This window comes from Pinus tabuliformis, chromosome 2_1 (assembly GCF_031772625.1).
Source record: "Pinus tabuliformis cultivar Carrire ecotype Pingquan chromosome 2_1, CPIR1, whole genome shotgun sequence".
Taxonomy (NCBI): domain Eukaryota; kingdom Viridiplantae; phylum Streptophyta; class Pinopsida; order Pinales; family Pinaceae; genus Pinus; species Pinus tabuliformis.
In genome coordinates, this window is record NC_142299.1 from 76,938,900 (window position 1) to 77,010,988 (window position 72,089).

Sequence of the window (72,089 nt, forward strand, 5' to 3'; positions counted from 1 at the left end):
TAAACCATCTCATAAAGATAGATATTATGGTCCCCAACAATCTCCAAGAAACAATTTTGTAGGAAGAAATCATGAATTCTTATTCATGAACAATGTATAATGCTTCAAGTGTCATAACATTGGTCATATGGCATGTGATTGTAACATAACTTGGGATCTTACACAAGCTAGAACCATGCAAAAGAAGAAAATTGCACAAGTATGGAGAAGGAAGCAAATACAATTCGAAAGTCCCTTGAACTCTCCAGCCAACAACACATGTCATTGTTCTGAATTTTGACAATCTAAGCATTTGATGGGAAGACTTTGCCAAAAGAGAAGATGCATACAATTAGGGGGCCTGTGATTCTTGACCTTTATTGCAGAAGCTATTAGTGAAAGGGTCCTTATGATATCCTCGTTGAGCTATATTAACAATCATTCTTTGATAAAGATCATTTCTCAGGAGTACTCCATTGAAGAACATGATCTTGTAACCATTCTTTGGACTATTGTTAAAGATGCTTTCCACTTAATCACTAAGTAGTATTTGGAGCAATAGAGAAAGTCATCTAATGCTAGAGAAATAGGGAAAATAACTATGGTGCTGATATTACAGATGTTAAATGTCTTGACTCAAGGATTTAATGTGAGAACAAGTAAACTATGGACACAAATAGAGGCAACCTTCAAACAAACAGATACACCTAGAATGGAGTTTGAAGTAAGAACAACTGGCAACATATAACAAAACTGAAGCATTGCAAGAAGATGCAAATCAACAAAATGAATTTAAAAGACAGTCATAGATTGGATATCTAAATCTGCTAGCGGAAATAACTTGCTGAGATATGTACAAGAACACAAGGAAAATATGGCTCATAGAAAGGAGAATGTTGTGCAGTCAAATATAACTTAAGCTGATACTAGTCACTTAGAAAATATAGCAACAGTGAGGCACAACCTCTCACCATTTCATCCAAATGCAATGATGTTGAATACTGGATGGCAGTGACTTAAGGAGAAGCATAGAAACACAAAGGAACTCGAATATGAAGAAAGATGGCAAGAAAGAAAATTTCAGTGGCATTTTCTCTTGATTCGGAATATGAAGGCCTATCAATTTTAACTGTGGAGACAACAATATGGATTGAAGCATAAAAACCTGGACTTGGACACTTGGTGTATGGCTATTTGCAATCTGGTTGAAAGCATTGAAGTAGAGCATCTTTAAGCATTGTTGAAGCCATGATAAAGTAGTTTTGAGACATGAAGAGGGAATAATGTGCTAATTGATGATAAAGCATCAATCCTTCTATCTTGAGTAAAATGAAGAGCACTATGACAGGGGGAGTCACAGACCCATGAAGATCTATTCTTCATAAAGAATAGAAGCAGTTTGATAGGGGGAGTCCTAGAGCATTCCTTTTCCATTGATGACAAAGGGGGAGAGAAGAAGAATATTGCCATCAATAACAAAGGGGGAGATTGTTGACCTAGGTTGTCATTGATGTCAATATGGCAATATTCTAGATACTAGGTGATCCATGAAGGGGAAGCAGAGTAGATCCATGAAGAGACAGGAGCAAGGCCATTAGGATAGCCAAGCCATAAGCAAGAGTCTGTTAATGGACGAGTTAACAAAGGAGGCATATCAAAGCTATTGCTTATGCTTAAGAGTATTGCAGAATATCAGAGTAGGAGAGGCATATCGGAAAAGACAGAAGCCATCAAGGTATAAAAGACATTGCAAAGCCAAAGGAAGACATTGGAGGAGCCATCAGAGGAGCATTGCATGTAATACATGCCCAAGAAAATCGAGAGGAAGAAGTCATCAAAAGAGGAGTTAACATATCAGAGGAGGAAAAACAGAGCTATCAGAGCTACAGGAGGAGTATTACAGAATATAAAAACAAAGAGGAGCAAACAGAGCTATCGAAGGAGCAAACAGACCCATCGGAGGAGAAAAACAGAGCTATTGGAGGCATATCATACTATTGGGAGCAATACATATATTGATGCCAAAGAGCGGAATATATATATATATATATATATATATATATATATATATATATATATATATATATGCAGAAGAGTTAGAGGAGGTGGAAGAGTTAAAAGAGGCGGAAAACATATACATATACACTATCGGAGGCGTAAATAGTGTATATATCGGAATACACTATCGGAGGTAGAAAATATACATATATCAGAGTATAGAGGTGGAGTACATATATATATCTATATATATATATATATATATATATATATATATATATATATATATATATATATATATATATATATATAAAATGGCGATATGTTGCGGACCCACTAGAACATTATGAAAGGATTTATTGGCATATCGCATCCGCCCATCGAAACTCGCATATTGAAATATACAAAGGGGTGTCATCCCTGAAAGCACCGATTGCGATATATGTTGCGGATCCGATGCAACATTGCAGTTTGATTTAATATCATATCGCATCCGTAGGAGAATCGCCCATCGGCCATCGGGAAGCTGCGACTGTCGATTGCGATTACACAGCGGACCTATACAGTTATAGATGCGGGTGTAATGTTTTTGAAGTCCGCCCTTTAGCGTTTCGGTTGTTTTTTCATATATTCCTGTGTATTTCAAAAAATGTATTGCCCGGGGTTTTTGAAGGCCAAAATGCATAAATAACGGTTCCGAAAGTTTAGTAGGCCTGAACGATTGCGATTGCGATTGCGATGGTGATGTGGCATGTGGGCCTCCTTGTTGGTACTATCTCTCCGTAAACAATAAAGTCCTGTGTATGTTATTATTATTGAAAAAGGGGCTCTATTACAGTTTTAATATGCAACATGTTTTCTCTGTGTATTTCGGTACTCTCTTATGAATTTACGTGTCCTTGAAGTGTTGGTGAACTCGAAGAGACAGAGGAAAATACAACGACCGAGGAGGGAAGCCGAAGGATCAAGCAAGGTAGCAGAAACTACAGCGACCGAGGAGGAAGCTGAAGAGACAGCGGAAAAGGGAAACCAACGGTCAGAGGCATAAGGAATATAAAAGAACATAGAACAAGGATAGTGATGTTGTTGTTGAAAAAGATGGAGGAAATAGAGGCAACGATAGGGTCTAGCAGAACAGAAAAGGGCCGAAGGACCAACAGGATAGGAGGATTCCAAGGGTGAGCTTCTCTACTAACCATGTTAGCCTATGAAAGAATTAATCAGGTACACAATGTAGTCTGTAGAACAATTCTGGGATGTAATAAATAAAGTTTTATCTAACATTGTTTGAAGGGAGAACTAGTCAGCAGAGAAGCAGTCATGCTGAAGAATTTACTGTGACAGTAAGAAAAGATGCTTGAATAGAAAGTTGGTTCTTGTGCAGAGCTTAGCGCAGCTAATAGTAGACTCAATAAAGTTGTGTGGAGACATTATCAAAGATCATGAAGGCCATTGCAGACTTTGTGTGGACAGTATGAAGAGTTGTAAATACTCCTTCATAAGAAGACTAATTGTCATTGATGATGTAGCATGGAGACTACAGTGAAGCTGTAAACAGACAAAACTTAGTAAAGAAGAGTTTTGAGAGCAGAACATTACTATCAAACATGCCTTAACAAGATTGTGTCAGAACCCTTGGGGTTGGTGCCTCAGAAGTAAGAAGGATTGGTGTCCTTGGGGTTGACGACTCATAAGTAAGAAGGATTGGAGTCCCTGGGATTGGTGCCTCAGAAGTAGGAAGGATTGGTCTCCTTGGGACTGGTGTCTCAGGAACTGAAAGGAGTGAAGTCCTTGGGAGTTGGTGCTCCTAAGTCCAAGATTGTTGCCTTGGCGAGACAGAGTTAGATCTCTGGAGGTTGGAGCCTCACAAAAGTCCAAGTTGGTGCTTAGCAACTGATTGCAACCAATTATATATTGTATCTATTTTATTGCAAACATTATATTAATAAAAGCATTTATACTTGTTGTTCATCTTGTGTTCTGAATATAAATTTTTTAACTGGTAAAACAATAGTTGAAAAAGAAATACTGATTCACCCCCCCTCAGTATTTCCAACAATTTTGGATCTGGGGTTTGACGCGAACATTTTACCTGAAGAAACATGAGAAAGAATGGGGAGACCTACGCTGCAGTGGTCTCTCATCCAGCTAAGAATGGAAAACCAGCAGAATATCATCCTTATGGGACGTTTACATAGAGTAACTGTTAATATTGAAGGTGTGAGCGCGATGACTGATTTTGAGGTAATAGAGATCGTTGATGATAGTAATACATATCCCGCACTTCTTAGAATTTACTGGGCCATTGACATGAATGGGGTGATAAACTTGAAAAAGAGGGAAATGTTGTTTGAACGGAAATCACTTTGGGTGGTAGTACCGTTGGACCCTGCAGAAGGGTCGCGCTATACTGAACCGGTCCACGACTATGAAGAAAGTGATGATGAATTGGATCAGATCTACAAAATAACAACGCAAGATCAATACTGGATCAATCCCATAATAGATGGATGGATTGCATGGGACCAAGAGAGTTCCTCCATCTTTGATTTAGATGAAGAGTTGGAGCATTGGCAGAATCGACTACATGAAGTATCTACACTACACTGCAACATGATGACTAAATCATTGTGCTGTGTTTCGTCAGAGGTAAGGAATTTACCTTATTATGATGGTTTAACTGACGTGGATAAATTTTTGGATGCGTTTGAGCATGAAGTCCACGAGCATCATTGCTTCTAAGCATTAGACTTGCCATTCCACGCTATTCCCACACGATGGTGGGGTACGCACATGGATAGATTTGATGGATGACGAGACTATATAAGAATGATGAGGTTGCGGTTTGGTCGAACTAACCTTTGATTGACTGAGAAATATGATGGGAGGGATGATTTGTGCGAACACCTAGCGAATTGGAATAAAACGTATGGAATGGAGCCGCAGCCGGAGTGGGTACAATTGTTTTTCCATACTTTAGACACAATCCCCATGAACTGGTATTTGGAGATAGAGCTTTGACATGGCACCGCAGAGTGGGATATATTGAAGGAAGGATTCTTAATGACCTTCAGTTTTGAAGATGGGTTCAAGAGCATTGATGAAGCTCCGCAGGAGGTTAAGGCAGTGATCTTCAGAATACCACAAGAACCTCTGGAATGGGTCCAAGCAGTTTGGAGCATTCAGTTGTGCCATATGCTGGAATGTTATAATGTGACCACTGAGTAGGAGGATGAAGATCCAAAAAATATTAATATTCCAAAGGCCGAAGGGCATCGTGAAGTCAAGGGCCCAAAAATAGAGAACCCATACATCACCACACCATTGAAAACCAAGCAAGTGAACATTGGGATTGAAGTAGAACCAAAGTTTGCAAAAATTGGGGATTATTAGGACGACGCTACTGTGGATAAGGTTGCTGAGTTACTCCGTGAATATCAGGATCTGTTCCCTACTAAGCTTTCTGATCCAAAATGGTTTTTGCATGGACTTCTAAGTCTAAGTGCTCCTCACAGAGGAAAATGAATGTCCAAGGATGCTCCTAGAAATAGTCCCATTGTGTAGATATTTTCATTTTGGATCTATTGCAACTTGAATGGGATAAAACAGACCTCGGATGCAGAAGTTATTGCAGAAAGAATATTGCCTTTGTCCTTTGAAAAAGGAGGCATTTCTCCTAAAAATTGGCTTAAAAGGCTTTATAAAGGAAAATCGCATCGGAAGGGTCGAGCGGAGGACCTAAAGTGGAGGCGAAAGGAACCTCTGACTGTGACCTCTGACTTATTGCATCGGAGGTAGGCCTTCGCTTGATGTCGAGACCCCAGGCAGGGCGATGAAGCGATTACGACGATAGGCATCGGCATATGCAAATAATATATGGAAAGACCCTTGGGCTGTAGCAAATGTGATATGTGATATACCAATCCGTAGTGTGCGATCTCAGCTGTTGGATCGGAAGAGAGATCAACGGCCAGGATTTAATCGGCGGTCAGGAGATTGGTGATCCCTGTCATAAAGGGCCGATGCGATAGCGATATGCAACGCGATATGGATCGTCTGGTTGGGGATTAGATCAATGGTCCAGATTTAATCGGCGATCGACGATCCTCGATAATAGGGCCAATGCAATTGTGATAGCGATAAGCGTTAAAAGGCCAGACCCGACAAGATTATAGACCCAATTCTATAATTTTTGAAGTCCAAATTAAGATTTTTCAATGTATTCCCTTGTATTTGGGGTTTTGGCCTATCCACCTATGAAATACAATATACCACTTGTGATAGCTAGACCCGACGGGTTTTGTGGGTGCAAATTAATATATTTTGAGTTCCGGTAAAAAGGGTTTTTCTATGTATTTTCGCATTTTCATTAAAAAAATGAAATACAAAGGAAATGTGCCCGAAGCGATAAAACGAACCCGAAAGTAATTATAGACACAACCTTATATTATTTGAGTTCCATAATAGGCGGATTTTGGGCGGGCCTCAAGCGGTAAGTGGTATTGGATCGGATCCACTTGAACCCATACACTGGCTGACACGTGGCTTGGCGCAGGAGAGAGAAAACCGCCTTTTCGGGTGGGTAATCTCCACACATATAAGCCACCCGAAATGAATATTAGCCGTGGATCTGAGATCACAAAGATCAATGGTGGGCGTGTGACAACAACCAAAGGTGGACCCGATAGGATTATAGGGTGGATTCAATGATTTTTGAAGTCCGGTAGAAAGAGTTTTTGTGGGTTATTTAGTGTATTTCTATGTGTAAATAAAGAAACGTGTTCCCGAGGATTTCAATCACGCCAGTTGTCCTTTCCGTTTAAATGCAGGTGACCACCATAGCTGAAGGCGTTTTGCAATGATTGTTTAACGCTCAGAGGGGATTTGAATGGACAGAGGCCGAGAGCCAGAGAGCCCGAAAGGGGAGACGAACAGAGATGCGCTGATAGGCTTAAAAGCCACTCAATGTCAGAGACAAAGGAGGTAGTTGCTGAGACAGAGAAAAAACAGAAGATTGCTATAGCTAACGCGCAGAGAGCTAGAGGTCACTGAAGGAGAGATGTTAGTAGAGAGAAAGCGGAAAGCCAAAGAGCACGATTGAATGGCAACAAAGTTGTTAAAGGTCGCTGGAAGGTTAAAAAAGGTCGCTTGGAGGTTGAGCGAATCATCGATGCACGCAGAGGTAGAGAGAGAGATTAGAGAAGCCAGAGCCAGAGTCAGAGCCAGAGCCAGAAAGTCGAGAGCTTCAGAGCTAGGGACGAGATGGTTCTCTAAGCCCATTGTGTTCTGTGTAAACCAGTGGAGTTGAGCGTGGAGCTTGTAAAAGAATTGCTGCCATAATCCCAGAGAGCCTAGTCGAGTTGACTAGAGCTCAAGGAGACGTAGCCCAAGAGTTTTGGGTGAACTCCAAATTAATATTGCTGTTATGTGTGTTGTTTTATTGTTGCATCTTGCTGCTATGCGTGTGTTGCTTATTTGTTGCTTTACTTACTGTCATATGTATTTTATACCAGCATAAGCAAGTGAACTTACAACACATAACGGTTTTAAAACAAATATAAGCATACACCTATGTTCAAGCACATTATTAATTCCGCATTGGTTAATCAATAAATCTTGGGAATATTTAAGCTTTGGAAGTGGGAGAGGTTCTTGTAAGCTTGACAAGAAGCCTTTAGTGCCCCATTCTCGGATCACTTTCTGACTTGAAGGGCATAATAGGAGACTTGGGTGTTATGAAAATCACTCTGAAGCTGGACACGAAGCTTGTTAAGCAGAGGTCGTATTGCTTGAATCCTAAGTACAAGGAAAAGGTTCACTTGGAGTTGGATAAGATGCTCGAAGCAAGCATCATAGAACCTGTTAGTGTCGGTCTTGAGCCCTCCATCGGTGATCAAAAGCTCTTTGCATTTTGCATAAGTAGGTGTCTCATCAGTGTCAGTCTTGCATCCCATTAGGCATGCCATAACACTGATGGAGGAGCTGGTCTTTTGTTCCCTTCTTGGTTTTGCTGGAGCAGGTCATGTCATTTAATGAGCTTGTGTTATACTTGTTTATTTTGGTCTTGAGATCCCAAGTCTTAGGTCTAGGGTTTTAAGTCAAAAATCACTGCAAGGTCATGAGTCAAAGGTTCATGTGCCCAGCAAACCAGAAGGAAGCATGTACATATGTTTCATTAATATTTTTCATCAGTTGCAGCTCATTTATACCTTGGTTTTAAAAACTCTGTTTTTAAACCCAAGGTCATGTGAAATTTGCAAGAATAAAGAAAATTTTCAAAATTCTCCAAAATGCCGGCAATAACCCTGGTCTCCTCACTAGGATCCCTCAGATGGCTAACCTGCAAAAAGAACGGAGTTAAAACATTCAAAAGGCCAAAATCAGGACAAAATGAACTCAAAAACAGTGTTAAAATGAATGCCAAAGCAAAAACATTACAAAGTGGGTTTGGTGAGTTAATTTTTTCAAATTTGGGCATATAAAGGCCAAATTTCCCTCTAAGGAGCCTCATTATGCATTTGAGAGCAAGCAAACACACTTGAGAGGTCGAAGAAGGCGATTTGCAGCAAAATTGGGTATTTGCCTGGTGCGCGACCACTCAGGCAGGGTGCGCGACCACTTGGGTGGGGCGCGACCACTCAGCGCAATTTTTGCTGTGTAAATTTACAAGGGCGCGACCACTCAGCAGGGGCGCGACCACTCAGCACGGGGGCATGACCACTCAGGCCGATTTGCCCAGGAACCTCCAAAATCGACCCAAACTCTCTCTCATTTACTCAATCGGTCGAGGTAGGGTCTCTTTATACATTTGAAAGCTAGAGATATGAATTCATGGGCTTGATATGTATGTTATCACAGAAAAAATGCATGGAGAAAGGATAGGAATGATTGTTTGTGTTGTAGGCATTATGCTAGGGTTATGTTTGTTTTTCAAGGTTTATAATTCCTTTTTCCCTCCTTGGTTTCCCATTTTGGTTCACAAATGTCAGTGTGTCTCTCTCTTTTATCTCATTTGCAAACTATACTAAAAATCCCATCCCAAAGTTTCTAAAACCCTAACCCCTCCTCAAAACCCTAATGCCTATCTATCCTTCCCAAACCCTTATGCCTATATACCCTACTCAAACCCTAAAGCATTATCACACAGCAGTTAATAAAACAAAAGATATATAAAAACACAGCAAAGATAAAAAGAAATGTTATGAAAAAGAAAAGAGTATATATATATGGCAAATGCATGTGCATGTTCACCACAAAAACAGAGTCAAGTATTACCATGCCATAGCCTAGCCACTACAAGAGCAAAAAGACATATTGTTGTGTAAAAATCTGAGGTAAGGATGCTGTGTAAACATTCATGCCAAAATCAACAATATACAGCTGTACATGATGCTCAAAATGGACAGTTTGCTGTGATAGGGTTTGCACAGGAACAATTGTTGCATCTCCCCAATTTTAAACTCTGTTTTCCCTACTTTTCCCTTCATTAAAATCCCAGTGCAATTGAAATCCCTCTTCCCTTTTGTCAACATGTAACTAAAGCCCCTTTTTCCCTCATGACAAATGCAAACTAATGCTTTGTTTCCCCTTAGCATCAAAAGCACATAAACTTGAAAAAACAGAGTATGCCAGCATACTTCTTAGCATTTTGCAGGCAGGGCAGCAATCAGTTGTGTTCTTTTTCTCCACCTTGCTCAATAACATCATGTCAACCACTGAAACTAATGAGCAAGGTGATGACCGGTCTTCTTCTTCGGAGTCTGAGGTACAGAGGCCTCGGAAGGGTGGCAAAGGTGGTCATCATAAGAGAGAAGAGCCCACTTCTCTAGCAGAGTTACAGGCTTGCCCTTTGGCAGTGACTTTTTTCCGGTACATGTCATGTCTTGAGTTTTGTGAGAGGCTGGCCCAGATTCAGCACCACAGGGAGTTGGCCCGATTATTTGTTTTGCACCTTCATGACGGGCAGGTCACTCTTGCAGGGGTGAATTTTGTGTTCTCTCCTGAGATGATTTCAGAGGCTACCGGGATACCCAATGTGGGTGAGGTGTGGCCAAAGCGCAAGATGCTGGACTATGTATATTTCGAGCCATATGTCAGGCCAACATTCATGAGTCATTTGTCGGGGATCTTTCCTTTCAGGTTCCTCCGGGCGGAGTATGCTTCTATTATGCGGCTTATCATGCACTACTTCACATGCGAGGGGAGATTTTCTCGGGTCTTCTCTTATCACGTTCGCTTGCTGATGCACTTCACCCGGTGAGGATGATGAACATCCCGGTTTTCTTTTTCCATGATATTCAGAGGATGGTGTCAGTGTTCCAGAGGCGGTCTCCAGCTCAGCAATATCGGAGTTTGTGCCATCACGGTCTTATCCAGCTTATTGTTGCCCATCAGTTGACTCAGCAGGGCATTGCATGGGCAGACTTCATTTCTCGGGATTTCTTCACAGAGCCACAGCCAGAGGTCATTTTTGAGGAGGGAGGTCCTTCACATCAGCCTGAGATCACTGTTCCGAGACACATGGCTTCCTCACCTTGCCTCACTTATCAGAAAGGCCCGAGGGCCTTGTTTGCAGCAGCTTGGCGAGTACTTTCTCCACAGCAGGTGGAAGGGGTCTCGCCATCATCATCAGCTACAGGTCAGCAAGTGTTATCTCCACATCAGGTGGAAGGGGCCTCACATTCTTCATCAGCGGTACGAGAGGGCAAACAGCCCGTGACAGAGGAGGAGAGAGCCATTGACATGCCAGTTGACATCATTGATCTTGATGCTCGCTCCCCTACATCAGATTTGCACGAGATCATCCGACAGAGAGAGGCGGAAAACTGCTTGTTGCAGGAGAAGCTTGATATGGCCAAGTGGACAATAAATTACTTGGGGCAGCGCAACAAGCAACTAGAAGAGGAAAAAGAGTTGGATGAACTATGGAGAATTCGTAGCAACAGAGACTTGAACCGTAGGAGGCCGGGTGACTTGTGGCCTAGGGACCAGGAATCAAGGCTCATCAGTTCAAATGTACACTTGCAGCAGCTGTTGGAGAAAGCCAACCGAGACAAAAGGTTGCTCAGACACATGAAGGATCATTATTGGGCAAGAATGCATGTTTGCAAAGCAAGGATGAAGATCCTTCAACGACGGTTGAACGAGGCTCTTTCGAGGAAGAAGAAGGCCAACCCACTCCGTATCTTGGCTGAGGCATCACTCACTCATCATGATACTCATTAGTATCCTCCCAGCAGCAAACACAAGAAATTTTGAGGATTTTGAGGCATTTTTGGTATTTTTTGGCATTTTACAGGTTTTGGTCATTTGAGTGGTCTCACCCCCCGCGCGACCACTCATGGGGACAGCTCAGATTGAGGAAAAATCTACATATTTGGATTTTTCATGACAAAATACACTTGGATATGGATGGGTTTCAAATTTTATGGAGATTTGGGCCTCCAAAAGCTCAAAATACATGCAAATTTTGACTTTCTGCCCCTTTTTTTGAGTTGCAGAAAGCTGCCTTGGGAGAAATGATTTTTGAGGGGTCAAATCAACTCCAAATTCAGAAATTCCACTTGGGTTGGAAATTAGACTCCCAGACCTTTCCAACGAGCTATCTTTCACCTGATTTGGACACCGGGAAGGCCTTCAACCAGAGCTGCAAAGGGGCGCGACCACTCAGGATCAGGGGCGCGACCACTCAGGGAAAATTGCCAGATTTGACCATTTCGGCCAGCAAAACACTGTTTTTACTCTTGGATGACTTTTGGGCATGTAAATAAGAAACTTTGGTGTAATTTTCATGGCACATGGATGCATTTACTCTCCTTTGACACTTCTAGAACTTTCTTTGATGTAAATAGTGAAAATTTAATGCATGGATTAGTTTCCTAAGTTTTAGAGGCAAGTTGTTTTGACTGCCTATTATCTAGTTATTAGTTTAGAATTAGTTCAAACTGCTCCTAGGAAGCTGAGCTCGACCCCTAGAGGTGGGGAAAGGAGTTAGATCAGCTATATGATGCCTTCTCATCCTCATTTTGATGGTTGGACTCTTGAGGGAGAAGCTCCTATTGTATATTTTACTTGTATCTCTGCAATTTGAGGAAAAGGAAGGCCAGGGTTTTGCAGACATCATTGTGGATTCTTGTGGATTATTGTGTTGATGGTGTGTTTCCTACTTGTCATTGTAAGTGTGTTTATGTGTTCCATCTCTTATTCTATTGCTGCTAATTAAACAAAAGAAGTGATAAAGTTTGAATTCATGCATGCCATGCTCAACTTTCAATTTTGTTTAATATTTATGTTTTCCACTGTCTAAAGAGGATTCAAAGTCATTGTTTGGCCTCTTTAGCTTTTCTCCTTTCTTCCTTGATCATCCATCTCAGCTTAAGGCATCAGCACAAACTCCTATCTTGCCCCAAAGACCCACCTGCAAAAACTGAGCTCAATCCCCGCACCCTGAATTGCACTCCCTCCAATTGCCACCAAAAACCCCAAAAAGCTTTAAATCAACCCTCCTTATCAGTTTGCTAGCCTAATATCTTTGATCCTAATTGGTCAGCTCACCCCATTGAGAAAATACCTTGAGTCTGACCGGAGAGAGCCTTCTCCTTCCTCGTAGGGCTAGCTACGAGGTGTAATGGTTTGATGTAGCCTTGAGATTTGTCTATCTTAGCCTAGGTGAAATTTCAAGCGCTAACAGAACCAGTGGAAGAATCTGATTGGGTGAGCCCAATGGTGGTTTAGGACAAGAAGCAGAAGGACGAGATAAGGATTTGCATAGATTTGAGGAAGCTTAATGATGCCTGTGTCCATGATCCATTTCCAACACCATTTACGGATGAGGTATTAGACAATGTTGAAGGGCAGGAGTCCTACTCATTCACTGATGGGTTTTCAAGGTACCATCAGATCAAGATTGCGCCGAAGGATAGGAGCAAAATGACCTTCACGACAGAATGGGGTTGTTTCCAGTATATTGTGATGCTGTTTGGACTCAAGAATGCGTTTGTGATATTCTCTCACGTAGTTATAGCAGCATTTAAGGAGTTCATCCATAAGTTCTTGGAAGTATATTTTGATGATTGGACGGTGTTCGGTTTAGTGAAGCGCCATGTAGCAAGTCTACGCTTGATGTTGGATACGTGTCACAGATACCAAATCATGCTGAATTTGAAGAAGTGTTTATTCTGTGTTCCCTTTGGGATTTTACTGGGTCACGTGGTATGCAAGCAAGGCTAATGGTGGACCCTGCTAATATCGTGGTGATAGTGAATTTGGGGGCCCCAAGAATTGTTAAACAACTGCATGCAACACTAGGACATACATGATATCATAGGAAATTCATCAAGCCTTATGCTCAGATTACCTTGCCCATGGAGAAACTGTTGAAGAAGGACGCAACATTCTGTTGGGATGAAGAATGTCAACGCAATTTGGACGTATTGAAAGAGAAGATGGTCACCGCACCGATCTTGGTCTTCCCGGATTGGAAGAAGGAATTCCATGTACATGTCGATGCCTCTTGCATTGCACTGGGTGCAGTGTTAACACAGGCCGGTGAAGGAGAGATGGACCACCCTATAACCTTCGCGAGTAGGAAATTATCAAAGGCCAAGAAGAATTACTCTACGACTGAGCGCAAAGGATTGGCCATGGTGTACGCGCTACAAAAGTTCATGCACTATTTGTTAGGAGGGAATTTCAAGATGTATACAGATCATTCTGCCTTGAAATAAATGGCCAATAAGCTTGTGTTTGGGGGGGGGGAGATATGCAAATGGCTGCTACAATTCCAGGAGTATGAATTTTAGGTAATTGTGAAGCGAGGGAGGTTGAATGCAGGACCTGACCATCTGTCACAAATTGAAACAGCAGAGGAGCCTACTAATTTGGATGAAAGGTTTCCAGATGCACAACTCTTCGTGATGCATGTAGCGAATAATAATTTTGCAGATATTATTCACTTTTTGACTATGGGGATGGCACAGAAAGGGTATACAAGTCAGCAAAAGAAGGAGCCCATACAAACCAACAACTAGTAGTGCGTGTGACAAACTTTTTGGTGATTGCTGGACTTCTGTATAAGATGGGTGCAGATAAGATATTGCAAAGATATGTGCTAGATTTTGAGAGAGATAGCATCCTCACTGAAGCTTATGGAGGAGGTTCAAGCGGACATTATGAAGGAAAGGCGAATGCGTAGAAGATTTTGCGCGCAGGTCTATGGTGGCCTACATTGCATAAAGATTCCAAAGTGTATTATAGGGCATGTGATGCATGTCAAAGAACTAACAAACCATCGCAGAGGGACGAGTTGCCACTGAATCCTCAAGTATCGTTGTAGCCATTTGAAAAATGGGCGATTGGTTTTGTTGGGCCAATTCAACCCCCAGGAAAGAAGATAGGTGCACGCTACATCATCACCGTGACAGAGTATCTAACCAGATGGGTAGAGGCACAGTCGATTAAAGATTGTACAGGGGCTACGACAACGAAGTTCTTGTTTGAATATGTCTTAATTAGGTTTGGCTACCTGAAAGTGTTGACGAGCTATGAAGGTATGCACTTTTTGAGCGAGACGATCAATGCGCTCACGGAAGAGTTCTAGGCCTATCATCAGAAGAGTACACCATATCACCTTGTGGAGGCCTTCAACATGATTTTGTAGAACGCACTGATGAAGATCTACAAGGTGCAATGAAATGACTGGGGATGGCATACTTGCAGTACTATGGGCATATAGGACTACTTGCAAGAAGCTGACAGGACAAACACCGTTCAGGTTGGTCTATGGTGTAGAAGTTGTGATGCATGTGGAATATATTGTGCCTAGCATGCGCATAACAACTCTCACAGGTATGGTAGATCGCGAAGCCTTGAAAGAATGTCTCGCGTAGCTGATGGAGCTTGAAGAGGATCGATTCTTGGTTAGATTCCATCAACAAGTACATAAGGAACGTGAAAAAGCATGGCACTATGAACACATCAAGCTTCACACGTTCAAGTTAAATGATATGGTATTGTTATATGATAGTAAGTTTACTAAATTTCCGAGTAAATCTCAGATGCATTGGCTGGGGCCATATATTATCAAAGAAATTATAGGTGGAGGCACAGTTCAACTCGCGAAGCTAAATGGAGAACCTTTTCCGGGAAGAGTGAATGGAAGCTGCTTGAAGTTGTATACAGGGGATCCTGCCCAATGACTATATGGCGATATGATAGTCTTAGTGCTCCAGTTAGTTGCAAGGGAGCGAGGGACTATAAACTACACTGCCAGGGTCAAAGGAGTACGCAGCAGGCGGGCTACGTGAAAGATGATGCAGATACAACCTGTGAAGTTGCGTGAAGGAAGCTGCGCTATGGAGGGAGGTACCGCGCAAAACAATAGACAAATGACTATTGGAGTCACTATTCATGATTTGAAAGACAAAAGATGGTTAAGAGGAGCGGGCTGGCAGCTTTTAAGGCCAAAATCTTTGAAGATCTGCCACCAAAACAACATTAATGGTCAAAATTTTGGGGGAACGGTCGGATTTGAATTCAAAAACCCCTATAAATTACGCGTGCCAGTCCAACAGAGAACACTTTGCACACTTGGAGATTTTTCTGAAATTTGTTGTCTGTTGCTTATGAGCTGAGCATTTTGGGAGGAGTTGTTCGCCCACATAGACGTTTCTCTTAAAGCCCGTGAGCTATTTATGGAGAGGATGATTGCCACCAACCCCACAGAAGCTTTGAGTGCATAGTCTGTTGTATTCAACGCCCCAGGTCCTGAAATATCCAGTGCTGAAGTTACACCTACTGTGCCCATGGCGCCGAGGTCAAAAAGACCGAAACAATCCATGGCAAAGGAGAAGCAACAGAAGCCGGTACATATAGATGCTTCCCCAGGAAGCATACTGCGGCACCAACACAAAAGAAAGACAAGCAATCAACAAAAGGAAAAAAGAAGGTTGTAAACCTGGAGGCCGAAGAAGGCTAGGGAATAGAGGATGTTGATGCTGAAGGAGCGGATCTGATCACAAAGCTCCCTCAGTATATCCCTCTGAGGAAGGGAAAGGCGAAGATTACAAAATATTCGGACTCTAAGAAATTTATCATTTCCACACCCCTGCTACCTGAGCAAGTGCCTTTTGAAGGTCTGCAGCTCGCGCAAGTCCCGTTACTGAAGATGGAGGACTAGGATTTAGCGGATCACCTAGGTTCCCACACTTAGTGATGAACAACTTCATGAAGCGTGTATACTACAAAGGCACGGGTGTGGAAGGGCTGGAAACAAAGGAATGGGCTCGCGGTGTTGAGCAATCCAGGCTGCTCAACTTGCTTTGGGTGCCACATTACCACCACACCCCAATTAAAACAACTTTCATACGTCAACTACTCACATTGGTGCATGATGTATGCTTATGGCTAGGAGGGCCTATCCCCATCACTGATATGTTGATTCACAAGATTACACACTTGCCGCATGAAGCGCTAAATCTGGCCAAGGATTTTGGCGGAAAGACAGGAGAGAAGGAGTTGGTTGAGCACATGAAAAATGATTATAAACTTGTGAAGAAGGTGTGAGAGTATTCCATCCTGTCAATAAACGACCCTATAGTTCAATTGACCCGTGTAAATATTGGGTTGCAAGGTGATGAGGAAGTGCTGTCCGAATGAATTTCCGGTGCCTGTCGTATCTCTAGCAGCTTTGTGCATGAAAGGCGTACTATTCAATTGGTCTAAGTACCTATACCAAGAATTCCTCACGAATTTCCGCAAGGCCCAGGATGAGACCAATCCATTCCATTACTCTTGGTTGTTGTTCTTCATTGTGTTGGTTGCATGGGAGCTGCCGGAGGATAGCCAGTTCCTTCGTTGGAAGAAGGATTTATGCAGGCCACGTAGTTCGCCTCCCTATGGGCTACAAAGGACCCCGCACGCGTCACAGAGATGAAGATTTTTTGGGTCCTGATGGAAGCAAGTCTCCGTATGGTAGTTAACCAGCGCCCAAGATTGTCCCCAACCTTGTACACGCAGTTGTCAGCATATGTAGCATTCAAGAATGACTTCCACTGGGTCTATATGCATGCACGAAAGGATCCCACCCATAAGTGGTATGACCTACCCTATTTGGTAATGGACTCCGATGTGCAAGAGGTAGTGTCGCGCCCCTTCAAATTTGGCTGTTGGGCCAAGCACAGGTGCAAAGAGTGCAGCCACAAAGAAAAGGAAGGAGGCAGGCAAGCAGGCTGCACAAAAGAAGAAAGATGTTGCAGAAAAGGCTCGGGTGAAGGAGGAACATGCTACCAAGGAGAAGGCAAAGCAGGTGCAACGATAGACCTAGAAAGGTGAAAAGTCACCTTCGACAGCAACAGAGACCGAAACAAGGCAACCCGACGGAAGCGACGAAGGGAAGCGCACTCCATTCGTGGTGAAAAGGCGAGAATTGGAACAATAAGGTGGCTTGAGGAAAAAGTAGAAGGCCCAGAAAACACAGATTGACCCCCTGGTGCTCACAAAAAGCGATCTCGATGAGATTGGTGATAAAGTCAGGGACGTCGCCACAGAAGTACTGCAACAGTTGGAACAATAATACATACAAACGTTAGGCGGAGTGTAGAAGGATCTTCGTGAGTTGCAGCTCCAAGCAACCAAGCTACAAGCATACATTAGAAAAGTGAGTGGTGCAACAGGCAGTTCGACGCAGGGACAAAATAACGACACGAAGATAATTCTGTGGCCGTCGATGGATGTATGAGTCTTCCCCTTGCTTATAGGTTTCACTTGCACTGACACTGAGGAGAAGCGCACCCTTCTTGACAAAGTACTGAATATGGGCCTGAATATTTCTGCGATTCAACTGGAGTCGTTGCATGCACTATTACAGGGAGTCATGGAGGAGCTTCACCTTCGAGAACATAAAGCACTTAGTGCTGTCAGCGAGATCAAGGTCAATAATCAGCAGTTGTTCTCTGAGAAGACACAAATTTTAGAAGAAAAGGTGGCACTCCAGGCACATAGTTCACGCTTGGATTCAGTGGTCGTGGAGGCATGCAAAACTATTCCAGAGCTTCATATTCCTGAAGATGCACAACTAGAAGCAAAGGTCATAAATTTAGCCGCTGGAGTGCGAGAAGCAAAGGTTGAGGTTAGTTGAGTTCAATTTGAACTCAACATGAAGATAACTGAGTTGCAATTGAAGATGCAGCCATTGAATCTACCGGAGGTGAGGGAGTAATGCGGAGACGCAATTAAGGAAGGCCTGGATACTTTGGATGCCACAGTTGCAGACTGCACAACAATATTTGAGCAGGCCATGGAGTTGGTCACCAATCTGCAGGAGGATCCAAACCTGCAGATACTGAATACTGAGATCAAGGAGCTGCAGAAGCAATATGATGAAGTCAGGGCAATGACGCGCTCCATTGCACCAGCGTAGTGCCTAGCCAAGTTGTAGGAGGGGAAGCAGCTCCTTGCGTAGGTAGAAGCAGCACAGAAGAAGGAGGCCTTGCTTAAGGCCAGGCTGGAGCCTTGGTTGGAAGAATCTTATCATATCTCAAAAAATATTCAGGATAAGCTAAAGGGCTTGCAGCAGATGCAACAGACGATGAGGCTGGTCATAGAAGGACCAACTACAGAGAAGCTAGTGGAAGAAGTCAAGCAGGAAGCTACGCAGAGTGCTGCTGAGGTTGCAGTAGTGCAGGTGGAGCTGGGGGATCTTCACAGCAAGATCGAAACGCCATCCGAGTGACTTGAGGGCGAGTCATGATCTTTGTTTTGGGGGCCTGTTGGGATGGCGTCCCCTAGGTTAGTTTTGGGGTTAAAAACCCAAGTTTTGATGTAATTTTTGTTAAAGATGTAAAGTCTCTGTGATTTGTGAATGCAGAGCGTGTAGATGGTTAGAAGTCAAAGGGGTTTTATCCCCTTGTTTATGTAAAAGCTGAGTTGGATTTAAAGATCCACCCATGGTTTGCAGACCATGGGATTGTATAAATAGGTTTGTCTTAGAGAGTTTAAGGCAGAATAGGCCATGATGGATAACGAATGAAGTCTTGGAAGTCTTAGCGCAGAGAAGTGGGTCAATAGGAGAGAACGGCTTTGCAGCTGAGTGTGTAGAGGCCTAGATAGAGTCCGCAACTGAGTGCATAGACCCCTGCAACTGAGTGCGCATTGTTGGGTGTGGAGCCTGATTATCTTCTGTATTCAAACGTTTCAGCCAGATGTATACCTGAAGAAGACTTTACACCCCTCCATGCAGGGGGGTGTGGGGGGGGGTTGTCCCCCCTGCGGGGATTCGGGGGTAGTGCCCCCGAAGCTAAAAATAGATGTAAAATTGCTTTGTAAAAGTCTAGTAATTTCTAGTCAATCTGGACCATTCACTAGGCGGATGATCTGATGGTAGAAGTTATGTTTAATTTAGGTTTTTTTTTCCTAGAAGGCAACCCCCTCACTATATATGAGGGAATTGTATTGTGTCTATGTATATCTGGATTCTGAGTGAGGAAGAGAGAGGAGATTGAGAGCGAAGAGGGTGTTACAGCGGATCTGCTGTAGGTTGTATCTCTTCAATTTGCTGGATAATATAAAAGGAAGGACTGGTTGTTTCTCCGTGGACGTAGCCCATACTGGGTGAACCACGTATATCTGTGTCTCTCTTGTTTTATGCGTTTTCTGTGTTTATATTTCTGCAATATTTTATGTGTTCCATTGCTCTGTAATATATAATTTCCTAACACGCATGGTAGTTTTGAGTTTGTAAATCCTAACTGAAGATCAATAAAGAAGATTATTGAAGAATTCATGTGTTTATCTGTTTACTTCTGTTTATTTATGATTGTGATATATGTTATGGATGAATAATATATTTATGAAATAGTGGTCTAATGATGCGCGATTCTATTGAATAATTGTTAAATGATGTACGAAAGCATGTTTATGTAATTCCCCGAAGACTGTGATAAATCCTGTTGTTTTATTAAATACTTAAGTAGATCTGCGCGAGCTCAAATCTAGGGTTGTTTTCTGGCATGCATAAGTAGATGATTAGAATTTCGAGGGTCCCCAAAGACTAATCGTAGACCTTCGCAAAGGTCTGGAGGCTGTTTCAACAAGGTTATAGTACCGAGCCCTATGGGCTTATAGATCTGCACGAAGGTAGATCTAGGGCACCAAAAGACATTACATTGATCTCTTGATGCAGAAACTTGTTCCAACATCCCCCCATACTGCTTCGGGTGAGGCTGCAGCCTGCACTACGCGGGTTGTTGCCGAAAGGGCCAGTAGTGTAGGGAGTTGGTTGGAGCAACTAACTCTGAACCTAGGTTAGGACCCCCTAAGCCAACACTTAGCCATAGGTAGGGGCATATAGCAAATCCAATAGTACTCAGATATATATTTCCAACAAGGTATTGTACGCACCAAATGAAGATAATATGAACAAGTTACAACCCCAAGAAATTGGTTGCCCAACTAACCGCACCGGGGCCCACAAAATCTTGGTGTTCCATCTTCTGGGGTTAGGGTTTTGGTTGTTTATGATTTTCCCTTGTTGTTCAATAACAAATAGGCCCTTGAGCCTCATTTTAACACAATTCAAAGGCATGTAGCGCCACATCTCTTCTGAGAGATAATCTACCATCACTCGAGCTAGTTTATTTCCATTTTTGTTTGTAAGCATATTTCAGTATTTGATATTAATGAAATGAAGTGTTATTTCTACTGCATCTCTGTATTTATGGTTATATTTGTGTTTTGTTGCATTCCTATTTAAGTTGAATGATTGGTTTCAAAGTAGTCTACCCTTTCTATGTTTTTCTTTGCATGTCCCCAACGAGGTCTCAATATAAGGAGTTAGGGCTTAAACTAGTTGAACCTTTGCAAGATCAACCTTGCAAATCCCGACAGCCTCCCATGGCGGAAGATAAGAAAGATGAGTGGGAAAGAGATCCTTTCAAAATATTGCTCGAAGAATCCCTTGAGCAACAAAGGAATGTGATGATGGACAACTTTTCCCAGATCCTTCAGCCCTACCCAAAGGCGACACATCTTCTTCCAATAGCCACTCTGGAAACGCCACACCCTTTAAGATACAAGTTAACTTTGATATCCCCATATTTGAAGGCGAGATAGATGCATACACATAGATAAATGGTTAAATCTCCTAGAAGGATATTTTTTTGTTCATGATTTTTGCAGATGGGAAAATATTATTTTTTCACTTCTCAAAGCCGCCCCCACATCAAGGACTAGTGGGAAACCTACTGTGAGAAGAAGGACAAAAGTACACCCTCACTATTTTCAGCTATACCCACTTGGGATTCATTTCGGGAAGCCATAAAGGAGCAGTACTACCCTTTCGGGAGCTATGAGAATAAGTACATCAAGTGGACCGCATTGCAACAGGGAAGGCACCAAGGCATGCCAAAGTTTACCAATGGTTTTCAAACCATTCGCACGAAGTTAGGTATCAAGGATTCTAAATGAAATTTGGTACTCAAGTACCACGGCTATCTATACAGATACATTCAGGACGAGATGGAGTTATTGGGTATCTCCTCGCTCGGCATGACGCACCGATACACTGTCATGATTCAGTAGAAGTTTAAACAAAAGAAGCGAGACATTGGATTTGTAAATCTGAAGGAAGAGGCAGGCGCCCCCAAACTTCAAAGCAAAGGACAAAGTCAAGACGGGGCGACCCAGGAGAACTCTGAAGCCACAAGAAAAGAAAAATACCCTGAAGACAAGGAAAGACACAAGAAAATGGTGTGAGTTCCATAAGATTTCCACTCACAATACAAGTGAGTGTCGGACCAAGTAGTCACTAGTGGCCGAGCTAAAGGCTTCCGAATTATATGCATGTTCTGACTTTGAGCCAAAACCCGATAGGGGGAACGACAAAGGGAAGAAGATCATTGATGCGATCTCAGTGCCACCGTGGCCACCACCAAGATCTAGAAGAATGAGCCTGAAGATCCAGAGGAGGGGAAACACCTCTTCCAATCACAGATGTGGGTGGAGGGTTCTCTACTGCATTTCGTTGTTGATAGTGGAAGCCAAAAGAACCTCATTTCAATAGAGGTGATGAAGCAACTGGGTCTACTGACTAGATAACATCCACAGCCATACACCGTCGGCTGGCTTCACCAAGGATGAGATATCTGCGTTAGCCAGTAGTGTCACCTTCCCTACAACATCAAATCCTTCACGGATGAGGTATTGTGTGATGTTGCTCCTCTTGAAGTTTGTGATGTATTATTAGGACAGCCATAATTGTGGAAGCGACATGTTGTATATGATTCTAGACCTTTATCTGTGATTATTGCTTTGGGCAATGAGTTATATAGGATACCGGAGGTAGCCCCGCCTACTGTCATCTCTTTGATATCTGCAAAGAAATGTAGTAAGATCATTTCACAGACCATGAATTTTTTTCCTTATGATTCTCCATCAGGGAAAGAATAATATTGTGGCCATAGATTCCAAACAAGGTTCCTTCGCACAACATCAACAGATTGACAAGGTCATGGAGGATTACAAGAACATTTTCACCTCACCTACAGGGGTACTTCTGCAATGTTAGGTCAAGCACTACATTGACCTGACCCCAGGTGCATTTCTACCCAATGGACCAATCTATCGATGCTGTGTTTTGGAGAATGATGAGATCAAGAGGTAGATTCAGGAGATGTTGCAGAAAGGGCACATTAGGCCAAGCTCATCACCTAGTGGGAGCCTGATTGTATTGGTACACAAGAAGGACAAGACTTGGAGACTCTGTATTGACTATCGCGCACTAAACAAGATCACTGTCTAGAATAGGTATCCAATTCCACAGATTGATGACCTTCTGGACCAACTCAAAAGAGGCCACATATTTCAACAATATTGACTTGAAGTCTGATTATCACTAGGTCCCTATCGAACCCTCCGATGTGTGGAAGATCGCCTTCAAATCCAAGGAAGGCCTTTTCGAATGGTTGGTCATGGCTTTCGGGTTGACGAATACCCCCATAACCTTCATGAGGTTGATGGACGACATTTGTGACCCTTCACCAATGCGTTCATGGTGGTGTATTTAGGTGACATCTTGATCTTCAACCAGAGTTGGGAAGAGCATCTCCACCATATTCGACAAGTCCTTCAATCTCTGCGACAAGATGGATGCAAATATGGAGAAATGAACTTTTGGCATGACCCGGGCTTAAGATATGGGGTACATCATTGATGAGAAGGGTGTGGATGTGGAATCAACCAATATATAAGTCATTCAAGATTGGCCAGCTCCAACCACTCTAACAGAGCTCCGCAACTTTCTGGGCCTTGCCAATTTCTACCACAGGTTCATGTTGGGGTTATCTCATATCACTTGGCATTTAAGTCAAGTCACCAAGCGCAGAGTGAAAGTGTAGGTTTTAAACCGGTACAGAAATTAGCTGCATATGAATTCTAAAACACAGAAAATAAACAATGCGAGAGCATAACACATAAAACACATATATACAGAGATTTTCCCCTGGATCCCAAAACCGAGACTACTAGATTGATTTTTCATTATGTTCCTTTCAATGTTACAATACATATTTATACATGGAAAAGCATCCAATACCATGGACCGAAAACCATCACATCCAAAACCATGGACGAAAAATCATCGCTTCCAAAACCATGGACGGAAAACCATCGTGTCCAAAACCATGTGCGAAAGCCATGCACAAAATCATAGGTAGGTCTAGCCAACCTAATATAGGGTCAAAAAAAAAAAATTCCCGGGGCACTGCTCTAGACCCCATAGAGGGGGGCTACCCACCCCCTTCAAATCCCTTGTGACCCCCCCGCTGCACAAACAGCGCAACGAAGGGGGGACTCCGCCCCCCCTCTAACCCCCCTGTTAACTACATAGGCTAGTCGTGGAAAGAATATAACACAACCCAACAGAAAGCAAAGTTATTTTGGTCCGGAACCTAATAAAAGGTGCTTGCTGAGTTGAAGTAGCACCTCTTCTCTGCACCAGTGCTCACATTACCAGACCTACAACAACCATTTGATATTGAGACAAATGCCTTCGACTATGCTATTGGTGCAGTTCTTACTCAATAAAGGCATCTAATGGCTTACCATAATGAGACACTTTCAGACACCGTTTGAAAGTATCCCACCTATGACAAAGAAGTGTATTCCATTTTGCAGGCCTGTTGTCAATGGAAGCATTACATTATGGGGAAGGAAATTGTCATCCACATGGACCACTGACCCCTGTAGTTCATACAGACACAAGGAAAGATGCAAAATGATCGCCATGAGAAATGGTCCACATAATTGCAACAATTCCATTTGAACTTTAAGTACAAGAAGGGCAACAACAATAATGTTACAGACTGCCTCAGCTGACCACTAGTCATAGTGCTGGTCACTGTGCTCGACTCTTTTGGGTACGAGACTTCTGGGTGGTCGAATCTTTACAAGAGCGATACAGAATTTGGAAGCACATTCTAGACACTCCTGGAAGGTAAGAAAGTTGCAAATTTTCACCTCCACGATGCACTGTTATGCCACTTGGGACTCATTTGTGTTCCTTCAAGAGAGCATGCCACGATGATTTGGGAGGCGCACTAGAGTCAGCTCGTTAGAAATTTCAGAGTAGATAAAATAGTGGCGGTACTACAAAAGTATTTTAATTGGCTGAACTTTTGTTATGATGTTGGGAGGTACACTAAATCCTGCACTACCTGTGCCATTTCCAAAATAACCATCAAGAAGCAGGGCCTCTATACCCCTCTTCCTATCCCTAGTCAACCTTGGGAATCCATATTCCTTATTCTAAGCATGACAACGACTGTGTTTTCATGGTCGTTGACAAATTCTCTGAGATGGCCATTATGGCAGCCTGTAAGAAGAGTATCACAACAGAGCCTACTGCTAAGCTCTTCTTTGAGCGAGTGTGGGTACATTTTGGGATCCCATAGTACATTGTCTCATATCGGGACAACAGATTCCTAAGTGCATTTTGGCTAAGTCTCCTGTCGATGCTGGATACCAAACTTACTAAGTCGACAACTTTCCATCCCCAAACTGATGGCCAAACATAGGTTGTCAATAATATGATCGTACACATTTAGCGCATGTACAACTCGAAGCATCCACGCACATGGGATGAAAGCCTCCCATATGTCTAGCACAACTACAACATAACTCTCCACATCTCAACGGGCCATATCCCCTTTCAGGTAGGGTTGGGATTGGAACCATTATGTCCCATTGATGTGGCCATACCATTTGCAGCTACTTAGGAAGATTCGACTCATGTCCAGTTGGAAGTCGACATGGCTAACAACTTCATTGAGCACATTCAACACATTCACAAGCAAGTCCATGATATATTGGATAGATCCAATGCTAAGTACAAGCAACAACATGATCAACATCGAATTCCACAAAATTTCCAGGTGGGTGACAAAGCTTGGATACATTTGTAGAAGGGGCACCTCGCTAGACCCCACTGCAAACTTTCCTACTCTGATATGCGCCATACACCATCACCAATGTTGTAGGGGACAATTCCTTCGAGCAACATTCCACAATTCCTTGGTCTGCACCCAATGTTCAATGTAGACCGCCTTCGACCATACTTTCCACCATTGCTGGACTCATTCGACATTACAGAACAACTCACACCAACAAAGCTAAACCTAGACTGCATTGAATAGGCCACAACTGATCAAATCATGGATAAATCAAGAACACTCGCCAGCAGAGGATCCAACGATATCAAATTGTCAAAGCAGGCAACCTCCTTCACCAGGGACCAAGTTCAACATAAATTTTCTCACCTCATGGAGGCTCTACATTCAATGCAGACCATTGCTTCCTAAGGAGGGAGGAACGATCCAGGTGGATATTGGTGGCCACCCACCTATTCCACCAAGAAATCCAGTTTGTTTCATATGTTTCCTTATTTATTGCAGCATTTACTATTTTTAGCAGTTTTTTCGGGTCCTAGACTTCTATAGCAGTTTTGACCCCCTAAACGACTTGTATGATTTGAAAGATAGATTCAAAAAAGTAACCATTCGAAAACTCCAAAGCTCTACGTTGATATTTGAATTGGTTAACCTTGGATTCGATCATAAACCCCAAAAAATCAATTTAGGCCTTGGACTTACTCCAGATGAGAGATCTGCTTTTATACATCTATTGAAGAGATACAAGGATGTATTTTCTTGGAGTTATAATGATCTTAAAACCTATGACACATCTATCATTCAACACACCACACCTATGCTGCTAGATGTAAAGCCAATTCAACCAAAATATAGGAAGATTCACCCCAATCTTGAAGCCCAAATTAAGACCAAGCTAAAGAAGATACTCAAAGCCAAAATCATTTTTCCGATCATACATTCCAAGTGAGTTTCAAATCTTGTAACAATTAGGAAAACTAATGGAGACAATTGGAATTTGCATAGGTTTTAGGAACTTAAATAAAGCATGTGAAAAGGATAACTTTCCTTTGCCTCCAATGGAACAAATTTTGCAATCTGTTGCAGGTTCTGAACTACTGTCTTTCCTAGATGGTTTTTCAGGTTATAATCAAATCCTTGTCCATCCAGATGATAGACTGAAAACCACTTTCAAAATGAAATGGGGGACATATGCTTATCAAAAGATGCCTTTTGGATTGATTAATGCTGAAGCAACGTTCCAGAGAGAAATGGATATTTCCTTAAAAGGTTTGATCAATAAGAGTTTTTGTATACTTAGATGACATTACAATTTATTCAAAAAAGAGAAATAATCATCTGCATGAATTAAAACAAATCTTTGAAATATGTAGAAAATTTGGAATCTCTTTGAATTCTAAGAAGTCATTCTTTGTCCTTAGTGAAGGTAAGATTTTAGGATTTATTTTTTCTAAGGAAGGAATTTGCATAGACCCTAAAAAATTAAGGTGATTTCTGAAATCCCCTTACCACACAATAAAAAGTCCATGCAATCTTTTCTTGGTCAGATTAATTTTATCAAATGGTTTATCCCATATTTTTCACAAATTGTTTTTCCCTTATAGACCATGATAAAAAAGAAATCAATTTTCAAATGGGGACAGACCAAAAGAAAGACTTTTGAATCAATAAAGAAAGCCATCATAGATGCTCCTTCATTATAAACACCCAATTTTTCTAAGGAATTTGTTCTATACACTTTTGCTTCCAAATAGTCCTATGCAAAAATGTTAACCCAACCCAATGAACAACAAGTTGAATCTCCCATTGCCTTCTTTAGTTCAAATCTACAAGGAGCTGAGTTAAAATATTCAGAGGTCGAAAAACAAGCCTTTGCAGGTTTTAAACTCAACTATTTTGCAAACTACTATCCTCATGGAAATGGCTTAGCAAAATCCAGCAATAAAAACCTCATCAGGATCATTAAACGAACTATTGACCAAAATCAAAAGAATTGGCACAAAGCCCTAGTATTTTCCCTATGCGCTAACAGAGTTACCCATAAATCTCTCTAGGCACATCTCCTTATCACTTAGTGTATGGAAAAGAAGCTATCTTACCTCCTAATCTAGCTCTTCCTTCACTACCTTAGTGAAATCTATAGAGGAACAAATTTTCTCTTCTTTACAGTATATAATGTCCCAAATTTTAAAGTCAGAGAAAGAAAGAGATCAAACCAAACAATTTCATGCTTAGCACCAACAGTTGGTTAAATCTTCATTTGATACAAGTTCAGTCAGTGATAATTTTTTTTTAAATAAGTGACTTAGTTATGAAATGGGATAAAGCCCGTGAAGAAAAAGGAAAACACACAAAATTTCAAAAGTCGTGGCTAGGCCCATTTCAGATCATTAAGAAACTAGGCCCATCAACCTTTATCCTTCAATATTTACAGGGAAAGAGGGATGCTCTTCTCGTTATGGGAAAGATAAGGGGTCTCATCATGAGTCGTTTACCTATGATCATGGGCTTGAAACTAATGAGGTTGACATTTATCAAGTTAGCATGGTCATACTCAAGCCATCCACTATACATGGCTTAAAGATAAGGCTCATCATGCGACTTACCATGATCATAAACTAATGAGGTTGACATTATCATTACTGGTTACCAAGCCACAATAATGGCTTATGGCTGCATAACTATAATACAAGAGGTCTCATCACGAGTTGACTTGTTAAATATCATTATAACCTGTGAATGACATTGTCATCATTTGGCCACCAAACCAAGACATTGGCTTTCAAGTAGCTTAAAAAGAAAATTTAAGAGAAAAATTAATACCTCTAAAAATATTACTATAAGTGGATGGGATACTGGTACATTTTGGCTAAATGGTAACCCTGTCGAGGCTATGGATGCTTGCTGGTAGTAGTGGCTCTACCAGTGGCAAATAAGTCTATCTAAACACTAAGCTTCTATAATTCTCTACTTATCTTCACAACTGATTAAATGACTAACAAAGATAATGAAGATTTTCGTCAATAACAAGTTGTGAAAAATTTACAAAGTAATGAATTCTTTTATTCAGAGTAATATTTATCAATCTAAATTTCAAATATTTACATCTTTCTAAGTTTTAATTTAGTAGTTAAAATTTCATTTACTTTTACAGAGATAACTGTTTCACCCAGTATGTCGTCAATTGTTGTAGTACTCAACAACCCCCCATTTAGTTTTCGTTTAGTTATATAATAAATAATGGGAACCCTTCTTTAATCTTAATAAAACTCTTTAGTTTTTAATAAAGATAAGGAAAATTTTGAATTTGTAATAAAAAACCCTCTCACTTGAAAGTTTCTATTATCGGAACCCAAATATCGAAGGTCCAACCTTACAAATGTTACGATTAATGAAAAACGCGATAGACCTTTTGTTATTAAAATTAATGCATTATCAAAAAGTTCACATTAGATCATTATAATATCGTAACTTTCCTCATAAGTAAGTTACGATAAAAGCATTCTCCGATCAAACATACCTAATATGTAAATATAATTATTAAAGGTGTTCCTGCTAAAAGGTGAAGTTTAGTTGGGTGCTTCCTTTTAAATTAAATGCTTTAAAGAACTACCGACCCCAGAACTGCCACTTGGCATATCGTAATTGCCAAATATTGTAACTTTTAAAACATGCCATGCTCAAAACTCCCGATATCTCAAACCTACGATACTCAACACTTTCGCTATTCATTGCTTTCGATATCCAATAATCCCGCGCCTTCTACTTCTGATATCCAATATATCCAATGCTGCTTCCCTCCATATTCCCATCTTTAGCCGTATTGGGAATTTCATATTGGGTGCTCTCTATTTAAATCCATGATATTCCATCTGCCAATATAAAACTCCCTATATCTCTTCCTGCCTCCACTTATAGCCGTTATGTCTTTAAACATGATTTATCAGGAGCCTCTAATATCGTAGTTTTTTAGTGTGCATCCAAGTGATTTTTTGATATATTTCTTCTGATATGTTGATGTGTGCAAGACCCACGTTAATTCACGTTTTTAAATTTAATTTCCAAAAGTGGTGAATTTATGGTTTTCGAGATTCTAAAAAGCCTTATTCATTATCATTTGATTTGATCATAATTCGCCCTTTAAGACAAACATCATTATGTAAAATCGTTATTTGTGCTAAGTCTTTCAGGTGAAGAAGTTATCATTCAATCTTATGTTTTTCCATTGCAGTCCAGTCCCAATAAACACAACTCAGAAGAAATGTCTAAGGTAGCTAAAGCAAAGAAGAAACTAGTTACTCAGTAGCAGTTGGCTGCTCCTCCAGCTGAAAGCCTCGATACACCAGGATTGTTTTCTGACACAGTCTTTTCTTTAGATGTTGGAAGTGCCTCTTGGGAATCTATCTATTGACTATTCGAAGATGAAGGACCATGGGTCACCCAAAGAACAACATTGGATGTTCAAACATATTTTATGTGTATCTCTCCTTCAATCATTTAAGTTTTCATGTGATTCATTTTGTAGATATTTACATATTTTGTTATCTTTTTGTGTTTCCACTATTTATTTAAAAATAAAATTTTAAATTCATCACAAAGTTTTTATATATTGAAAAAGGTTCATCATTAATTATATTTTAGAAATGAATTACACTATAAAAATAAACATAAGGGTTTATAATAGGAAAAAAATAGGATAGAGGAAAAACTCAATTCGAAGAACAAATATTTATAGTAATGATAAATCCAAAATTTTATAGAATTTTAATAGCTCTTTGTGTCAATAATGGAAGAAAATTTATCATCCTAAGCTCTAACCTTATTTATTGTTTTATATACAAGAGGGTTGTTTAACTAAATCATTTGATGACTACATAAGCACACTATTTAAATATATATTTAAATTAAAAGCATTCCCTTATGTTTATGACATGGGATATACAACACTCTTGGTAGTCTCCTTGAGAGGCGTGGTAGTCAACACTTCCAAAAACATAATATGGGTGTTTCATTCCACTTGTTTCTTCTTGTTTTGCTTTTATGAATCATTTTTCTCATTCATGTCCTAATCAATTCCTTCCTTACCATCATGCTCATTCTCCTCATCGATGTCTTTTTACTTATCAAACTCATTTATATCTTTTAAACTGGATTATTTCCTCGAAATCTTCTATTTTAGAGTAGACCATTTCATCAAACTTTATCTCATCTTCTTCTCCAAACACTCTTATCCTCTTCAAGATTAATATTTGTATTCCATATGTAGGTGGTTTCTCCACTGACTTTGTCATTTGAATCCTCTTTTTATGATGACTATGTTCTCTCAATTCCTCCCAATATCCATGCACAAGGGTTTATAGTTGGAAAAGAACTCAAATGGGTGGAAAAAACTCAATTTTAAACATAGCTAGTTATATTAGTGGCAAATCCAAGATATCATAGTGTTCTAATTGTTGAAAATGTAACTAGTGTTGGTCTTCATAATGAAAATTGTCATGATTAATAAATTAATTATTTTTACTAGCATGCTCTTTTTCATGCTAAGATTTATTTATTTTTCAAGCATGGGTTTCATGCTCAAGTCAAATTATTATTTTATTCAAGCATGTTCTTCATGCTCATTATTAGTTGTATTGGTCAAAGTCAAAGGCTTATTCATAGCCTAAAAAGAGAATTTTCAAATGATGTAATTTGAGTCAAAATCACCTCAAGAAGCCAAGTCGACCCTGCCCAGGAAAAGATACATATTTGACTCCTTCTGAACAAGTATAAAGAAAGGATAGTTCGAGCTCATTTGGAGACAAGAATTCGCATCGCATGATCATCTAATCTTCTGTAGTAGAACGAAAAAGGAGATGAAGTCAAGGACAAAAAGCGAAGGTTCAAATTTGATATTTCTATTGTAACCGTTACAACGTCACCAAAATCCACCTATCACAAAAAAAAATTGGTCCCTCTTGTTTGTTCAAAGTGCTAAAGGCTATGCCTACGTTTCGGGCCTAGCCGCTATTAAACCCTAATGATGATTGTGCTTTTGTTATGCATATCACGCACGCATTCTCCTGAAACTCTTTACGGATGGGTAGAAACAGGAAAACTCCTCTGGGTATTGTGAAGAAGTTGGAGGCATCCAAGTTGGTTTGGTTTTGGTGATTTTTGGACTGGTTTAGGTGAAATCAATATGGTGAGGGTTGAGGCGGTTTAACCTCTAGAAGCGTTGGTTGGTTCTATTTTGGTTTATCCCATGTGATCCCACATTCATGCTTGGAATATGGCACGGGGGTGATTGGCTGAAAGAGAGATTTGGTTCAGCCTAATCTATGGCCGGGTGGTACGTGGAAGTCCCTGACTTGGTTGGCTTTATGCATATGTTATTATGTGTTATTTCTTATTGAGATCAAGGAGCACATGTATGGTTATTATGTTGATTTCATGGCTGGTTTGTCATGGTTTTATTTGGGTTGAATGTTGGTTATAGGAATGGTTAAATGATGTGCTCTTTTTATGGATCTTGTCCATGATTTGATAAGTTATTGGATGGTTATATGAATGCATAAGCTAACTAGTGTTGTTACAGCTATCTTGAGAGGGCAGTGAGCCTTCATGATGTTTCTCTGATGAAACTAAGGAAATAATGTGCGTATATGAAATAATGACCTGTAGCTACCATTTTTACCATATGTTTGTCTAAATGTTTATCATGTGACTAGCACATTTGGGAAAAAATTGAGCCTAAGTATAGGTTATGCATGCTTGTTATTATATTAGACTTGATTCTTGAGAGTTCGGGGCAATGGCCTGTGGCATAGCCCTGAAAATGTGGTGTTGATTCCGCAGTTGTAGTCTCTTAATTGAGAAATCTCGGTTGTAGCCACATGGAAGAAGGCATGTGTGTGTGGTTGGAGCCTTCTCGCCGCATGCACAACTTAGCATGCGTGTGATTAGACTATGAGGTCAGGTGAAAAGATAGTTCCAACTTAGGTAAGATCATCAATGGATGTTGTCTGACATCTGGGTGGTATGGTGTCCCTGGCAAGTTGCAGTAAGTTTTTCAGTTAGTATACCCCACTTCCAAAACTGGAACTTGGTTGTGTAGAATTTCCCATTGTAGATCAAAATATTATGCAATATACTAAAGCAAAATAGAAGATCTACTTCTAAAACAAACTTGCGGAAGCTTAATTGAATTGAGCAAGATCAAATAGAACACATATAACTGAGAATGAGAAATCAATCACACCTGAACACAAAAGAATACTCCGGGGAAAGCCTCAGCTAAAAACCTCGATCTCTGTATTAACATACAAGTGGAAATATGTTCAGATTACACAAAGCATTAGCTCATAAGCTATCCTGCTCTCAGTACAATCCAACAATACAACTCACAGACTGAATAGACATAAGATATGCCTTCCCTCAGCCCTCCAAGCCTCCTATTTCCTTGCATAGTTTTCCTTGGGGTCCAATGCTGCCACCTGTGTGAATTGGCCTCATCACACACTCACCAAACCCAAAAGTAACTGCATAATCTCCAAGGAATGAATTCCTTCTGCATGCAAGGGATATCCTCCAAGGAATATTCCTACAACTGATAGTACATTGTCCCATCATCTGATCTCAACTGGGTCTCTGTCTGAACTGACATGCATGAGTTATTTATGAGAGAATATTTAGTTATCTGAAGTGAAGAAGTTACATGCATGCATGCATTAACTAACTGAACTCACAATTAGTTCAACAAACTATTTGAACTAATCTAATTGGACTTAACTCAGTTAACTGAGCTAACTAATTACAACTCAAAATTACAACTCATCCTTATCTCTTTAACTAAGGGATAAATTCCTCAATCAATGGGATAATTGTTGCATGTCCTCACATAGAATTCATGTTTGATTTTCTCCAACTAATTAACTCAAGATGAATTAATTAATTATTATTCAAACAACTGCTAAGAACAAATTCGAATTTTACTTCTCAATTTTAGTTCAGGGACTAACTAAAATAGGAAGGTATCCCGAAATGCTATTTATAGCAGTGCTAATTTTAACACTTCTATTTTTAGCATTTCTTGTTGCTATTTTCAACAGGTTGTCGAGTCATGTCATAGTAAGTCTCAACTCATGTTTGCCTTGGAGAGATTGTAAAAGCGGGTAAATGTGGGGTAGGGTGTTACAGGGTGGTATCAAAACAAGGTTGCAAAACAGTAACTTGAGGTAAATGCAAATTGTTATGCATGCGTGTCATGTCAGTTGTTTATATGTTTATCATGCATGCATGTTAGCTAGTTATTGTTATGGTTATGATCTCCATGTATGAGTTGGTATGCTTGTGATGTTGTATTGTGCTAATCTGGATTGGCCTGTGCATATGCAATAGCCTGCCCTGAGATACATTGAGGTATGATTTTGATTATGTTTTTATTTAGCTAACAATGGCATATTTCAAGAAAAAAAGGCCAAGAGATGAAAAACAAAATAGTTGAGTACAATTCATATGACTCTCTGTACAAGTCATAAGAGACATTGCTAGGATGGGAGAGATGAGTTAAGCAGTATGGAGAGGGATAGTCCCTTGGTTTGACAGATACAGTGAGAAGTTTAATAGCAGAAATCGTGAGTTGCAAGGCAGACAATGAGAGGTTGACTAAGGCACAGGAAAGGCTTGCAAGAGCTCAAAAAAATAAAGTCGAGGTTAATGCAATTATCCTCTAGAGCCTTTTAGATTTGCAGAAAACATGGACAATTGGGGATCAGTCATGGGGATTGTTATCACTCAGATTTTCCTAGAAGTTGTAAGAAGAGGAAAGGAGTCTGAGGTAACCACAAACCAACTTTTGGGTACAAAATCTAGCCAATCTGTACCTAGAGAGGGCTCTCTCTTTAACATTTAACTTTATTTTATAAGGTTTTAGGCTAGTTATTAGAGCTTTGGGATTTTGATTGAGTTTGTTGGTGAAATTCAATAGCAGAGGGGTATCACTGAGTACTTCAGGCCATTGGGCTAATGGAGTCAAAGGAAGATGGCTCAACTGGATTTGGTTTCTTTGCAAAGGATGGCTTCACAAGGCAATATAGCTAAACATGGAACAAATGATAACTCGAAAAGATGAGATGGACTCAAAAGTGAAGAAGGGCAATTAAGAATCCTTCCACATGTCTTGAGAGAAGAGAACTTAACTGATCACCAATAAAGAGCAATTAAGAATTCTTTACTAAATGATCAAAATGGGTAAACTAGGAAACATGAGCAATTAAGAATTCACTGTTTATCATAGTTTAGAGGAAAACATTGAGAATAAAAACGATTGAAAACAGATTGCACTAAAGCACTTTTTGAATGAAGCTTTTTCGTTTTAAGATTCAGATATGAAACATAATTGAAATATTTAAACAGGAAAACAATAACACATGAGTTATAAGATACTTATTTGTCCGATGTATTGCACTTGAATCCTGTGAAAAGTCCTTTGTATCAATTCTACATCTAGACAACCATGCAAGATTTGGTCCAACAACACTTTATTCCAAAATAATCAGTTTTACAGTAATGTCTAAGAATCCACACTCAATACTCCAAATGGGGGTGTATTTATACAAAAAACTTTACAATGAAATATCTCATAACAAAGTGAGATATAATCTGAGATGACTAATCATATTTTACAAGAAAATAGCGCCAGATGACTTCGTAGATGACAGATAAAGGCAACCAAATGGTTTGCTGTCCCTATTCTTGAGAGTGTGGTGGGTTAGGCCCTATGATTTGGCCTCTTGCTGTCCTTGGTGCAATTCTGTGCTGGCTGCTCTATTTTTATCTTCCTACTGATACACTTTACCCGCATCTAATACACTTTACCCGCATCTGATACACTTTACTTGTTTGATCCCTGTTCATCCTCTTTGCCCTCGTTGACTGTAGTAAAAATCAAAATTGACCTTTTACCAAGGATAAATTACAAAATTTCAAGCATTTCTTCCCACCATTTTGGCTGTGGTATTCTAGTTTTTTGAAGGTTTCTGAGAGTTTCATCTATTTTTGTATACCTAAAGAATGTAGGCTGAATTGGGAAGAAGTGCTTTAGTTCATGCTCAACATAGAACAGGTTTTCTAGGCAGTCATAGAGAACTCTGCCCGTAGGGAGTGCTTTTATTCCTGATACACTTGCTGATGAACTTGCTTGATTGCCTGCATATTGATTCAATTTATCCACATAGTCTTTATGCCTCATTAATTTGTCATTAATCACTAAAGGACTAGGTAGCCCTTTACTCTGCAAAATGGCAAATTTCTCCATAAAAGCATTAATCTCTGCCTGCATGTCATGGCATCTTCTTTCTAAATTTTGCATCAAAGTTCTTTTGGTTAATACCCTTTTGATTTCTAAAATGGTCCCTGTTCTGTCTTCAATGCCAAGTTCTTCAAGCTGGTACTTATTCTTAATATTCAAAAAATTTATGAGCCTGTTGGCTTCCTCAGGCATTCTTCCTAATTCTGCTCTTGTCTAAATCAATCTGCTCAAAAATTATTTGAACAGATGGCCAAACATCATTTATTGACTGAGTGATGTTGGCCGAAATAATTTTCTTAATTTCTGCCAGAGGCTTGTCAAATGCAAGGTCCTTTTCTAATGATTTCACTTTGTTTTCTAATCCTTTAATCTCTCTTGTCTTTTCTGCAACATTTATTTTTGAGAAATCATACCTTTGCTCTAAGTTGGCATACTGCTCTTTCACCTTATTTAGCTCTGAAACTTGTAGTTTCATGTCCTCCATTGACCTTATTAGTTCCTCTGTGCTCAAATTGGTAGTGCTCCCTCTGCTAGTCCTGCTGTTTCTGTTGTTGCTGTACCTGTGACCACCTCTGCTGTGGTTGCTGGGATGTTTGGTGCTAGTGCTGTCCCAAGTGTAGAAGGGACTACTATTGAGACTACTGGTATCACATTGGGAGGCTGAGAGGTCGACTCTCCCTGCTTGTCTTTCAATGCTTTTTCTAGTTCTTGCTCAGTCTCATTTAGTCGTTCATTAAGTTTTAAGAGTAAATCCATCAGCTCTTCTTCAAATTTTTGCTTTATGATCTCAACAGTCTGTGGATGCCTTGAAGGAGGCAGCTTTAGCTGCTTCCTCAAGGCAGCAATATCTTCATCTTTGTTTTTGATTAAGGCTTTTGTAGCCTTCACATCTTTGGGATCATGTCCCAATCCAATAATTATTTATTCTAAAGACTTTATTCTGTTATCTTATGCCTGGGAGGAGGCTTTCTCCAAGTGTAGTTGGGCAGTTGTGTTATCCAAAGAATTTTTCAACCTTTGGGCCATCATAGCCTTACCAGTCAAGGTTGAATAAATTATTTCTCCAGTTTGTTTATGCAATTTGATCTGATCCAAAGGATGAATATCCTTCGCCATGACCTTAAAATTTGTTCTGAAATAATCTGTTGTTGATTGAGGTTGTTGCACTTTAGGCTTGAAGTAGCTCATTATCATTTTGCCCTCTTTAATGTCATAGGCTGACATTAATCTGTTTTGATTAGTGGGAGCCATTTTCAAATATTGATTGTACACCTGAAGCCTTAATGGATCATTTCTGGCTTTTATTTCTATAAATGTCTTCTTGATATCTGGAGTATCTTTCCCTAGTGGCCTGAAAGATGATACCTCTACACTTTGTTGTCTTTCTAGCTCCTGTCTCTGGGAGCTAGTGGATGTTCCTCCTACTGGAAAAGTTTGCTGGCTATCTACTCCTTCTTTCCTCTGACTATCAGTAGTCTCTTCAAAAAATTCCTCCTCTGAAAGGGGATTTAACCTTTGCCTTTTTGTACCAGGCTGCTCTGAGGGTCCACTGGCAGGGGTAGCTACTTCCCTGTCTCTCTTTTTATTCCTTTCCTCATTCAGAGGAGTCTGCAAGATTGGAGGTTCTCCCACATTGCTTTGAGTTGGAGGAGTTGGAATTTGGGCCTGTTCTTTGGAAGTTTCAGGCTGCTTAGACATTGTAGATTGTTCTGTGACTTGAATGCTGGTTTCCAATTCTTTACCTTTGGATGACCGTGTGGCCAGTGTGCTGGTTTCCTGTGAAGGTTGCTGAGAGGTTCTAGCAGTGGATGCACCAATTCCTGATCTTTGCACCTGCCTCAAAGAATCCAGGTCAGGTTTTTTCTCAAGATCTCTCATAACATTCTCAATATTGACCCGTTCACTATCATTTTCTACTAGGGTCCCTTCCCTCCATTCATCCATATTTGCAGACTGTTCAATCTCTGGGATCCTATGGTGAATATATGGTGACAATCTATTCTTCATTCTTCTATCACATATAAAGCTATTAGGGTCATATGGTATCCACCCAAAACTCTTTTGTAACTTAAGATGATCTTCTAAAATTTTTTCTACTTCTCTCCATGCTTCCCTAGTGTTGCAGACAAAAGGGCCTAACTGATTCTTGATTCTAAGTTGAGCTTTCTTCTTGGCATTATAAAAATGGACCAAATCTGAATTTATTATTTGCCTGAAATATTCCAATGCAAACAGTCTCATTGGAACATATTTTGGTAACTTGAAAGGACAGAGCTCACACCCATATATCCTGATTTCTGTATGGTTTTTGTATAGGTACCAATCACCTATTCTGTACTGCTTGGAGAGCTGTAGGATCCTCTTAATGTCACCACTGATCCTGGGAGGGGAAACCCCTGTCAATAAGGTGATTGCTGGATGAACAAATTGATCAATGAACTCAATGTATGAGTAAGGGGACTCAATGGAATCATGGAAGATGGGACTCCAAAAGATGACAAACCTTGGATTGCCTATGGTGTCAAGTTTCATGACAGGGAAAGGAATGTTTTTTGAATAATAATATAGCATGAGACGATATATAAAGGTGGTATACTTGAAAATTCTTTCATTATCTAATCTCAAGAACTGGTCATGAATCTTGTTAGCAATATAGGAGGCATAATCATACTTAACAACAGGGGTTGTCCAGGAGTAAAAATTGACAACAACACTAGGGTTACCTCATCAACAAACTCACTAGTGTTAAATCCCATAATTGAAGATATCATATCAACAATGAGTCTTCCAATATCTGTGAAGAAAGTTTGCAGATAAGGAGGTGGGCCCTTGGGCTGATGTTTCTGTAACATGAAGGTCTGACAGATGCAATTCAGTTCTAATTGGGACAATTGAGTCGATTTCTCAAGTAAATACCCCATGGAAATGGGAGTGAGAGCTTGACTGGAGTGGAATTGCAACATTTCATTGATGGATTGAGAATTTATTGGCAAGAGGAATGTTTGGCTTGGGGACATAACTGCTCCACGGTTGGGATCATAGTTTGCCTGGCATTGATGAATTATATCAGGGAAAACATGGACTGAGGGGAGAAAATACATGGGAAGGTTAGATTCCCACAGTCCTAGGATATCAGAGCCATTCAGGTAGTTGTCTCTGGCTTGGAAAAAGACCTTAAGGTGGTTTTTATCAGTGGATAAGTCTTTTATCTGGAAGTCTTTATCTGCAAGAGGCAGATAGTCTTGGTCCTTATGAGGAGCATTGATTGGTGCGACATTCAAAGCCACAAGGGTTTCCATTTCTGGTTCTTGTGGATTCAGAAAGGAATTTGGGTTTTCTGTGAAAAATGGGCAAAACAACAGGTCTGGGAACTTATATAGTGAAACAAAGACTGAATTTGCAATGAATTTTGGCCTTTTATGTGGAATTGTAGTGTAAAATGTGAACTTGCAGGGTTTCGGCGGAAATTGGATAAATACCTGTGTTCGAGGAGTGAACAGTGCAATGACAGGTGCTGATGGTGGCTAATAGGTTCCAGGCTGCGTCAGCTGCAAGTTTCTTAGCAAGGTGGTAGTTGGAAACCTTGGACAGTTGACTTGGACGTTCTTTGCATGGGAGCATAGGTTGCAGTACAGAACAATGAAAATGACGTTTTGTTTGTTTTATTAACAAAGTCAAGGTTGGCGGGGGTTTTTTGTTATTCAGGCGGATGATGTGCGCGGGAAATGATGTTTTGTCGTATGCGGATGGCGGTAAGCGATATGGTATCACACCGCCTTTAGGGTTGGGCGATATTCGGTCGGGAGGTAGCGATTCCACAGGTTTTGCGATGCGTGGCGGGGGCGCTGTGCCAAAACCACTTTGTGATCGCGCGCTAACACGCGGTCACAAAGTGGTGCACGATATCGTTAATGGCCGTTGGATGATGGAGGCGTGATCGAACAACTAACGGGAGGCGTGATGCGGCAGGGTTTAATGTGACTGGGCCCGACCCAATTAAGAATTGTTTAATTATATCGGGGGTGATATGATTGGTTGGGGGGGGTTCTTAATTAACCGTGAGGGTTAATTAATCCCAATTAACGCAGCGGGGGGATTAGGCTGTTAATCAGTTATGGGATAACTAGTTAATCCTTTTAAAACATATTTATGGTTATAATTAACCAAAGGGGTGGAATATATAAAATTTTGGGATTTTTATATATATTTAAATATTACGGGAAAGGGTGAAATTGTGCGGGATTTATATAATACATAGGTTAATAGTTAATATGACATGAAATGTAAAAGCGCTAAGTAAAAACATCAGAATGGGTATTTAAACTTAGGTTTAAAGTTGGAAAAATGGGTTTTTCTGTAATATTGTGAATTTTTCCTAAGTAAAATGGGATTTTACTTAGGAAAAGACTTATGAAATTAAATGAATGGTTTATGGATGATTCTAAGTACTTAGGCTTTTTAAATTATTGGGCCGAGGGTCCGGTACCTCCAGAAGTCAGAGAAAAGCTCTGAGCTCCTCCAATTTAGCAAATGCCTTAGTCCTTAGGGGAAATTAGCGAATAATTAGGGAAAATGAGAAGGGGAGTTAATCATTGTGACTTTTCTTTGCTTGTGATGTCTTCAATGTAGTGTATTCCTTGGCCTTGTGATGAAAAATGAAAGATTAACACATTTAGAAACATTATTCATCACATATGATTCTGCAACATCAACTACCTACCCTACCTACTTTAGCCTAGAATTTTTCTCCTTTATTAGGGTGCACTTAAACTGGCAAACCCTTATCAAATCTTCCTTTTCTTTTACATGGCAAAGCCTATCTAAGTCTGCACTTATTACATCCAAGGACTCATATTAAACTGTTGAGCTCCTTTTATTTACTCTACCTATCTACTTATTTGCCAAGATTACACTGTTTGGTCAGATATTTATTCTCTATCTCTATAAACATGAAAATGAAAACATGGAATAACCAAGATTAATCTATTTGGTTACCATGGATTTTGGCATAAGTAACAAGTTGCACACAATCTTTATTATGCATAAAGTAAATAGTAGTGGCATTTAGACTTGCACACTTTCCTGGTATATTTTTGTTTGGGGTTCATTTTCTCTCATTTTTATTCTTTTTACCCTTTGATTTTTCTTTAGGGTATACCCTCTTTACATTTTTTAAATTTTTTGATTTTTTGAAAATATGGAAAACCTTTACTACAAGAAAAGGTATGAACATATTACATAGCTCATCAAGTCAATCATGACATATGATACCTATTGGTATAGGGGTCTAACAGTGGCTCCACTTGGGGATGGCTTTCCCTGGTGGAAAGTCAAGAACAGTAGATCAGATGGCCTTTGAATGACTTTGATTGTATTCTACAATCTTCTTTTTCCTGCTGCTTTATTATAAGTATGACAATGGTACTTCTGAAGCTTAGGGCCTTCTCTTCGGGCTTCAACTCCAAAAATCACTGCCCAATCAAAACTGTGACATTACAAAGGATATAGTATGTACATGTTAATCATTGTGAAAAATCCTAGTAAGTAGGATCAAAGTAATGTTTTAACATTCGACCATTGACTGGTCCTTCTTCTGCTTCTGTGCCATCCAAGTTTTTTAGAAAATATGTGTTGTTTCCTTGTAAGGCATGGATAATATATGGCCCTTTCCATAGGAAGTCAAACTTCCCATGTTTCCCCTTGTCTTCTCTTCTAGAGTCCCATCTTAGCACTTTGTCTCCAAGGTGGAAATCTTTTGCCTTGATTCTTCTGTCAAATATCTTCTTGAGCTTTTCCTGCCATATTTGGGATCTTTGGTACACTTCCTCTCTAGTCTGCTGTAAATTGATGGTTTGATTTATCCTCCTTTGGATATCATTAGGTTCCACTTGAGCTTCTTGAAGTAATTTCATAACAGGAACCCCTAATGATGAAGGAAATACAACCTCCATACCATACACTAACTCATAGGGACTAGTGCCAATGGATTTTTTGGTTGTCAATCTGTCTGCCCATAGTGCATTTATTAGTTTCTTATGCCAAGTCTTTTTATTTTCTTCCAGCAGTTTCTTAATGATATTAATGAGGTTTTTGTTGGAAGACTCAACTAAACCATTCCCTTGTGGGTAATAGGCTGTGGAATGGCCTAGGGTATTGTGGTACTTATTGCAAAAACTGATCGTCTTTCTTGATTTAAAAGCTGCAGCATTATCAGTTATGATTTTATTAGGGTAGTGAAATCTAGACAATATGTTGGTTTCTAAGAAACTTATGATTACGGTGTCATTGGCCTGTCTGGAGGGGATAGCTTCTATCCATTTGGTAAAATAATCAGTGGCAGTGAGAATCCATTTATGCTGGCCAGAGGAGGGAGGATGGATTTCTCCAATGAAGTCAAGACCCCATTGTTGAAATGGTTTTTCAGTAGAGATTGGTTTCAGGGGTAAAGGTAATAGTTTTCTCTTGCCCTCAAAAATTTGGCATTTATGGCATGAAGTAACAAATTTCTTTACATCAGCAAACAAGGTTGGCCAGTAGAAACCAGCCCTTAAGATCTTATCTGCAGTTGATTTCCAGTAGAGGTGTCCACCACAATCTCCTGCATGAAACTCTTGAAGAGCCTTGTCAGCTTCATTTTTTAACAAACAATTTAATAATATACCTTCATGATTCTTCCAAAAAAGAGCATTATCTAAAATACAAAACTTTAAAGCTTTCATCTTTAAAAAACTATTTTTTGTTCTGGATAACCCTGGAGGAGCTTGCAGGTTTTGTAACACATAGATTATATTAGCATACCAAGGTGAATCTAAAAAGGCCTGGCTGATTTGTGGAGTCGCCATCTCCTGTTCATCATCCAGTTCATTTATATCCAGGGCTTGACAATTTGTTTCTGCCATGAGTTTGGCCAATCCCTGTCCTTTTATCAGTTTTGTAGGTTTTATTTCAATATCATATTCTAATATGGTAGCAATCCACTTTCCCCTTTTGCCCTCAATTCCATCCTGGGTCAGGATGTCCTTGACAACAACATTTGGTACATAGGCTATCACATGAGAATATAATATATAAACTCTAAAGTCTTTAATTGCTTTAACAAGTGCAAATGCTTGTTTTTCCATGATCTTGTATTTCAGTGATGCATCTCTTAGTGCTTTACTAAAAAAGGCTATAGGTTTTTCACATCCTTGGTTGTCCTTTTGTAGTAGAACAACTGCTATTGTGTGCTCTGAAGCAAAAGAAAAAATTATGAAATCTCTATCAAATTGGGGACTTGTGAGGACCGGTGTTCTAGTTAAAGCCATTTTAATTTCTTCAAATGCTTGTTTGGCTTCTACTGTCCATTTTATACTTGAATCCTTCTTTAACATGTTATTAAGTAATCTAATTAGTTCTGCTAAATTAGATATGAATCTTCTCAAAAAGTTTATCTTTCCTAAGAAAGCTTGAAGTTCCTTGATACTTCTGGGATGAGGTATTTGTAAAATTGCATCTATTCTGGTAGGGTCAATTCGGATGCCATCCTTTGAAATGATGTGACCTAAGAGCTTACCTTCTTCAAGGCCAAATAAGGACTTCTTAGGATTTAAAGAGATACCATATTTTCTGCATTTGAGAAACACTTGTCTGAGATGATCCAAATGCTGCTGATCTGATTTAGAAAAAACAGTTAGGTCATCCAGATATATGACAAGAAAATCATGAATTTCTTTAGCAAATGCAATATCCATTGCTCTCTGGAAAGTAGCTCCTGCATTTTTAAGTCCAAATGGCATTTTGATATACATAAATGTACCCCATGGTGTGGTAAAGGAAGTTTTTTCTTGATCATCAGGGTGAACTAGAATCTGGTTATACCCTGAAAATCCATCTAACAAAGAAATTCTTGAAGAACCTACTACCCTTTGCAAAATATGGTCCATCTTGGGTAAAGGGTAATTATCCTTTAGAGAAACCTTGTTCACATTTCTCAGATCTACACATAATCTGATTTCACCAGTTTTCTTCCTAGTAGGTACTAAATTTGATACCCACTCTAAAAATCTTATAGGTGCAATTATCCCTGCCTCATACATGCGTTTAATTTCTTTTTCAATCAATGGTAGCAGCACAGGGTTGATTCTTCTGAGTTTTTGTTTGAATGGTTTTTGGTCTTCCTTCAAAGGTATTGTATGCTGAATTATTGAGGTATCATATGATTTCAAATCCTCATAACTCCAGGCAAAAACATCCTGGAATTCTCTCATGAGTTCAACATATTTTAACTTTTGGTCAGGAGGCAAAGATTTTGATAGTTTGATCATTTTTGGATTTTCTTCTGTCCCTAAGTTATATTCTTCAATGTCTGCCTTCAATGGTTCCATCTTTGGTTTCTTAGGAATGTCATTGGAATCAAAGAGGTCCTCTAGAGGGGTTAATCCCTTAGGCAGATGATTATCTTTTAGATCAATTACCTCTGTTTCTTCTTCATTTATCTCATCAAGGTCCATTTGTTTGAGATCTTGCACTTCTTTTTCAGTAAATTTTGTGGGATGTAGCATTTGAATTGCATTTTGTTCTGAAATATCTGTTTCTACCTCATCTATTTGGTTAAAGTTTGTGACTGTATCAACATCTATCTGACTGTGAGAAAATTCTTTGTCTAAAGTTAGAAAGTTATTAATCTGTTCATCACTTTCGAAAACTTGCCAGTTTTTCAGATTGTCAGGGATAGCTGGCCTATGCCTAATTTCAGTAGTAAACTGATGATTAGCTTTGAAAGGTAATTTACAAGTGTTGGAAAACATGGCCAGACTATGAGCATGTAAGTTGTGCTTCCTAGGTACTACAACAAGCTTAGTTTCCAAAAAAGTATTAAGAATCTCTATCACTATTCCTCTATAGTACCCTAATTGAGGATCTCTAGTCAAATACTTCCCATTGATCTGCTCTATGATTAACTCTGAATCCCTTATTATAGATACTCTTATTGCTTCTAATATTTTTACAAGTTTAAGCTTCATACTCTGCCATATTATTGGTTCATTTAAAGTTTAACTTGTAGGCATGGCCTTCAGCATGGTCATTTTCTAAGTTATGCACCAAATTCCTGCTCCAGCCCCTAATTTGTTGACTGAGCCATCAAATTCTAGGTGCCAAAGTATTTCATGTACATAATTCGTGTCAAGGGTGGTTGGAATTTTTTTAGCAGAGGGATTTAATGTTTTGTTTTCATTTGATTTTTCTTTGCTGTCTGAATCATCATTGGTTTCTGAAATCTCCTGAACTTGAAGAGTTGATTTTCCGTTTTCAATTTCTTTTGGTTCTACTGCTAAAAGTTGTTCAGTATTGGTAGTATTGGTAGGATATCAGAGTGTATTGAGTAGATAGGGAAGTTTTGTGGTCTTTCTTAACTACTTACTACATATTTCATTAATGTCTCTCTGTATAGCTTCTTAGGTTGACCGAAAACAGAGATAGTGGCATAAGACATGTCCAATTGAAGTGATCCTTGGAGCTTAGCACCCCAGGACCTGGATAATAACATTCCATATTTTGGAGGTATGTCTGCTACTACTATATCCATTAGGATTGTTTTGGCAGGGTACTGGACTAAAGAAACACACAAGTCTTTTATTAATCCTAAGCATCTCACTTGACTTGAATCAAAAGAAAAGAGATCTTTGTAAGGCCTAGTAATGTCTAGATCTAATTTCTCCATCACTGACTTGGGCATTAAGTTGTGAGATGCCCCATAATCAAACATAGCATTGTGAAGGATTTTATCATGAATATTCAAGCTCACATAAAAGGGAGGGACACTTCCTTCTAAATGTTTACCATTTACTTCAGGTCCAAATATTAGTTTTGGTTGATCATCAAAAACATTAACAAAATCTTCAGTTCCAGTGATATTCAGTGATCTGTTGATTTGACTTCGGTAGGCATCATGTTTTGCTAATTCTGATAGTGGAACAATAATCTTTAGCTTGCCTACTTCAGTTTCCAGAGTGAAAGGTTTTTTGTTTGAGTTTTAGTGTTTCGAACAGTGGGATTCTCTTTGTTTTTTATATTTTCTGTATTCTTCTCCTGTTCAGGAGTAGGGTTATGATTATCTGTTTCTTCTAAATCAACTTTCGGGGGTTCTTCCACAGTTCCTTTAGAAGGAGGAGGAGTGGAGGAAAGTCTATTATTTTGTTGACTATCAGAAACATCTTCAATTATTGGATTATAGGGATTATTGTTAGATCTAAACAAACTTTGTACATGTGGAGGGACTGCTTTACCTTTGGTAGGCTGTTTTGGAGTTTTCTGTTTATTGTTTTTAGGAATATCAATTCTTCTACTCCTTAAATTACACTACTTGTGTACTTCATAGATGGCTGTGTCATATCCCTCTCTGAAGTCAAGCGATTCTTCTAACTGAGTTTGAAATTGTTTGAGAATGTGGGCCTCTTGGTCATCTTGAGTTAAGAAGACTTCTCCTTCATTGTTAAGTCCCATTAGATTGATTTGAGTGTCTTCTGGTGTATCTTCAGAACTAGAAGCCTCTACATAGTTTTCCTGGAAAGGAGGTCTAATGTTTTGATATGGGCCAGTCTTTCTAGGGTTCGGGTTTTGGTTTTTTTCGGAAATTTGGATTTCTCCCTGTGTTGGATGGCTGTCCATCCCAAGGAGATTTTCTTTCTATGGTTTCCACTCTAGCTCCTAGTCTTTCCATCCCTTTGATTATAGCATCCAGTTTCTGTTCAACAGGTGAAGCTTCTTCTTTCAATGGTATCCTTCTTTCACTCCTAACCTTCGCATGTTTAGACATCAAATTAGCTTCCACATTGACAGCTATACTTTGCATTTCTTCTAAAGTTCTAGGAGCTCTTTCCCTTAGCTGAAAAGCCATATTCGAATCAAATCCATCAGGGAACTTGATTAGGGCCAAATCAGGTGGGGGTCTGAGGTTTTGAGGATTGGCGTTGTAAACAACATTAAACCTAGTGCAGTAATCTTGCATAGTTTCCTCAGTCCCTCTTTTGAGGTTTTCATACTCGGATAAGATCTGTAAAGGATCTTTCTTCTTTTCCCAACGATTCAAGAATTGTGTATAAAGGGTTTCTAGGTTATTTATGCTATTTTGTCTTAGAGCCCTAAACCAGGTTTCGAATTCCCCAGTTAGACTCTGAACAAATATCCTCATTCTAATATCATCAACATCAATATCATATATTTCAAAGTAGTTAGTCATTTTTTTGGTATGTTGTTGAGCTGTGTAAGTACCAAAACCATCAAAAGGAGTGATTTTACTTTGGTAGTCTTGAGGCATGGCACCTAGATTGGCTGGTAAAACTAGGGGGGTATACTTGTTTGCCATGGCTGCAGGTATGGATGTAACAACAGAGGGAGTAGGAGTAACAATGGGAATGTGAGTTGTGGATGGAGGGGTAGAAGGAGGTGTTTGTGGTGGAGTGGTTTGGGGTTGAGATGTGTGAGGGACTGATGAGGAACTTGCAAAAGCAATAGTGATTGTAGAGGGATCAGGTGTTGTTTCAGAAGTAAGCTCATATTGTATTGAATTTTGTAAATGTTTGTCAATTGAAACACTGACAGCTTCAAATTGTAATTCTTCAATAAATGTTGGGTCTGGAACCAAGCGGGATAATTCAGTGTCAGAGAATGTTACAAACAAAGAGGTCTCAAATTGCTCATCAAAAGGTTCGTCTTCAAGATAGATCCAAATCACAGGGCAGGATCTTGATCTGTAGATGGGCCGAGAACTAGCAGTACTTTCTTGGTGTTAGGTTCCTATACCAATAGGTGTCATATTTCATGATTGACTGTGGAAGTGCCAAATATGATCATCCTTTCCATGCTGCAAAGGTTCCATATTTTCAAAAAATCAAAAATTTGAAAAATGTAAAGAGGGTATGCCCTAAAAGAAAAATCAAAGGGCAAAAAGAATGAATTGGTCAAGAAAGAAAGAAAATGAACCCCAAAGAAAAGATCAAGAGAGTGGGCTAGTCTAAAAAGCCACTATTGTCTTATTTTTTGCAAAGAAGTTCAGATTATGCAATTAGTGACTTCTGTCGCACTTGATGGATGGCCAAACAGCCCAACCTTGGCCAGTCCATGTTCAAATTTCTTGTTTTAGGATTCGAGAATAAGATCTGGTCCAACAGTTCAAGCTTGGAAGATCAGTAATTAGGTAGAGAAGCAAGGGAGCTCAATAGCTAAATCTGAGCCCCTGGAAGGGATAAGGGCAAACTTAGATAGGAGGGCAGTCAAAAGAAAAACAAAGGAGAAAGGGTTTGCTAGTTCAAATGCACCCAATCAAAAGGAAGAAAAAATGTTAGGTGTATTAAGCTGGGTAGGCAGTTTGATGTTGCAGAAGCAAGTTTGCGATCAGTTTTGTCTTTATGAAAAGGACCTATCTCATGAATATCACAAATATCATGGCAAGGTGGTTACAGTTCAGGTAGAGCATGACTAATTTCCCCTCTCATTTCCCCAAGAACACTTATTAACATCCCCTCAAGGACATTGGGATCTGCTCAATGGTCCTCGTTCATTTCATTTTATGAGAAATACTAAGTGGAACTCTCTGTTTACTTAGCCAAATCAAGCCACATTTCTTGTGTAAAAATAATTATTTCATTTCACTTCCATTTCCCTAAAAACCTAAGTTATTACCTTACAAACTTAGTGTTTTTCTATCCATAAACCATATTAACACTTTGAATCTATTATATAACTCCTATTGAAAGTATTCCTCGCCCCTATTATACATAAAATAGCATGAAAGTCCCTAAAAATCTAAATATCCCAACCCCCGGCTTAATATAGCCATACACCATAATGTTCGGGAATTATAGGTTCACTTGGAACCTTATAATAACCCTCGCTGCGTACATATACTATGGGATTTAATTAACACTTGGTTAATTAAATAACCAACCCACGAAACCCAAAATCGCATTACACTGCAATTCTTCGCAAAAACATTAAAAAATGCTGAAATATTATAGCGGGCCCTGTACATTACTCTGCTAGTTTACCGTGCCGCCAGCCGTCGGATCCGATCCCCCAGATCGGACGGCCCACATGCATATCGCGAGCCCCCATATGCCGAACGATAGCGTCCGGGGGATGGGCAATATTTCCGCCGTACACAAGACACGCGTCAGGAGCCTGGCATGATCGCTGCCCCCTCTGACAATACCACTTTGGCCCAAAGGCGGTGAGGGGGCCAAACCGCTTACCGCCTATGCCCCTGCCCCGCTGACGTCACCCTCACGTCATCAAACACGTCACCCACCACCCCGCCTCCGTATCATCCGCCGTGTCCACCACGTCACTGCCAAGTTGACCTCCGTACCCCCGCTACCCGACAAAATCATGACGTCATGCTGACGTCACCTGACCAAAGCGCGCCAAAAACCTGCCAAAATCTGAATTTTTGTCAAAAGGCCGTTAAAACATCATTTTTTCCCATTTCACTTTGTTTGTTCTGCGCGTTATTTGCATGGTTTTCAATGACCAAAATGCCATTGTTACTGCACAGTCCACCAACCAAGCAATTCAACTCTGTTGCTCGGTCCCTCAGCTGGCTCTGCCACCCACATTGTGCACTAGAGCGCCCATTGAACCAGGTATTTACCCAAATTCTTCTCCCAAACCGTGTTTTTCCAAGTTTTTCTCCAAAAATTGCCCGTAGAACCAAATTTTAAATTAAAAACATAGTACTGCCCCTAACCTCTGCAATTTAACCTCTGTTCGGCCCATTTTTCCCAAAAGAAACCTGTGGACTGTGTTCCCTCTGCAAATTCGCCCATCGAGCTGAAGTTAAGCTTATTTCCGCCTGCAATTTCCACAGAGAGCTCCATAAACTCATATTTTACCTACTGTTTCTATGAAAGCTCCAAATTTTAAATTAAATAATCACAGAGGGTTGAAAAATGGAGACTGCAGTTGCCCTTAATGTTGCCCCCTTTAATGCACCACACAAGGAGCTGGAATGGTCGCCCTTAGCTGATAGGGACTTCCAAATACAAGATCTAAGGGGTATCAAAGACCATCTGCAAACGTTTTGTGAAATTAGGAACAACTACCTAAACAAGACTGATCCCTATGGCATCTGGGAGTCCAATCTGCCCAGGTATTATCTTCCATTAGTCAATGTATTTCCAGATATAATCCGACCATGTTGTGCTAACTATGAGCCCACTCAAAGAGCAGTCATGTCCCCAAATGGCACTATCCTGTTCTATATCACTCCTGACTCAACCAATAAGATGTTGCATTTCAAGCCTAATCATCCTCTGACTCCTCTGTCCATGAAACATTTGCTGGACCAAGGCTCCAAACTATCCTCTACAGAGATAGGCCGAATTGCCAAATTATTCATGAGCCCAGACTCCCAGCCCAGAGACTCACCTCCTTTTCATCAAGTCTATTTCAATGAAGTTGGGAGAACTGTTATTGACATGATATCCTATGTCCTAGGTTTTAGAATAAGTGAGTATGTTGATGAAACCATTCTAGTTGTGATGTCTATATTCATTCCAGGACACCCTCCTTCCATCAAGTTTGATTTTGCTACCTTCATTAGCAACAAAATCCATGAGCAATTCATGAGCCTAAATAGAGAAGGGGTTTTCAAGTATACAACCTATATATATTATCTGTTCTTATACTATCAAACAGATAGTTTTCAGTTCCCTGTCAAGAAATTGGATGCAAAAGGAGAAAGGAGATCTGTCATATTTTGAACCCCAGTCTTCCATGTAGTCCATAAATCTCCCTATACTTATTGTGAGTTCATTTATCTATTCATATATCCAGTCTCATCTTTGCTGATGAGAAGTCCCCCTCCCAGACTCACAGCTGAAATGCATAAAATCTTGTAGCTGTCCAAAAGCTAAAAATAGGTGATTGGTACTTTTACCAAAATCTCACAGAAATCAGGATTTATGGCTGTGAATTGTGCCCCTACAAGCTGCCAAGATATGTGCCTATGAGATTGTTTGCCCTTGAGTACTTTAGGCAGTTTATTAGCTCAGATTTGACTCATTTTTATGAGGCTAAGAAAAAGGCTCAGCTCAAGCTAAGAAACCAGCTAGGCCCCCTCATCATTAACAAAAAGGAAGGGTGGAAAGATGCTGAACAGATATTAAGTGAGTAGCTCAAACTAAAAAGGAGTTTTTGGTGGGTACCCTATGACCCACAAGGATTTATCAATGATAGAAAGACAAAATATAGGCTATCTGGCTATGAACATTGTAGAATCCCTGATATAGAACAATATGCTAATCAAGATGAATGGGTAGAGGGCACATTGGTAAAACAAAATACTGAAGAAGAGAAAATGGAGCAGGCAACGAAAAACCTTGAAAAAACTCTTGACCTGGACTCTTTTGGACAGGTCTCTTTCAAATTGCCTCAACACATTGGAGCGGGCACATCAGCTGCTACAACTTCACAACAAACTGCCCAAGAAGATACTCCTCCTGCAGGCACATCCAAAGGCAAAGAAGTGATGCATTCAGAACAACAAGAGGTCACAGATCATCCTACCTCATCATAGCAGCAAGGCCAAGGGCAAATTCCTTCTGCCCAAACCCATGCACCAGAGATTCCAGCCTTGCAGACTCCTCTCAATGAGGAGAAGGGCAGGAAAAGGGACCGGGAAGAGGACACACCCATAAGTGGGCCAGCTGAACAGATAGAGGCAAAGAGGAAAAGAGTGGATCCTCTACCTGAAGAGGAAGTTATTGAGGAGATCATTGAAAGCCTAAGGAGTGAAAGGGCAGCCAACCCATTAATTTCCCCAGGGATAGAATCACCTACCAGTTCTCATGGACAGCAGTTCAGAAAACAACCTAGTATGGAAATTTCATCAGCACAGCCACAAAGCAAACAAAGTTCTGATATTAAGAGGCCATTCATGGAGATCAAGGCACAAAATGAGCCAATAAGAATGCAGCTTTATGATCAGTTCCTCAAAATGACTCCTGCCAAACAGCAGAGATTGATGTCTGCATATGATATCAAGGAAGGGAAATTGATCTTAAGTCATTTCAAGCCCACAGTGCAGCAGCCACAGTCAGCTGCCGATTATATTAGAACAAATATGCAAGCTCTTGCCAAAGACATTCACCCTTTGGACCAGGTGGAGTTGCACAAACAAACCAGTGAGATGGTTTATTCCACTCTAGCAGATAAAGCCATACAAGCGCAACAATTGCAGAATTCACTAAACAATACATCTGCTCAATTAGAGTTGGAAAGGGTATCCTCTCTGGCCAAGGACAACAGGATAAAGTCCTTAGAAGAAATCATCATTAAGCTGGGACATAATCCCAAGGACCTTAAGGCAATAAAAGCACCGATAAAGAAAAAGGAGGATGACATATCTGCCCCCAAGAAACAGTTGAAACTGCCAGCTACTATGCATCCGTAGCCCACTGAAATGGTGAAAGAAAAAGAAGAATAAGATATGATGGAGTTGTTAATACAAATGAACCAAAGGCTGAGTGAAACAGAGCAAGATTTGGAGAAAGCATTGCAAGAAAAGCAGGGAGAGTTGGCCTCTCAGCCAGCTCAAACAATCCCAATAGCTACAACTGCTCCTCCTACAACAACAACATCAGTCCCTCCCACTGCCCCAGCATCAACAACGGGTACATCAGCCACAGATACAACAACAACAACAACAACAGTGCCAGATACCAGCATGAGCATGGAAAAGATGATCGAGGAAATAAAGGCCTTAGAACTCCAAATGGCAGAACTAAAGGCAGCCAAAGAAAAATTAGCCAAGTTAGAGGTAAGCTATGATAAATCAAAGATAACGGTGGTTGAGAAAACAAGAGAAGTAAAGGCCTTGGAAAATAAGATAAAGTCTTTAGAGAAGGATCTTACTCTTCATAAAACTCTGTCAGAAATCAAAACGATTTTGTGGACTAAAATTGGCCAGTCCATCACTGATCAATGGTTATCAATACAGAGTATCCATGAGCAAATTGAATTGATAGAAATAGCCCGAGTGGAGATCTAGAAGGCCAGAGAATTATTGAGAAACATGCCCGAGTAGGCCAACAGACTAATTCATTTTTTGAATACTCATACCAGAGAGCAACTAGTAGCTCTAGATATTCAGGACATAACAGGTACAATTTTGACAATTAAAAAGGTGCTGACTATGAAGAATTTTGTGCAAAATCTGGAGAGAAAATGTCAAGAAATGCAGGTAGAAATAAATGCATTTATAGAAAAGTTTACAGCCCTACAGCAGAGGGGTCTACCCAGTTTGTTAACCAGCAATCAGAGGCTGTTGACACATGAACAGTATGCTCACAGGGTGAATACATATGTTGCCAATCAGATCACAGCATCATCAAGCACTTCAAAAGACATAGTACCTCCCTCTGGACAAAGCTTATACGAAAAGTTAGAAAGTCTGTTCTATATTGAGCATGAAATAACACATCTTTTTGAGGTACCGCCCAATTACTACAGGTATACTGAAGCTGATGAAACATTAATAAAACTACAAAGACACCAGTTGCCAACAGACCAGTGGTGGCAGGGCATGTTGGAGGTTTTACCAAGGTAGTTTTGGTGCTTGTTCTTTTTGATCATCTGCATATATAATCAAATTCAAATGCACGTGTCACATATCAGAAAAATAAAAATTACAAAGGAAGGAATTCACGCCAAACACATTAAAGCAGAATTGGGCACAAATGACAGGGCCGGAACAGCAATACAGGTACGCAAATTGAAGAGACAACTACCAGCCGACTTATGGAGTCAAAAAATAAAATACAGCAGACCACCTAAGGCAGCTAGTACAACAAAATTACTCCTTCATTCATTGCGCTATGTTTTCAATGTCAATTACTGCCTTTGAAGAAGTAGATGGATGAATTTATTACTTGATATTTTCTCTATGAGATATTTTGTAAACTCTTTTTGTATAAATACCTCCCCTAGAGATGTATTGGGGGTTGGTTGATGAATATCATTCTGGACCTGCGCTGTAAATTTTGAGAACTTTTCATAATAAAGACTGCTGGAATGCTTTGCTGATGAACTTGTTGGTTGTGGAATCAATCGCAGAAGAATATGTTACAGAATTCTCGTATTACCTCATGGATCAATAAGTCTTTTAACTCTTGTTTTAATGTTCCTGTGTTTATATATCATCCATATATCATGTTCTAATTGCAAGAAAAAAGAATAACCCAGAATTTACTTGACTGTACTCTGTGTTCAATTCCTGTCAATTTTTATGTTTTCTTCAGGACTAGCATAGGCAGGAATTCTTGACTGCTCCTGTCTCCCTGGTTCTCACACTCTAAATATAATTAAGGAATTCTTAACTGCTCCTTGGTAATATTTATTCATTTTCCCTCTGTTAGCATAATGAAAGATTCTTAATTGCCTTTCATTCCCTGACTTCATTTCATCTCATTCTAGCTTGAAAATTGTTCTATGTTTAATTATCTTGCTCTGTAGTTCCTCCTCTTGCCAAAGAAACCATACCCACAAGTTTATTTTCATCTGACTCCATTAACCCAATGGTCTGAACTTCTCATACTTTGCAGCCCTGTTTTATCGAATGTCACCATCCAAACACCAAACGAATACTTGTACTTCATAACTAGCCTAACATATAGCAAAACAAAGCTAAATCACAAAGAGAGAACCCTCTCTGGTTGCAGATGGGCTAGAATCTACAGCTAAAATACTGGTTAGTGGTTACCTCGGTCGTATTCCCTCTTTAGAATTTTCCTGGGGAAGAACCTGAGTGATAACTCTTGGCTTTCCTGTCTCCTAAGAATTCTGGGAATCAGATTGGGGTTCTCAAACACAGGTGGTGGATTTGGATCAGGATTTGACCTAGTGTAACGAGTTCTTTCTGAAGACAGATTTCTTGGTTTTGTTTTTTTAAATTAATATCAACAACAACTTCTGTGATTTCTCTAAGATGTTTCAGAATTGAATTTAAAACATTCCTAAAGATTTGTTTGACTAAGGAACTGGTTTATATTTAGTTCATAAACTAGACCAGAGATAGACTGAAGCAACATTCATCTACTTATGATCTTGCAAAGCAAGAGAAGTTCGAAGGCTACCTGTCTAACTTCAGGCCCCGTCTGTAGTTCATAAAGTAAATAGCAATAACAACAAATTTTCATTCCCCAATGGAGTCACCACTATGTTATCACTCAGATTTTCCTAGAAGTTGTAAGAAGAGGAAAGGAGTCCGAGGTAACCACAAACCAACTTTTGGGTATAAAATCTAGCCAATCTGTACCTAGAGAGGGCTCTCTCTTTAAGATTTAACTTTGATTTATAAGGTTTTAGGCTAGTTATTAGAGCTTTGGGATTTTGATTGAGTTTGTTGGTGAAATTCAATAGCAGAGGGGTATCACTGAGTACTTTAGGCCATTGGGCTAATGGAGTCAAAAGAAGATGGCTCAACTGGATTTGGTTTCTTTGCAAAGGATGGCTTCACAGGGCAATATAGCTAAACAGGGAACAAATGATGACTCAAAAAGATGAGATGGACTCAAAAGTGAAGAAGGGAAATTAAGAATCCTTCCACATGTCTTGAGAGAAGAGAACTTCACTCATCACCAATAAAGAGCAATTAAGAATTCTTTACTAAATGATCAAAATGAGTAAACTAGGAAGCAGGAGCAATTAAGAATTCACTGCTTATCATAGTTTAGAGGAAAACATTGAGAATAAAAACGATTGAAAACATATTGCACTAAAGCACTTTCTGAATTAAGCTTTTTCGTTTTAAGATTTAGATATGGAACATAATTGAAATATTTAAACAGGAAAACAATAACACATGAGTTATAAGATACTTATTTGTCCGATGTATTGCACTTGAATCCTGTGAAAAGTCCTTTGTATCAATTCTACATCCAACCAGCCATGCAAGATTTGGTCCAATAGCACTTTATTCCAAAATAATTAGTTTTACAGCAATGTATAAGAATCCACACTCAATACTCTGAATGGGGGTGCATTTATAACAAAAACTTTACAATGAAATATCTCATAACAAAGTGAGATATAATATGAGATGACTAATCATATTTTACAAGAAAATAGGGCCAGATGACTTCGTAGATGACAGATAAAGGCAACCAAATGGTTTTCTGTCCCTATTCTTGAGACTGTGTTGGATTTAGGCCCTATGATTTGGCCTCTTGATGTCCTTGGTGTAATTCTGTGCTGGCTGCTCTATTTTTATCTTCCTACTGATACACTTTACCTGCATCTGATACTCTTTACCTGTTTGATTTCTGTTCATCCTCTTTGCCCTCATTGACTGTAGTAAAAATAAAAATTTACCTTTTACCATGGATAAATTACAAAATTTCAAGCATTTCTTCCCACCATTTTGGCTGTGGTATTCTGGTTTTTTGAAGCTTTCTGAGAGTTTCATTTGTTTCTGTATACCTGAAGAATGTAGGCTGAATTGGGAAGAAGTGCTTTAGTTCATGCTCAACATAGAACAAGTTTTCTAGGCTATCATAGAGAACTCTGCCCGTAGGGAGTGCTTTTATTCCTGATATACTTGTTGATGAACTTGTTTGATTGCCTACATATTGATTCAATTTATCCACATAGTCTTTATGCCTCATTAATTTGTCATTAATCACTAAAGGACTAGATAGCCTTTTACTCTACAAAATGGCAAATTTCTCCATAAAAGCATTAATCTCTGCCTGCATGTCATGGCATCTTCTTTCTAAATTTTGCATCAAAGTTCTTTTGGTTAATACCCTTTTGATTTCTAAAATGGTCCCTGTTCTGTCTTCAATGCCAAGTTCTTCAAGCTGGTACTTATTCTTGATATTCAAAAAATTTATGAGCCCGTTGGCTTCCTCAGGCATTCTTCCTAATTCTGCTCTTGTCCTTTGGATTTCTTCTTGGGCTTTCTTTACTAAATCAATCTGCTCAAAAATTATTTGAACAGATGGCCAAACATCATTTATTGACTGAGTGATGTTGGCCGAAATAATTTTCTTAATTTCTGCCAGAGGCTTGTCAAATGCAAGGTCCTTTTCTAATGATTTCACTTTGTTTTCTAATCCTTTAATCTCTCTTGTCTTTTCTGCAACATTTATTTTTGAGAGATCATACCTTTGCTCTAAGTTGGCATACTGCTCTTTCACCTTATTTAGCTCTGAAACTTGTAGTTTCATGTCCTCCATTGACTTTATTAGTTCCTCTGTGCTCAAATTGGCAGTGCTGCCCTGTGCTAGTCCTACTGTTCCTGCTGTTGCTATACCTGTGACCACCTTTGCTGTGGCTGCTGGGATGTTTGGTGCTAGTGCTGTCCCAAGTGTAGAAGGGACTACTGTTGAGACTACTGGTATCACATTGGGAGGCTGAGAGGTCGACTCTCCCTGCTTGTCCTTCAATGATTTTTCTAGTTCTTGCTCAGTCTCATTCAATCGTTCATTAAGTTTTAAGAGTAAATCCATCAGCTCTTCTTTAGATTTTTGCTTTATGATCTCAGCAGTCTGTGGATGCCTTGAAGGAGGCAGCTTTAGCTACTTCCTCAAGGCAACAATATCTTCATCTTTCTTTTTGATTAAGGCTTCTGTAGCCTTCACATCTTTGGGATCATGTCCCAATCCAATAATTATTTCTTCTAAAGACTTTATTCTGTTATCTTTAGCCTGGGAGGAGGCTTTCTCCAAGTGTAGTTGGGAAGTTGTGTTATCCAAAGAATTTTGCAACCTTTGGGCCATCATAGCGTTACCAGTCAAGGTTGAATAAATCATTTCTCCAGTTTGTTTATGCAATTCGACCTAATCCAAATGATGAATATCCTTCGCCATGACCTCAAAATTTGTTCTGAGATAATCTGCTGCTGATTGAGGTTGTTGCACTTTAGGCTTGAAGTAGCTTATTATCATTTTTCCCTCTTTGATGTCATAGGCTGACATTAATGTGTTTTGATTAGTGGGAGCCATTTTCAAATATTGATTGTACACCTGAAGCCTTAATGGATCTGTTAGCGCTTGAAATTTCACCTCAGGCTGAGAAAGGTAAACCTCAAGGCTACATCAAACCATTTAGCCTCGTAGCTAGCCCTACGGGGCAGGAGAAGGCTCTCTCTGGTCAATCTCAGCAGATCTTCAATGGGATGAGATGACCAACCAGGTAACATTGATATTAGGCTAGTAAACTGATTTAAAAGGTTGATTTGGGGTTTTTTGGGTTTTTGGTGGCAAATTGAGGAATTGCAATTTTGGGTGCGGGGATTTGACACAGTTTCTGCAGGGGGTTCTTTGGGGCGAGGTAGGAGACCGTATTGATGCCTATGATTGAGGTGAGTGGATGGAAAAGACCGGTGAGGAGCTAAGGAGAGCAAATAATACTTTGAATTCTCCTTAAACAGCAGAAAACATAGAAATTAAACAAATTTAAAAGCAGAGCATGGCAAGCATGAATTCTTACTTTAACACTTCAATTGTTTAATGTGCAGAAGTAAAGAAAGGAAATGAATCACATAACAAAGCTTACAAGAACATTGATAAACACACCATCAACACATGAGTCCACAAGAATCCCAAAGATGACTGCAAAACCCTGGTCTTCCTTAGCCAAAAATTGCAGAGATACAAGTGAAATAATACAATGATAACTTCTCCCTCAAGAGTCCAACCATGAACATAAGCAAGGAAGTACATAATATAGATGATCTAACCTCTTTCCCTGCCTCCATGGGTCGAGCTCACTATCCTAGGGGCTGTTTCAACCACTTCTAAACCAAGCACTACAATCTAGGCAGTCAAAACAACTTGCCTCTATAAGCTAGGAAACCAATCCATTCATTAAATATTTACCCTTTACATGAATGAATCTTCTAGAAGTGTTAAAAAAGAGTAAAAGTGTCTTAGAGTTACAATAATTACATCAAAGATAATCATCTTCCACCCCAAAAAGTAAAATTGAGTCAAATCTGCGTTTTCTGGGCTGTACAGTGCAATCTGGCAAAAAACTGCCTGACAGGTCGCGCCCCCCTGCCTGACGGGTCGCGCCCCTTTGGAGCTCCGTAGGTGGCCAAAATGAGCAGAAGTGGGCTTGTTGGAAAGGTATGTGAGTCTACTTTCCAACCCAACTGGAATTTTTGAATTTGGAGTTCATTTTCCCTGTCAAAAACCAATTCTCCCAAGACAGCTTTCTGCAGTTCAAAAAAGTGGCAGAAAGTCAAATTTTGCATGTATTTTGACCTTCTGGAGGCCCAAAACTCCATAAAAACTCAAGTCCATCCATGGGAATATGTAACTTTGAATAAAAAATCAGGAAATGCTGAGTTTTTGTGAAAAGGAGTTGCCATGACAAAGGTTCTCACGGGGGGTGAGACCCGTTAAAGAGCCAAAACCTGTGAATTACCAAAAAATGCCAAAATTACTCAAAATTCTCAATTTTTTTTGGGATTTGAGCTGTGGCTAGGCTATTGAGTGCCATGATCTTTGACTGAAGCCTCAGCCAAGATACGAAGTGGATTGGTCTTCTTCTTCCCTTTTAGGGCCTCGGACAACCGCCTTTGAAACATCTTCATTGTGGCCTTGCACACATGCATTCTTGCCCAGTAATGATTTTTCATGTTCCTCAGCAACTTTTTATCTTGGTTGGCCTTAGCCAACAACCTCTCCAAGTGTGCATTGACCCGGATAAGCATAGCCTCTCGCGAATCTCATAACATGACATGTGGCGGAAACATGAAACTGCCATAGGACAAGCCTGTAAACTTGTCAAAGAAGTGGGCTCCTCTCTCCTGTGATGGCCACCTTTTCCACCCTTATGTGACCTCGTCTGTACCTCAATCTCGGAAACGGATGCTTGGTCATCACTCTGCTCATATGTTTCGGTTTCTGACATTGTTTAAGGAGCAGAGTGGACAAAATGTACTGCTGTTTCTGCCTTTAAAAGTGCTGATTTCTTTGCTGTTTCAACGGGACAAGGACATGAGGGAAATATTAGGGGAGGGACCTTTTTACAAGGAATTGGGAATATATGAATATAACAGGGAATTTAAGGAAAGCATTGCAAACAAGTTTTGCATATAGGAATACATTTTTATACTCAGGGATATTGGGAAATCATTTGCAAAGATCACTGCATATGGGAATACAAGTATAAAAAGGGAAAATATGGGAATATGAATACATGTATTAACAGGGGAAGATAAGGAAATATACAAAACTTTTTACATATTCACCAACAAATTGCTGTGTTTTCTCATGCATATGGTGCAGCAAGTTTAGGGTTTGAGTGTTTTTGATGCTTTGGGAGAGGGGTAGGGTTTGTATTTTAGTGATTAGGGAGAGGGGAGGGTTTGCATTTTATTTATAAAATAGTATGGGAGAATAGATATAAATACAAATGTGAGTGGAAAGGGGAAGGAGGGAAACAATTACAAAGGGAAAAAACCTTGAAACAACACAAACCCTAGCACATTTTAACCATTAATATTGCAGTCATATGAAGCCTCTTCCACTTGCACAATTTGATTCTTAAACACAAGCATGAGGGCCTTCAATCATAACCAAAAACCAAGTTGAAGTGTAGAGGGCCTACCTTACAAAATTTGGAAATTTTTGGCTCCTTGGAAAGTTTAATGGCAAATCTTTTATGGAGAAAACCCTGACGGGTCGCGCCAGTGTAATTTTTGCACTGGCAGAGGGTGCCTGACGGGTCGCGCGCCTCTGACGGGTCGCGTGCCTTTCAGGAGGCCTTCCCAGTGTCAGAATCAGGTGCAGGATAGCTCGTTGGAAAGGTCTTTGAGTCTACTTTCCAACCCAACTAGAATTTTTCAATTTGGAGTTGATTTGACCTGTCAAAAATCAAATCTCCCAAGACTGGTCAAAAAGTGCCAAATGAGGCTGCCTCAAGGAAGAGTGATGTTGCAGTCAGCTTTTGAATGCCTTTCTCAACCCCAAATTGAGCTCATGATATCTCATTGGAAAGATATTTGTGTCTAGTTATCATTTTACCCATCAAGAAAATCATTTTGCCAACCAAGCTAGGAGAAAACTTGATTTTCCCAAGGTCACTTCAGAGGTGTCTTTGATTCTCCTGAGGCAACGATATTCTTGACATTTCTCTCAAACCATGACACCTGTGAAAAAAGTGAAGGAGGTTTTTGTTCCTTGGCGTGTTGTGGACAAAAAACGCTCTCATTTTCCCAAAATTCATCTTTGATTGCTCTGAAACATCATTTGAGTGAAACTTGTCCCGATGTGTGAAACAAGGAAGTTTGTCGAAATGAAGCGAAATGAAGGGGATAGGGGGCTTCTAAATTCTTGGGGAAATTTTTGGGAGTGGGGAGGGATGTTAGGAAGCAGGGGAAAGTGGAATCTCAAAGATTGAGTGAGGGGAAGGGGTCCAAAAGAGCAAAACACATGCCAAACCTAGAAAATTGCCAGGTTGTAGCTAGAAACTAGGGTTTGTGCAAAAATGAGGAATTTGGCGGATCTACGGGATGGGAAATGTTTGATAAGGTACTTTAAGGATAGGGGAAGGTGTATGAACATCAGGATACAAGTTTTGCCGATGATTTTACCGTCCAAGAGATATTAGCTTTCAAAACCCTAGGAGAGGGAAATGACCTTACCTAGGCACAACTGAAGCATGAATAAGGTGTAAAATGACTCATTCGACACTGACATGATAATGACAACCCTCTGAATGATGATAGGCTCAGCTGAATGATGACATGGACTGACATTTGGGCAAACCCTAGACCTAATGCCTAGTGACCAAATTTTGCTTGAAGACTCACTGAAATGACAAAATTTGACCTTGACACTCTGAGACCACTTTGTAAGAGCACATTTGATCACTGGAGGAAGGCTGGAAAGACTGACACTAACATTGGCTCCAATGGGGATGGTAGCTCCTTGTAGGTACCAAGAACCTCAGACCTTTGGGAGAGCAGACCAGTGCTTTCAACCATTGGGCAATGGAGTCAAAAACTCAAGCTGAAATGCATGACTGAAAGCTGACACAAACTAACTTAACAACAAGACTAAAAATTGACTCATAAAGGACTCATGACTCAACTAAAAACTGACTCGATACTTAAACACAATCGACCAACTGAAAATGATGATCAAAGTGGAGCTTATTCATCAAAACCTACTCTAACAGTTTCATTCATCACCTGGTCAAGTGAAATGAAACAACCAATATAACCAAGTAAGTGTCCCATCTGCTATTCGAATTCTCCACAAGTGCTTGCTTATGAACAACAAGAGAGAACTACTGAAAGGCAACTCCCATGACAGCTTGGGAACAGATCCATTGAATAATATGAATTCTTTATCCGCCTCCATAAACACTGCATAAGGATCTCGAAATTCAAGCACATTGGGACTTAGCTCATCCAATGGATTACTTCTCTTTTCCTCATACCATGACTGCAAACTTTGATCTAAGCCTTGTGATGAGACCTCTGTTGAAAATGAGAAAGAAACCGGCTGCCGAATCAAATTCATATCAGCACATGTTTCAAGCTTACATGTAGTCAATGGAGAAAGACTTTGACTGCAAACCTCATCCAAAACATCAGCGATGGGATCATGAAAAACGTGAAAAGACTGCTGTAATGTATCCATTGAAAGTGCATGACATCCTTCTAGCTGTTCATCTTTTTCTTGAGAGGTTTTATGAGAATTCTGCCTTATAAACTGAAATGCTTCAAAACAAAAGGGTATAGAATCTTCCTGTATCATCAAATCATGTATTTCGGCTGCCATAGCTTCATCTGTAATCTGCCTTTCAATTTCATTTGGTATCTGCAAATCTGATGCTATAGGCTGCTCAAGAATGTTGTCATCTGTCTCATCCTCAACATTTACACCGAGAGATTGCTGATTTGTTATAGGCTGTTCATTTGAAGATTTACTATGCACTCTACCCTTCAAAAACTGAAATGATTCAAAACAGAATGGTACGGAGTCACCTTCTTGTATCATTTGATCAAATATGTCAGCTTCCATGCTTTCATCTGCAACTTGAAAACCAATGGCATTTGGGGGCTGCAAATCTGAATATGAGAAGTCTGGAACAAGGTTTTTATTGCCTCCAAGATGGTCTAGATCAAGACTTGTTGACAACTGATTTCTAATTTCATGGAAGTTGTCTTTAATGAACTGACATGAATCAAAACAAAAAGGTAAAGATCCTTCACTTACTTCAAAATTTGCTGCACTTTCCTCATCACTGTCATAGCTGATATGTGATGGCTGAACATTGTATTCAAGCTGCTGAAAATGAACTTCTTCCTCCCACAAACTAGCTGCTGATTTGTCTGTAAGATTAGCTTTTGTTTGGAGAACATAATCATCATCATACTGATCAAAATGAGGCAAATCATCACTATAAAACACATCATCAAGCATGCAGGTCATATCAACAGTTCTTTCTTCTTCACAATGATCTATAAAACAATCACTATGACAACTGGGATCAGAAACAAAATGTTTTGGGTCAGCAACTTGTTCTTCTTCAATCAACACGCCATGATCTTGAACATCATAAGCATTTCTTGTGTTGATCTTGTCCATCATCGTTTCCATGGCACTTACCAAAATGTCAAGCTTCACCTCTAAAGATGTTGATTTTTCCGGATCTATGTTTTTCATCTCTTCTTCTTTCAACCTTGCCCTTCGGATCAGCAGATGAGCTTCTACACTTACTGCACTGTGTTGCATCTCGTGAAGTGTTGCAATATCCCTTTCTCTCAGCTGAAACTCCATCTCCGGATCAAAGGCACCCGGGTAGTGCAAGAGAGCAGATCTAGTAGTAGGCCTTATATCAACTGGCATTGAATAATAAACTTGGTTAAATCTGGTTGAAAACTGTTGTACTGTCTCCCCTGGCAATCTTTTCAGCTGGTTATACTCTTCTACAATCAAGAAAAGGTTCTACCCAATCATCCACCTATCGAGAAAAACTTTGACAAACTGCTGGAAATCTGAAATGCTTGCATCAGGCAAGGCTTTGAACCAACTCTTCACTTTGGCTTGCAAAGAAAGAGCAAAAAGCCTAATACTGACATCTTCTTCATCAACTTCAAAAAGATCTAGAAAATTCTCAAAATTCTGGACATGTTGCTCAGCGTTGACATTCTTACTTTCACCATCAAACATCGGCAAGTATAGATCATAGTTTTTGGGGAAAGGATGAAGAAAAGAAGGTAAAACAAGAGGTTTATACCGATCTGGAATTTTACAAGGTGTAGGGGTATGTACAGAAGGTATAGGATCAGTCTTGGTCTCTTGAGGCTCATCAATTTGAAGATGGTCATCACAAAATTCGGAAAAAGGATCTTGATCAAGCTCAAAGGCATGCAAATCTTTGGTTTTCACACTTTTCAAAGGGAAGGAATCAAATGCAGGCCTGGGATCTTTTCTCAAGCATAGTACACTTTGCAAAGCCTTCTTTACATTCTTGGGAAAAGAGAAGAAATAATTTATGACAAAGAACAAAATGCCTTGGATAAATTTCCAACTTGAATACCTGATCTGTCCATGTTGTCCTTTCATGTTTCTGCTGGTCGGGATCATCCTCCAGTGGAGTCTTTGGATCTGATCTCAAAACTGATTTAGAGTCACCAGGTGAATGATTTCAGCCTTTCAAGTGTCTGATCGTTGTCCACCATCAACCATCAGATCTGAACTTGATATATGTGCTAGGGTGAAATGCAAATGAAGTGGTCGTATTCACAAGCTCACAGAGATTGACTGAAGCAACGTTTATCTACTTGCGCTGATGCAAAGCAAGAGCGTTTTCGAAGGCTACCTGGCGTAACTTCAGGCTCCGTCTAAGACTTATGAAACAAACACATCAACCCACAAACAAGTTTGTTCTCCCCAGTATGGTCGCCAGTATGTTAGCGCTTGAAATTTCACCTCAGGCTGAGAAAGGTAAACCTCAAGGCTACATCAAACCATTTAGCCTCGTAGCTAGCCCTACGGGGCAGGAGAAGGCTCTCTCCGGTCAATCTCAGCAGATCTTCAATGGGATGAGATGACCAACCAGGTAACACTGATATTAGGCTAGTAAACTGATTTAAAAGGTTGATTTGGGGTTTTTTGGTGGCAAATTGAGGAATTGCAATTTTGGGTGCGGGGATTTGACACAGTTTCTGCAGGGGGTTCTTTGGGGCGAGGTAGGAGACCGTATTGATGCCTATGATTGAGGTGAGTGGATGGAAAAGACCGGTGAGGAGCTAAGGAGAGCAAATAATACTTTGAATTCTCCTTAAACAACAGAAAACATAGAAATTAAACAAATTTAAAAGCAGAGCATGGCAAGCATGAGTTCTTACTTTAACACTTCATTTGTTTAATGTGCAGATGTAAAGAAATGAAATGAATCACATAACAAAGCTTACAAGAACATTGAGAAACACACCATCAACACATGAGTCCACAAGAATCCCAAAGATGACTGCAAAACCCTGGTCTTCCTTAGCCAAAAATTACAGAGATACAAGTGAAATAATACAATGATAACTTCTCCCTCAAGAGTCCAACCATGAAAATGAGCAAGAAAGTACATAATATAGATGATCTAACCTCTTTCCCTGCCTCCATGGGTCGAGCTCACTATCCTAGGAGCTGTTTCAATCACTTCTAAACTAAGCACTACAATCTAGGCAGTCAAAACAACTTGCCTCTATAAGCTAGGAAACCAATCCATTCATTAAATATTTACCCTTTACATGAATGAATCTTCTAGAAGTGTTAAACAAGAGTAAAAGTGTCTTAGAGTTACAATAATTACATCAAAGATAATCATCTTCCACCCCAAAAAGTCAAACTGAGTCAAATCTGCGTTTTCTGGGCGTACAATGCAATCTGGCAAAAAACTGCCTGACAGGTCGCGCCCCCCTGCCTGACGGGTCGCGCCCCTTTGGAGCTCTGTAGGTGGCCAAATTGAGAAAAAGTGGGCTTGTTGGAAAGGTATTTGAGTCTACTTTCCAACCCAACTGGAATTTTTGAATTTGGAGTTCATTTGCCCTATCAAAAACTAATTCTCCCAAGATAGCTTTCTGCAGCTCAAAAAAGTGGCAGAAAGTCAAATTTTGCATGTATTTTGACCTTCTGGAGGCCCAAAACTCCATAAAAACTCAAGTCCATCCATGGTCATATGTAACTTTGCATAAAAAATCAGGAAATGCTGAGTTTTTGTGAAAAGGAGTTGCCATGACAAAGGGTCTCACGGGGGGTGAGACCCGTTAAAGAGCCAAAACCTGTAAATTACCAAAAAATGCCAAAATTACCCAAAATTCTCAATTTTTTTTGGGATTTGAGCTGTGGCTAGACTATTGAGTGCCATGATCTTTGAGTGAAGCCTCAGCCAATATACGGAGTGGATTGGTCTTCTTCTTCCCTTTTAGGGCCTCAGACAACCGCCTTTGAAACATCTTCATTGTGGCCTTGCACACATGCATTCTTGCCCAGTAATGATTTTTCATGTTCCTCAGCAACTTTTTATCTTGGTTGGCCTTAGCCAACAGCCTCTCCAAGTGTGCATTGACCCGGATAAGCATAGCCTCTCGCGAATCTCATAACATGACATGTGGCAGAAACATGAAACTGCCATAGGACAAGCCTGTAAACTTGTCAAAGAAGTGGGCTCCTCTCTCTTGTGATGGCCACCTTTTCCACCCTTATGTGACCTCCTCTGTACCTCAATCTTGGAAACGGATTCTTGGTCATCACTCTGCTCATATGTTTCGGTTTCTGACATTGTTTAAGGAGCAGAGTGGACAAAATGTACTGTTGTTTCTGCCTTTAAAAGTGCTGATTTCTTTGCTGTTTCAAGGGGACAAGGACATGAGGGAAATGTTAGGGGAGGGACCTTTTTACAAGGAATTGGGAATATATGAATATAACAGGGAATTTAAGGAAAGGTTGCAAACAAGTTTTGCATATAGGAATACATTTTTATACTCAGGGATATTGGGAAATCATTTGCAAAGATCACTGCATATGGGAATACAAGTATAAAAAGGGAAAATATGGGAATATGAATACATGTATTAATAGGGGAAGATAAGGAAATATACAAAACTTTTTACATATTCACCAACAAATTACTGTGTTTTCTCATGCATATGGTGCAGCAAGATTAGGGTTTGAGTGTTTTTGATGCTTTGGGAGAGGGGTAGGGTTTGTATTTTAGTGATTAGGGAGAGGGGAGGGTTTGCATTTTATTTATAAAATAGTATGGGAGAATAGATATAAATACAAATGTGAGTGGAAAGGGGAAGGAGGGAAACAATTACAAAGGGAAAAAACCTTGAAACAACACAAACCCTAGCACATTTTAACCATTAATATTGCAGTCATATGAAGCCTCTTCCACTTGCACAATTTGATTCTTAAACACAAGCATGAGGGCCTTCAATCATAACCAACAACCAAGTTGAAGTGTAGAGGGCCTACCTTACAAAATTTGGAAATTTGTGGCTCCTTGGAAAGTTTACTGGAAAATCTTTTATGGAGAAAACCCTGACGGGTCGCGCGCCCCTGACGGGTTGCGCCAGTGTAATTTTTGCACTGGCAGAGGGTGCCTGACGGGTCGCGCGCCTCTGACGGGTCGCGCGCCTTTTAGGAGGCTTTTGGAGGCCTTCCTAGTGTTAGAATCAGGTTCAGGATAGCTCGTTGGAAAGTTCTTTGAGTCTACTTTCCAAACCAACTGGAATTTTTCAATTTGGAGTTGATTTGACCTATAAAAAATCAAATCTCCCAAGACGGGTCAAAAAGTGCCAAATGAGGCTGCCTCAAGGAAGAGTGATGTTGCAGTCAGCTTTTGAATGCCTTTCTCAACCCCAAATTGAGCTCATGATATCTCATTGGAAATATCTTTGTGTCTAGTTATCATTTTACCCATCAAGCAAATCATTTGGCCAACCAAGCTAGGAGAAAACTTGATTTTCCCAAGGTCACTTCAGAGGTGTCTTTGATTCTCCTGAGGCAACGGTATTCTTGAAATTTCTCTCAAACCATGACACCTGTGAAAAATGTGAAGGAGGTTTTTGTTCCTTGCCATGTTGTTGACAAAAACCTCTCTCATTTTCCCAAAATTCATCTTTGATTGCTCTGAAACATCATTTGAGTGAAACTTGTCCCGATGTGTGAAACAAGGAAGTTTGTCGAAATGAAGCGAAATGAAGGGGATAGGGGGCTTCTAAATTCTTGGGGAAATTTTTGGGAGCGGGGAGGGATGTTAGGAAGCAGGGGAAAGTGGAATCTCAAAGATTGAGTGAGGGGAAGGGGTCCAAAAGAGCAAAACACAGGCCAAACCTAGAAAATTGCCAGGTTGTAGCTAGAAACTAGGGTTTGTGCAAAAATGAGGAATTTGGCGGATCTAAGGGATGGGAAATGTTTGATAAGGTACTTTAAGGATAGGGGAAGGTGTATGAACATCAGGATACAAGTTTTGCCGATGATTTGACCGTCCAAGAGATATTAGCTTTCAAAACCCTAGGAGAGGGAAATGACCTTACCTAGGCACAACTGAAGCATGAATAAGGTGTAAAATGACTCATTCGACACTGACATGATAATGACAACCCTCTGAATGATGATAGGCTCAGCTGAATGATGACATGGACTGACATTTGGGCAAACCCTAGACCTAATGCCTAGTGACCAAATTTTGCTTGAAGACTCACTGAAATGACAAAATTTGACCTTGACACTCTGAGACCACTTTGTAAGAGCACATTTGATCACTGGAGGAAGGCTGGAAAGGCTGACACTAACAGGATCATTTCTGGCTTTTATTTCTATAAATGTCTTCTTGATATCTGGAGTATCTTTCCCTGGTGGCTTGAAAGATGATACCTCTGCACTTTGCTGTCTTTCTAGCTCCTGTCTCTGGGAGTTAGTGGATGTTCCTCCTACTGGAAAAGTTTGCTGGCTATCTACTCCTTCTTTCCTCTGACTATTAGTAGTCTCTTCAAAAAATTCCTCCTCTGGAAGGGGATTTAACCTTTGCCTTTTTGTACAAGGCTGCTCTTAGGGTCGACTGGCAGGGGTAGCTACTTCCCTGTCTCTCTTTTTATTCCTTTCCTCATTCAGAGGAGTTTGCAAGATTGGAGGTTCTCCCACATTGCTTTGATTTGGAGGAGTTGTCATTTGGGACTGTTGAAGTTTTAGGCTGCTTAGACATTGTAGATTGTTCTGTGACTTGAATGCTGGTTTCTAATTCTTTGCCTTTGGATGACCCTGTGGCTGGTGTGCTATTTTCCTGTGAAGGTTGTTGAGAGTTCCAGCAGTGGATGCACCAATTCTTGATCTTTGTACCTGCCCAAAAGAATCTAGGTCAAGTGTTTTCTCAAGATCTCTCATAACATTCTCAATATTGACCCGTTCACTATCATTTTCTACTAGGGTCCCTTCCTTCCATTCATCCATATTTGCAAACTGTTCAATCTCTGGGATCCTATGGTGAATATATGGTGAAAATCTGTTCTTCATTCTTCTATCACATATAAAGTTTTTAGGGTCATATGGTATCCACCCAAAACTCTTTTGTAACTTAAGATGATCTTCTAAAAAATTTTCTACTTCTCTCCATGCTTCCCTAGTGTTGCAAACAAAAGGGCGTAATTGATTCTTGATTCTAAGTTGAGCTTTCTTCTTGGCATTATAAAATGGACCAAATCTAAATTTATTATTTGCCTGAAATATTCCAATGCAAACAGTCTCATTGGAACATATTTTGGTAACTTGAAAGGATAGAGCTCACACCCATATATCCTGATTTTTGTATGGTTTTTGTATAGGTACCAATCACCTATTCTGTACTGCTTGGAGAGCTGTAGGATCCTCTTAATGTCACCACTGATCCTGGGAGGGGAAACCCCTGTCAATAAGGTGGTTGCTGGATGAACAAATTGATCAATGAACTCAATGTATGAGTAAGGGGACTCAGTGGAATCATGGAAGATGGGACTCCAAAAGATGACAGACCTTGGATTGCCTCTGGTGTCAAGTTTCATGACAGGGAAAGGAAAGTTTTCTGACTGATAATATAGCATGAGATGATATATAAAGGTGGTATATTTAAAAATTCCTTCATTATCTAATCTCAAGAACTATTCATGAATCTTGTTAGCAATATAGGAGGCATAATCATACTTAACAACAGGGGGCTGTCCAGGAGTAAAAATTGACAACAACACTAGGGTTACCTCATCAACAAACTCATTAGTGTTAAATCCCATAATTGAAGATATCATATCAATAATGAGTCTTCCAATATCTGTGAAGAAAGTTTGCAGATAAGGAGGTGGGCCCTTGGGCTGATGTTTCTGTAACATGAAGGTCTGATAGATGCGATTCAGTTCTGATTGGGACAATTGAGTCGATTTCTCAGGTAAATACCCCATGGAAATGGGAGTGAGAGCTTGATTGGAGTGGACTTGCAACAAATCATTGATGGATTGAGTAGTTATTGGGAAGAGGACTGTTTGGCTTGGGGACATAACTGCTCTACGGTTGGGATCATAGTTTGCCTGGCATTGATGAATTATATTAGGGAAAACATGGACTGAGGGGAGAAAATACATGGGAAGGTTAGATTCCCACAGTCCTAGGATATCATAGCCATTCATGTAGTTGTATCTGGCTTGGAAAAAGACCTTAAGGTGGTTTTTATCAGTGGATAAGTCTTTTATCTGGAAGTCTTTATTTGCAAGAGGCAGATAGTCTTGGTCCTTATGAGGAGCATTGATTGGTGCGACATTCAAAGCCACAGCGGTTTCCATTTCTGGTTCTTTTGGATTCAGAAAGGAATTTGGGTTTTCTGTGAAAAATGGGCAAAACAGCACGTCTCAGAACTTATATAGTGAAACAAAGACTAAATTTGCAATGAATTTTAGCCTTTTATGTGGAATTGCAGTTCAAAATGTGAACTTGTAGGGTTTCGGCGGAAATTGGATAAATACCCGTGTTCGAGGAGTGAACAGTGCAATGACAGGTGCTGATGGTGGCTAACAGGTTTCGGGCTGCATCAGCTGCAAGTTTCTTACTAAGGTGGCGGTTGGAAACCTTGGACAGTTGACTTGGACATTCTTTGCATGGGAGCATAGGTTGCAGTATAGAACAATGAAAATGACGTTTTGTTTATTTTATTAACAAAGTCAAGGTTGGCGGGGGTTTTTTGTTATTCGGGCGGATGACGTGCGCGGGAAATGATGTTTTGTCGTATGTGGAGGGTGGTAAGCGGTATGGTATCGCATCGCCTTTAGGGTTGGGTGGTATTTGGCCGGGAGGTAGTGATTCCACAGGTTTTGCGATTCGTGGCGGGGGTGTTGTGCGAAAACCACTTTGTGATCGGGCACTAACGCACGGTCACAAAGTGGTGCGCGATATTGTTAATGGCCGTTGGATGATGGAGGCACGATCGAACGACTGATGAGAGGCACGATGTGGCGGGGTTTAATGTGACTGGGCTTGACCCAATTAAGAATTGTTTAATTGTATCGGGGGTGATATGATTGGTTGGGGGGGTTCTTAATTAACCGTGAGGGTTAATTAATCCCAATTAATGCAGCGGGGGTATTAGGCTGTTAACTAGTTATGGGTTAACTAGTTAATCCTTTTAAAATGTATTTATGGTTACAATTAACCAAAGGGGTGGAATATATAAAATTTTGGGTTTTTTTATATATATTTAAATATTACGGGAAAGGGTGAAATTGTGCGGGATTTATATAATACATAGGTTAATAGTTAATATGACATGAAATGTAAAACCGCTAAGTAAAAACATCAGAATGGGTATTTAAACTTAAGCTTAAAGTGGAAAAAGGGGTTTTTCTATAATATTGTGAATTTTTCCTATATTTAAACTTAAGCTTAAAGTGGAAAAAGGGGTTTTTCTATAATATTGTGAATTTTTCCTAAGTAAAATGGGATTTTACTTAGGAAAAAACTTATGAAATTAAATGAATGGTTTATGGATGATTCTAAGTACTTAGGCTTTTTAAATTATTGGGTCGAGGGTCTGGTCCCTCCTAAAGTCAGAGAAATGCTCTGAGCCCCTCCAATTTAGCAAATGCCTTAGTCCTTAGGGGAAATTAGTGAATAATTATGGAAAATGAGAAGGGGAGTTAATCATTGTGACTTTGCTTTGCTTGTGATGTCTTCAATGTAGTGTATGCCTTGGCCTTGCGATGAAAAATGAAAGATTAACACATTTAGAGACATTATTCATCACATATGATTCTGCAACATCAACTACCTACCCTACCTACTTTAACCTAGCATTTTTTCTCCTTTATTAGGGTGCACTTAAACTGGCAAACCCTTATCAAATCTTCCTTTTCTTTTACATGGCAA